At 36.1% G+C, this 72089-nt stretch overlaps 4 protein-coding genes across 5 annotated transcripts; 3 read left to right on the top strand and 1 right to left on the bottom strand.

The window, feature by feature from the left end:
* Positions 1–5941: 5941 nt before the first annotated feature.
* Positions 5942–9507, top strand: LOC140172799 (uncharacterized). Its single transcript, XM_072195926.1, has 5 exons — positions 5942–5952; positions 6016–6097; positions 6697–6768; positions 8095–8323; positions 9061–9507. Exons 1-5 carry the CDS (start codon positions 5942–5944, stop codon positions 9165–9167), a joined length of 501 nt encoding a protein of 166 aa, XP_072052027.1. The 3' UTR covers positions 9168–9507.
* Positions 9508–12888: 3381 nt separating this feature from the next.
* On the top strand, positions 12889–29852 carry LOC140136315 (ras-related protein Rab-22A-like). 2 transcript variants are annotated; one of them, XM_072158041.1, is made up of 6 exons: positions 12893–13215; positions 14400–14476; positions 18475–18556; positions 26819–26890; positions 27699–27927; positions 28365–29852. In XM_072158041.1, exons 1-6 carry the CDS (start codon positions 13141–13143, stop codon positions 28469–28471), a joined length of 642 nt encoding a protein of 213 aa, XP_072014142.1. In that variant the 5' UTR covers positions 12893–13140; the 3' UTR covers positions 28472–29852. The 2 variants fall into 2 exon arrangements, with proteins under 2 accessions (XP_072014143.1, XP_072014142.1); XM_072158042.1 differs by lacking the exon at positions 26819–26890 and having other exon boundaries at positions 12889–13215.
* Positions 29853–36371: 6519 nt separating this feature from the next.
* On the top strand, positions 36372–53487 carry LOC140136314 (ras-related protein Rab-22A-like). Its single transcript, XM_072158040.1, has 7 exons — positions 36372–36692; positions 40521–40641; positions 41279–41358; positions 42496–42577; positions 43241–43312; positions 44775–45002; positions 45438–53487. Exons 2-6 carry the CDS (start codon positions 40558–40560, stop codon positions 44979–44981), a joined length of 525 nt encoding a protein of 174 aa, XP_072014141.1. The 5' UTR covers positions 36372–36692; positions 40521–40557; the 3' UTR covers positions 44982–45002; positions 45438–53487.
* A 3467-nt stretch (positions 53488–56954) lies between these two features.
* Positions 56955–63764, bottom strand: LOC140136313 (uncharacterized). Its single transcript, XM_072158039.1, has 6 exons — positions 63455–63764; positions 62241–62320; positions 61228–61309; positions 60718–60789; positions 58524–58746; positions 56955–57976 (listed from the first exon to the last, which is right to left on the bottom strand). The coding sequence occupies exons 1-6, from the start codon at positions 63554–63556 to the stop codon at positions 57840–57842; spliced, it is 696 nt and encodes a 231-aa protein (XP_072014140.1). The 5' UTR covers positions 63557–63764; the 3' UTR covers positions 56955–57839.
* Between the last annotated feature and the right edge of the window lie 8325 nt (positions 63765–72089).

Raw genomic sequence — 72089 nt, 5'->3', positions numbered from 1 at the left:
CAAATTCTATATTGGGTAAAATGCGCAATTAAATAGCTGTTAAATGATTAGCTTTCCATAACGTACCATTTCGTTATAAAAATTTCGTAACTGTTCAATTTATTGTGTGTAAACTTCGCGTTTGTACGTGAATTTTTAGCATCCAAATGGCTGAGCTTGGGTGAAATCTAGCTAAATCTAGAAATGGAAAATTCTGCCGTATCACCCCCATCTGGGTGATAGAATTCTATTGAAAATATTGAATTCTAACAGATAGGCCTAGATGTGCAGTAAATACGATTTATCAGCATTCAAAAGAGATGTTAACTGACCAAGTTAAACAATCGAGTATACACATGACAATAATTACATGTAAACCAGCCGCCAATCATAAGGTACTGCAGGCTAGCTTGCGTGCTTTTCAATCCCAGACACGTCAATACTTCAACCTCAGTGTGAACTCAGACGTTTTTGATTCATTTGTGCTTTACTAACCCCATAGTCAGTATTATGTGATTTTCTTTACCTACTTATAAAATCAATAATTCATGCCGGGAGTCAAATATCTGATCTGTGAAGATTGATATTTTGTTTTCACAGGACAATGAGAAGGATATATACGAACACACAGACAAATTTGGCGCCATAATGTAAGGTCACGTGAGATATCACATGTTTTTCAAATACTCACTTGTATTTCATATTTTATACCTGTCATGCATTTCCTTCGTATTATTGACAGTAAGTCCTAATTTCGTCATTACTATCACTGCTGCCTGATGGGATAATAGTAATTGACCCCATTTCCGCCCGTCATGACCGCGATTGAGGGCGTTTTTACTCTCTTCAACAGGTACGATTCGCTAAACTTACGACACCTTTGTGGTGACCTCAATCACACGGGCCGAGTAAGAGTTGATATGAATTATTCATAACCGATCGATACCTTGCATCACTTTGTTGAGAGCACGCCAACAAAATTCACCATAGTTGTGCGTGGCTAATATTAAAACCGTGAATTTAGTGCCATCCCCTGACTACAAACCCGATGTATAAATTAATTATTTTCTTTTACAGTGAGCATGTGAGTGAGTCGTGATAAATAACTGCCTTTTCCAAATTATTCAGTATGTCGTTTAGATTATTTATATCGTGTATAAAATAATGTACATACTATGTCGTGTAAATTCTTCAAGTTCCATGTGTTTTTATAATGTGTATATGAAGCTATATGAAAACGTTCGGGAAAAAAATCCCATAAATTGCATGATTTGCACCTGATCGTATATCACGATTGTGGAGCCCGTTTTACATAATTCTGTAGTATTCTTTGCTTAAAAGGGGATGGTCCGTGTTGGTCTTTTTTGACCATATCCGCCATGATTTTTATTTTTATTATGTGTGATAGTGAACAATCCATTTGAATAAATAAAAACCATTGTAAATAAATAGTGATCGGCTGAAAATAATGATATCCTTGTACTGCCAATCTACTTCAAGTAATTTTATCTTCTAAAAATGTATGCTGACAAAAATTGGATGATATTCGACATCGATTAAGATATTTGGCACCCTATTAAGCTATGATGTCCACGGTTCGAAGGTATTTGTCCACTTTTTATGCGTGTTAATTCATATGAAAGTCCACGATTGAAGGGTGGAAATAGAGATAGGGAGGGAGAGATATATAAATAAGAGCACGCCACAGAACAACCCGACCTCGACTGTAGTGATTGAGACTTGAAGCTGAGACAAAGAATCGTTTTGGTTAAATACAATGGCTAGTCAACGTTAAATACTTTCAAGTGAAAGATGAGCCATGCATCGCACACTAGCACAATTTTAAAATGAAATTACAATGGAAATATAACATGCATAGGCATATTATAAACCTGCCTATGCGGGGACTTGAACCCCAGACCTTTCGCTTGCGCGGCGAGCCCTCTAACCACTGAGCAACACATTCGTTAGAAGAAAACAATGACTTGAAAGAGATTGAATAACGAATATACTTGTTGAATAAATCCATAGTACTAGTACTAATGATGTTATTTGACAGGAAAATGTGTGAAAACAATTTGTTTTTTAATCTGATCAAGAATCACCAGCCTAAGTCACTTTGCCTTATGTCTTCCAACTTCAAACGAATTAGCCTCCTGCACTTCCGTCCACCCTGTCCCTGATGTTCAGCATCTTGTAGTGACATCCATATGTCATGTTGTATCTGCATGCCGAGCCGAGGCTGCATAGCTGTGCATGCATGTCTTTCAATCTGGTAAGCGATCTATAAAGGCACTGAAGTCATTATGGTAGGCTTGGAGAAGGAGACGGTGGTGACTTGGCTTACGGACATGGTTGATTGATGTGATCATTTATTAATTTTCTAACAAAACATATCATTTTCAATTCTAGACTTGGACAAAACCAACTGCTATCATACTAATATACACATATATTTTTTTAGCTATTTTAACATAAATTTTCCTTTCTTTATCAAAATTTTCATATTTTCTGTTGCCCGTTTGTGTTAATTTTTATTCTATAAATTGTATATTTGTATGAAAATTGAGGGCGCTATTTACATGTATTTAAAGTTTAATTTAGCCCAATAATATGAGTTACTTTTTTTTATTTCATGATAAAAATGTTTAGAAAATTTCCTTGCTAATTGTTACTCAGTTGTCTGATATTAAATGTCATTATACAAGAGTCTACACATTGAAAAGATCAGGATTTAAGATAAATAGTGCCACTAGTGTTCAACTTTGCTTAAAAATAAATTCAGTCATTATACATGCCATCAAACAACCGTGCGGAGAACATGGACAAACCATTTCATCAGCTGTTGGAATATCTTAAGTTCAAGTATGGTCCTCGTTATATTCAACGTGTGACTGATCTCCTCATTCTTTATCTTGTCCATTTGTTGAACACATTTGCCGAATACATCTTACCTCAAATACTTCGAGCTTGCCTTGGTCTGATTTACCCAATCACCAAGATTCGGCTCTGTACGTTGGTAAGGTAGGCCGAGCGACTCAGGCTAAGCACACCATCTGTACTATAAAAAGATACGTTTTTTCCACTACAAATGCGGTGCTGCCATTCATCAGCTGAAATGACTCATTTTACGGTCTGCGCAAGCTATCTTCAAAGTTGCCAAGTTGAGGAAATTAGATTGTCAGTTTTTGTTTTCAATACACAAACTGGAAGTTCAATATACAGATTGGACCTTACCATATACTTTCAGCACATATATTCAACTACAATTCTTGCAATAGGTTTTACAAATATTGAATTAATTACATCGCTGAGCTATAGTAATAGCGATTGATTTTTAGCCAATGATTGGTTTTTAACCAATCGCTCACCGAGCGCGGAATATAAGTTCAACTTATTTTGTAATAGCAGCTACTCTCAGCAGCCGGCGTGCCGGGATAAGGTCAATAAAACACGTGCTTTGATGCAAGTCGATTTCTATTGGTTCGTTTACTGCCTGTACAAAATAATTCTTTACCTGGTGTGGACGATGTGCCATGCACCGATTGAAAAAGGGTCAAATTTAACCCCAGAAACATGGCCAACTATTTGACCCTATATTGTGGTTAAATGAGCCCTATCGGGGTTCAAATGAAATTATAATGGATGAAATCTCTTTCAAAATTAACCCTTTTGGGGTCAAAAATCACTAAGTGTAAGGGTCATTTGATTACTGGGGATGCTAAAATGGGAACGATAAAGAAAATGACTCCTTTTGGGGGTCAAAAATGACTACACTTAGGGTCATTGTTATTTTAAAATGTGATGCATTCAAACATTTTTAAATGATAAAAGTGACCCCATAAAAGGGTTACAGTTTGATCATGTTGTTTTAAGAGGATGTGGGCACATACTATCATGAAAAACAAAGGTTTTTTTTTCAATTAGAGTGTTGTCAAGTCTGATATAAATTTCATGAGGTTAAATTTTCATGATTTTGGAAAATGACTCCTGTGTTAAGAACAATCATTTTGATACATGTCCAAAGTTCTCTTGCATAACCAATCTTTTGATAAGGTTTTTTAAAATCTGGAGAACAACTAACGAGTAAACAAAATGTTCAACTTAAGCCAGTTCTAGTGATTCGTTGCAGAGGGACTTTGAACCTGGTAAAAATAGCCTAAGTGACAGAAGCGAGCATGGCAAAGAGAAGATAATATGTGTACATCCATATCAAAACGATATTATGACATCAGTTTGCTAACGCTTTAAAAACATTGGTAGGAAGCTTTGACATGACATTCGCTTACTTCCTTTACTTGTTACTTCCTTTGTTACCATAATACGTGTTATCATAATTTCCAACGTGAAATCTGCTGTCTTTGGCGCTGCTGCAAAAAAGATCATTCGAACTCTGGAATATAAAATTACACTATACTACAGTTACCGCGAGTTACCGAATTCGTGATCTGAATGTCTATTAACGGTTCGGCACTCATCACCTAAAAGTTTTGGCGATTACCTGTCTTACATATTGGTTAATTGGTATCATCACTTCGTGAAGGATATGTTAAAGGTTTAATTGTCTAACCGAGACTAATCATTGAGTTTTCCAACCTGACTGAACAAAAATGGAGAGATAATATGAATGCATTAAGGGAATGGAAATTATGCATCGTAGGAGTAAGTACAGTATATATTATCATATTGTTATCATTATATGAAATAAATATGAAATAAATAATATATCAGGTTACAATATATGTTTTTAATTTTAGTAAATCATTTTAGATAATTTGTCGTCTCACGTGTACAATGCATAAGTGATTTGTAACGCCAATATCACTTATTTACAAGTATGGTAATCAAGTAAATTAAAGGGAGTCTCGGGCAATCATAACATTATGCCTTATATGTTAGAAAAAAATTATCAAGTACGAATCACATGTGTTTATTTAAAACAAACTCATATTGACAATAAAAACGAATAAAAACAGTCGGCTCTCAACACGCGATGTTCAAAATTCCCGCGCTGAAATTGACTAAGTGCAATGACGTAATGGTAATTTGTGCTCAATTGTCGTCAGTCTTCATTGTATGACTGGGACGTCATTGCACTTGACAATTTCGGCGCCCGGAAATTTTGAATATCGCGTTTGAGAGACGATTGTTTTTATTCGTTTTTATGGTCACTATGAGTTTGTTTTAAATACCACCACGTGATTCGTGCTTGATAAAGGCATAATGTTGTGAAGACTTATTACTACATTTGGTTTCATTTGATAGGCAAACATGCAAATGAGAACGTGTCTACATTTGTACAAAATTGTTTATTTTTTATTCCCCCTTCCACTACAGGAGATGGGTGTCGGTAAGACCAGCATTCTCATGAGATATAAAGACAACATATTCTTCAACGGATTAACAACAATTGGGTAAGCGATTTTAAACCGTCGGTTTATCAACCCAGTAATACGGTTTTCTTATAAATTCAGGTACCATTATGCACACCCCACCCCACCCACAGAAACAACACCCAACCTACTCATAGACATAAACACCCCACCCACACACACCCCCTCCAAACCGCATACCATAAACACAGTGGATAGTTATAGATTACCAGAGTGAAATTGTTTTGGGGGGGCACTCAACTTAAATTTTGGTAGGGGTGTGCGGCGCGGAGCGCCGAACTTTGGGAACTAAGAACTGATTTTCGGGCAAAATAGGGGCTTGAAGAACTGAAATTAGGGCCAAATTATAGGCTGTTGAGCTAAAATTTCTAAATTATTTCCAAATTTGAGCTTAAAGAGCTACAATTGTCAGAGTTTGAGGCTCAAAGAACTGGAGCAGATCCAAATGTGGGGCTTAAGGAACTGCCGGAGAGCCTGAAAAAGGGACCCTTGAGCGCCGCACATACCCGTACCACCTTAACATGTGAGTGCCCCCCCCCGGGCGCTTTTGTAAAGAAACTGTCATAATTATGCAAACATGGTAAGCGGTAAAAATATTCTTAGAGATATGCAATACAACTTATGGTTTCTTTTTTTTCCATAGCGCATCATATAGCAAAGTGAGATTGGCTGTTGACGGTATCACACATAGACTGATAGTTTGGGATACGGCTGGCCAAGAAAGGGTACGCATTATGAATTTCCTATTATTATAATGAAACTACAATTCTGGAGAAATATTTGGCGCACTTAATCAAATGAAATTTGTAAAGAAAATAATAAATGCGTATCTTATCAATTATTACAATAGTATTACAATAACGTCTGTCATGTATTTAAAGAACATTATGTGTATCATTTATATCACCCCGTCCGAGTCAAAATCAAAGATATCACTATTGTGGGCAAAGTAGCAAAATATTATGTTTTGACCAGTAATGAATGGGCAGAGGGTAACGGAGAGGGTATGCGCATGCAATGTGTGTCAACATTTTCCCAGGATTCAGGGTAGGCCTATATCAACAATCTGATGAGCAGTTGCACCGAAAATATATTATCTCAAAAATCAGGACATGTTAGCACATCTATGACACTAACAAAGGTGCCGAATCCTGAATTTTAATGATTTTTCAATCCTCCCGATGATCAAATCACTGAATGTGCCTTTTTAAAATAGGTCATTTCAGAACAGCTCTGAGGTCAATTTGAAGGGAGAGATGGTAACTACTAATGGAATGTACCACATATATTACGTAACACCTATATGATCTTATTCACTCTACAGTTTCGTTCCCTTGCACCTATCTATTACCGAGGAATCAGAGCCGCAATATTAGTATTCAGTGTTGATGACAAGGTTCGTATGCCTTTTCATTGTTACGAACTAAAAATGTTCAAGGCAAGAATTTAGTTTAAAGCTGAGTTCTGCAATACAAAAGCACAATGCAAAAACACTATATTATGTTAATATGTTATACAAGTCCAGAATTTGACTCACATTTTAGACATTTCATCTTTCGTGCGGAAGATTTCATCAGTAATGCGCCGATCCAGCCGCTGCACCATCTCTGGTCCTCTCACTCACATCCCCACGGTGTTTACTTGCTTGCAGTAGCTGATCGTATGCATGACTCGAAGAATAAGTTACTTCATCACGATTGATAACGTTATCCTCCCCCGCTTTCTGATCCACATGGCTTCTCTGATCCATTTTGTTTACATGAGTTTTTTTCTCTGTCATGTTTCGCAACAAAACTATGTCATAAATAGGAAGGGGCCAAATTCATCGACAAAGACTCATGTAAACAAACGCGATGGATCAGAGAAGCAATGGAAGATGAAACGTCTAAAACATGAGTAAAATATTCTGGGACTTGTACAACATAATCTGATATTTTATTTAATTTAGCTATATCAGTACTGATGAACTTATCCCAAGAGACACTGTATTATGATTTCAACATAATTGTTTTGATCACACATTATTCATGGACAATGCTAAATTAAAATCACAATGAATACAAACTTTTACAAATACTGGTTGTTTAATCTAAGTCCGGATCTTGATCCTTGTAGATTTAACTGATCCACTATCTCAGTCCTCCCTTGAAAGACAGACTTCAAAGTCCATTGGTTGCTCAGTTGTAATATTATCCCAGATACCACTGGAGACTTGAGAGTCATTGCAGCAATGTTAGTTGCTGGTGAACTCTCTATATATTGTTGGCGTCACTTGACAATGCACTCTTTATGGAGGAAGTACGAGCAATGTTCTGCTCCTTTTGATAGACAGAGTTCTTAAGCTGAGTCCAATGCACAGAACTTGAACATAACACGCTAAACTACTGTTGGTACACCTGGTAAAGATTTCCAACATCGATGTTCAACAATACAGAAAGATGTCCTCTGTCGCTTCTTTGAGTCGGTACTATTCATGACACAGCCTTTGCGTTGCAGTATTCTCCAACCAGAAATTCCAATCTTAGTATACCACTCGAGTTGTTGGCTAATTCTTCACCACACAATGGCTGAAAAAAAAAACAGGCTTGAAAGCCTTACATAATATTACTTCCATAATTGTTGGCCAGCCACTTTAAGTGGCTACATGCTTTGTGATGAACAATTTGTTTTCATTTCATATGGTTATAGGCCTACTTATTTTGTACGATTTATCATTCCACAGGAAAGTTTCAGAAATATTGTTGATTATTGGATGCCGGCCATAAAAGATCACGGGAGAAGTGAAAGACGAAATATCATCACTTGTTTAGTAGGTAACAAGGCAGATTTGAAACAACACAGACGCATTAGCACAGAGGAAGCTGAAACGTTTGCAAAAAGGACGGATTCAATTTATTTTGAGACAAGCGCCAAAACCGGAGACAACGTGGATCAGTTGTTTTTATCATTAGGTAACAGCATTGTCGTGACGATAAGATTATGTTGGGGGCATTAAAACGAATTAAAATAATGATCAAAGCTGATCTTATCATGATTAAAAAATGCATTTTTATAATCGTCATGCTGGTAAATAGCACAGTAATAAGAATTTGCACAAAATAATGAAGTGTCAGCACTTCCTTTTGTTCTTAAAATGTACGTTGCTTGCTTGATGGATGGGTGGATGCAGTGCTTACTTGATACTTGCTTGCTTTGCTTTGATTGAGTTGAGTTGAATTTCAATTTAATTTAATTGCATTTGATGGTCTTACATGCGCGTATTTTGGGGGGCGCCAGCCCCCAGGAGTCTAAATAGGGGCGGCAAAAACGAAGGGGCGGCGGAAGAAGAAAGGGCGTCAAAAACAGGGGCGGCAAAAATGAAGGGGCGGTAAAAGAATTATCAAAGAAAAAGGGCGCAAAAAATTGAAAAAGCATAAATTTTTTTTAAATGTTGCTTTTAGGGCGCTAGTGCCTAAAATCCTTTTTTTTTAATTATTTTTATTTATTTTTTTTTTTTGCTCTTCACTTTTTCAAACGACCGTGAAAAAAATTGGGTCAACCTTTTCGGGCTGTTAAGGAAGGGGCGGCAAAATTGTTTCTTCTTCAGCCCCCCGGGGTTGGGGCGGCCACGGTACGCCACTGTCTTTTGATGTGATGTGATTGATATGCTCATTGTTTGATTGATTGATTGTTTTGTTAACATTAACAGCTCGACGAGTAACATTAGAAATGGCAGAAGAGCAGACAGAACTTTCCTTCTCGATGCATTTAACGAATCAAGAATCTGAAGAAGTGGAACAAAGGAGCTGTTGTTGACTGGCTTGAACTTGTTTGTGTACTTTACCAGGACAATAAAATGGCCTGTGGATTTTAGTGGCAATAGGCGATTCCAGAAAATACATGCACACCCCTATAGAGGAGTTTGGATTTCCGGACTTTTTTGTGTAATCATGATTGTTGGAAATCCATAAGTGTCCAAAGACGAAAACATCCAGCAGAAAAAATATCGGAAATCCCCAATTTGAGTGGCTCATTTTGACAATTCTGTGGTTTTTCATTCCCAAGCTTTTTCTAGTAACATTGGCAACTGGAATTCCAGTCGGTTTCAGAAAGCAAACTAATTATAGTAATTAATCCGTACATTTCTTTTGTTCAAAAGTAGTGCCTCTATTGGGTGTGTGCACTTATTTCTCTGGCATAGCTCAATGATGACTATAGTTTCGGCAAATGGTATAAATGTGCTGCAGTCACATTGATGTCTTTGGAATGTTATATTGGATAAATACAGTATTCTGCGTGACCCCATTCTCGATAATGGCAAATCAACTTAATATAGGTCACTCGGAAAAGTGGTCCTTTGGTTAATTCCCGAAGAATTATAGTGATTTTACCTTCCATTATATTTCCCGGTGCTTTTATTTAATTATAAGGGCAGTTATTTGTGTCAACGGTTAAAATTTACAAAAAAACCGTACCTTCAGTACCCAATTGGCGTGTAACACTGGTATCTGGCGGGTAAGATGTAAAAAAGTACCTGCCCTGTCTGGTGGGCAATAATTGTAGGTAAGCATTAATTATTTCTTTGATAATTATTGATGAAGCTATCATCTAATTTAGTCTAGACCAATTTTTCCAATTTCTTTAATATTTATTGCTGGGGCAAAGTATAACAGATCCATTCGGCTCTTTCTGAACTATTTTCTTATGTCACTTCGTATTGGCTGAAACTATCCTAACCTATGGCAGTGATAGTGAAAAGTAAATGGTATTAAGAATAGACTAATGCGAACAACATGAACGATCTGATAGCAAATATATCAAAATTGGGCTGCACAATACGACCTCAGTTTGATTTGGGATCCATATTAATGACCCCCAAGTTGACAAATCTTAAAATTTCCAGGTGTTTTGGGGAACAAAATCTTCAATACGAAAGGTCACAGTTTTCATATGACGGATGGCTTTCCTCCTAGTTACATACACTTTAAGTACATGTTATTAGATTGATAAAGGGCACACACCACTAAATAATCGTCCCATTGAAATACACGGGAAAATACAAGAAAGTAAGTTTGTTTTTCTACCCCATGTAACAACATTTTTAATATTTTTATCAAACCAATGTCTTAAATAAAGATTAAACTTTTATTTAAATTTAATTTTTTGGGACAAGTTAAGACAAACTTGAGAGATACGAACTCCTGAACAGCGCCATCCCGAATTTCAGCCGACACGCTCGCCTCCTTACCAGTTCCGGCCATGATATTGTTCCGAGGGCCTATTACCCATGCACATTCGATTCAGAAAATTTTCTGAACAGATATGTAATGTTGAGCTCCTATTCTATCTTTTTTATCAAAACAACCAAGAGTCACTCAAATTTGGTTCCCTCGGGACGCCGATATATTTCGCATAGGTGCTATTTTTACCGGAACTATGAAAGGTTACACCAAATGCGGAAGGATTTAGTGTAGTGCACCCTTATAAGAAAAAATATTTTTGATATTCTTTATTTTTGGAATCAGTGGTCAACATCCTAAAAAGTGTAATTGCTTTTTATCGCTAGTCACTCCAAAGTTATAAAACAGGGCTCCAAACAAGCTCGGACTGAGTGAAAATATGATACTTTTCGCAATTTTCAGCATTCAAGGGCCAGAGCAACATTTTGACCATGTTAAACTGTATTTATAATCCCATTAACATCAGGAAAGTGACTTTGTTTACAAAAATTTATGTACAATCACAAATTTAAAATGACCGATAAGCGACATGTGATCATTCCCCCCCCCCCACTCTTAGATCATGCATAATATAAGGACGTGTCAATAGGCATGTGCCTTAAGTTGGGGGGGGGGGTGTTATGGGTAGATAGAACGGTAATTTGACACTCTAAAATGTTAAATTTCCAAGTTGCGTGTATTATTTTTGCAAGATCTAAAATTAAGAAACCCCATCATTAGAATTAATTGATAAATTTCTCTCTTGGGAATTGAACATTTGGTCATGAGATAAAAATGCCGTTATTTTGTCATCATTAGGCCATAATATAGTATGCTTTGACTTTAAATGTCTATTGAGACCCAATTAAAGGTTCAGTGATTATTTTCAAAACGGTTATAATTGAGTTTTGATCTTATAATTACATTTTGCATCAAAATAATTCCAAAGATGTTTCATTTTTTCAGCACCGAGATAACCAAAAGTGACCACTTCTATGATATTGGGGCCAAAATAGCTCAATTTCAAGCACGGTCTTAAATTGTCAATTCGACGGGACCTTGCGTTTTGAAGCTAATTTCTCGTGCGTTTAAGAATAAAATCGCGTATTTGTAGACGGAAATAGGAAAACAGACTTTTTTTCTTTGCAAAGACATCAGTTTCAGTCAAAAATCTCAACTTTTTGGCACTTAAATCAGGTATTAATCATGTCCATAGCATTTAAAAATGAGTCTTCGAAGGGCACACACCACTAAATAATCGTCCCATTGAAATACACGGGAAAATACAAGAAAGTAAGTTTGTTTTTCTACCCCATGTAACAACATTTTTAATATTTTATCAAACCAATGTCTTAAATAAAGATTAAACTTTTATTTAAATTTAATTTTTTGGGACAAGTTAAGACAAACTTGAGAGATACGAACTCCTGAACAGCGCCATCCCGAATTTCAGCCGACACGCTCGCCTCCTTACCAGTTCCGGCCATGATATTGTTCCGAGGGCCTATTACCCATGCACATTCGATTCAGAAAATTTTCTGAACAGATATGTAATGTTGAGCTCCTATTCTATCTTTTTATCAAAACAACCAAGAGTCACTCAAATTTGGTTCCCTCGGACGCCGATATATTTCGCATAGGTGCTATTTTTTACCGGAACTATGAAAGGTTACACCAAATGCGGAAGGATTTAGTGTAGTGCACCCTAAATATATATGAAATGGGTAACGGGCTCTCTGTAAAGGGATTGTATTTTCTTACATATAGCCCGTCACCCATTTCATCCACCTTGTGTAACCTTATAAACAAAATTTATTTTCTTTTGATTTTAAAAGCATTGCGTAACCTTAAATATACTGAAAATCTACAGATGGCGCCACATGGGATAAACTGAATAACAGTAATCTCTACACTAATGCGCTCAATATTTAATAGCACTTTAAGAATGTTGTTGAGTGCTTAATATTAGCACTTTATTAGAGAGACTGCCAGACTGGAGGTCAGCAATGCATGCCCATACGTTTTTACACGCCACCATACACTTCTGTGTGATACCGTCGTACGTCTAAATATGTAGACATTTTGGGGACTTGAAGTTGATTAATCCTGTATATTAACGACCCGTGCGTTTTTAAACATAAGCAGCATCCACTTGCATGCGTTTGGGCAGAAAACCGCACAGGAATCACAGTGTTACCGCATGTGTACACTCGTGCTTTTTTCTGGTGAACATGATGAACTTAGTGCATTTCCATATATTAAAATCATTCAAAACCACTGAAGTCTGATTCTATAAAATATAATTTACCCTCGGAGAATTGTGTGTGTTCACGATCGCGTGACGTACGTGTGTGTGAAACTATGGGTCAATATCATATTCTATTATTAGTGGTTGTGTTGCATGATAGTTAGACTACCATTTCTGTATTTTTGGCTGCAAGTTATATAATAATATGTAGAAATTGTACCGCGTACTAGAGGCACCAAATTTGGGCGCTCATACACGCCAGAGTTTATGCGAGATTACTTCTTTTATATATTAATTAATTGGTTTCACCACTACGTGAAGGATGTGTGAATATGAAGGTTTCGTTTTACTACACAGCGAGGACATGATCCGAAAATGGAAACTATGTATCGTAGGAGTAAGTACTGTATGATATTGTTATGTTCTCCAGTTTTTTATTAAATTAAAAAATGACTGAATAATAACTCATTTAGAAATTTATATTTACAATCAGTAGGTCACGATGAAATAAAGTATTCAAATCTATCATATTAAAGGAGTATTTCGTGATCCTAGCTTTTTATGACATTTTTCAGTAGATATCCACGAATTCCCAAAATTTCAGTTGATTTCTATTCTGCATTTGCGAGTTATGCATGATTATGTGCATTACACTGCTCCATAGACAATGTGTTGTAATTTCGTTCTGGTATACCAGAACGAAATTCAAATTTCACGATATCTTTGCTGAACGAATTAATCTGCAAGAAATTTTTTGTACATAAACATTATGTAGCCATGAGGTTTCCAGTGATATAAAAATCTTAACTTTTTTGAGAAAAGTGGGGGGATGATGCTGTAGATCACGAAATGCCCTTTTAAAAAACCAAGACACTTTTCAATTCATCAGCATAGAAATTGAGGGTTTCAACGTTCTCCATGCTGACTGCCTAGTAGCGATTCCCACCAAAAGTCAAGAAATGGCGCATGTAGATAATAATTATGGGAAGTTTACTCACCAACTGTTACCCTTGTAAATCATTATGTATATTAAAGAAATTGTGGAGATATCATGACCTTAATTTTCCCAGAGCAGTATCTCAGTTGTTGTTTTTTCAATGAAAGTGAAGGTATTGTCCATTTTCTTGACCGTAGGCTCCTAGCTACTCCTAGTGATTATGTGCCCCTTTTCTACTTAAGATTCAGTGGCTCTGAAAGGAACGATTCAAGTGGACTGTCCCTTGTCCATAGGTTGGTGGCTCTGAAAAGAGAGGTATCCCTTTCTTATAAAGATTCAGTGCTCTTAGAGCCGTTTAAGTGGACTGCATGCCCCTTTCTACTAAAGGGTTAATTTGGTGGCTATGAGAATAATCGATTATATTAGGTGCCTTCCCTACTAGCTCCTACTGAAGAGTTGGTGGCCGTAAAAAGGGGGCAGTATTCTTCAAAGATATCTTTCAGTAATCAAGTATATTACTTGCAAAATGAGAATCCAATTCCATTTGCAATATGTGTACCTTGATTTATTGATTTAAGAGACAATAATGTACCGTACCACATACTGAAGATATTGATCCCGTTTGTTCTCTCCCTTCCATCTAGGAGACAGGTGTCGGTAAGACCAGCATTCTTATGAGATATAAAGACGATGCATTTTTCAACGGATCAACAACCATTGGGTAAGCCCCGGGGGGTAAGCATTTAATCAGCATCATTATGGTTTCTTAATAATTATAATTTAGTTTTAGGAGCCAGTATGCTTGTAATTTCTGGATTTCTGCATATAGTTTAAACTTTCAATCCACTTCAATCTTTTGATCCACAATTACATAATGGTCGAATCCAACCAAAAGTGTCCACGGGCCAAGAATAAAAGTCCGAAATAAAAATGTCTCCACAATTTTTTCCTTTTGCCCATTGATTGATGACATATTGGCCTTATAGGAACCAAAAGTGCCATTACTAATCATGAAAAATAAATCCAGGACGTGTGATAGTAAATGTTCTATCAAAACCCAATGTTACCTACGAATACCACTAGGATGTTTTCACTATCGCAATACTGATCAACCTAAAACAAATGGAATATTCCCATTAACGCTTTTTTCGTGTAATGTAGACCACAGGGTGTCAGGAAAATGCTAGCTCATCCAGAAAATATTTGTTTTTATTTTTATAACGCGATCAATATGATCTTAGTCAATTTATGCTAGTTTATTTTTGAAAATGAAGTTTAGGTCAGTTTCTGTATTTTATTTATCAAATGAGTATGAATCAATTTACACATTGTATAAGAACGAGTAGGATATACGTTTTCAAGAATATTAGGAATTATACGCATACACCTAACGCTTTATACAATGAAAAGGTGAAGAAACCCGGGTATTCGTAGGTAACATGAGTGATTTAACAATATCTATATTGAGTTTTGAGGTTTAGATTTTGCTATTATGGTAATGAATTAATAAAATGGTAGTTTTTAGATCTCTTTCAGATGGTACGTCCAAATGAATAAATGCTATTACCTTAGATCAACAAATTTTTGATGCTTTTGGCAAGATTTTGACCACTTCATTTTGATATACAAGTAGTTAATCAGCAATTTTACATGATAAATAATTGTTGAATGAATCCGTATATGGGTAATAATAGTGTCCCGGGGTACCGCTTAAAGTTTTGACAATTAATTTCCATTGGTAGGGACACTTCATTACACATGTCATGTATTATGCTGTATTCGTAAGTAACATTTCAGTATTTGTAGGTAAGAATTAGACTTTTGGTGGATATCGCAATCAAAACTTCATTTTATAAAGCACTTTGAATGTATTATTTTCTTTATGTGCGTTTATTGATACTTTAGACCCTATCATGTATTAATAATGTCGGTTTACAGCGGTTGAAAGAGGATTGAAGTAAGAAACAAAGGCACTAAAGTGACTTTAATTTGCTTAATTGCACACAAATCGCTTAAAACCGTTATTGCAGACTTGTGAAGTCCATCTTGGAGTCAGTTACGCCTTGTGGCCTTTCGTTTGAGGGCAACTACAATTAGCTTTATACCAGGGTCCATCACTGTGTTGTCTAGATCATGAGACAATGAGAACAGTCGTTTTTTCCATGGTATTCGTAGGTAACCTTAGAGAAAACGTCAAAAGTTACCTTCGAATAAATCAATTTGGACACAAATTACTCAGAAACCAGAAGGTCGGTAAACATTTAAAATGAAGCACACATGACAGTTGACAAATCCAAGTATTTATCCCTTCTAATCTTCTTTGAATCTGATTTTTCTTTGAAATGAGCAGACCGTCGTCTATTTCAGTACATATTTTTCAACAATTAAGCCGTATTCAGTTTTGCATGGTGGGCATGTATGTGAATTAGCAACTTTCATTGACATATGATTTGATAGCAAACGTACAGGCCTTCGTTATGTACCAATATGGGCATTGGCATGAATGGCGTTGTTTCACAATACTGTCATGATGTCAAATTGTATTCGTAGGTAACATTCGGTTACCGAAATTTACCTACGAATACTTGCTTTTTTTATTGTTGACATCTCAGAAATATTTAAACGCAGGCTATTGAAACTTGGTAGAAATAAAGAGTGTATTACCCTGCACCTATTGCTTAACTATTGTTTACTATTCTCTCACTTTGTGGAAATGACACAGCTTTTAACATGTATTCGGTGGTAATGCATATTTTTTACCAAACCTACCTTTGTGCCATTTAGAATTTCTGGCAGCTAAACAAAATAATAAAGATGTCCGAATGCGATGCATTTCAGTATTGGACATATCAAAGCTTGTATCAATTGCGCATTTATTAGTGATTTCCATTTTTTAAAGATATATCTAGTGCTATGAAAAATTGTATTCGTAGGTAATGTAAAAAAATACCACTCAAAAATTATCACAAAAATTCATAATTATGTACAAATATGTGAAAAATTGAACAGGCAATCTTTGAATACACACCTTTCAGGAAATCAATTTAGATTCAATCTAATGACTTCTTTTCATAACTGATTTAGATGTTTTTAAAAATACCTTAAGAAATATTTTGAAAAAATGGGTAAAAATAGCATGTTTTGGGGTCTCTGTGTCTAAGTTTTTCACAGAAGGGGTCTTATTATATATGGCGCGAAGCGTATGATCAAGGCGAATAAACACAATACAAAAACGAATGCCAATTGATTAATACTTTTAAGTTATGACCCTGAACATGCCGTGTACACTTTTCGTTGGATTCGACCATATATATTAAGGTATAGTTTCATATTATTTATTCATTTAATACTTCTTCATCTTACTAACAATTTCTGCATTTAGTGAAAAGGTTATTAGGGGAGTGAGAATGGGGCATATCCCCATGCCACTGTGGCACCGTCACTGGGAAGAGTACATGTACTGACCACATTACATTGATTTTGTTCACAGAATACAGCAAATTAAACATCACCAACTGAAACGGGGGACACATGCATGCATTTACTAACGTTTGGTTATTGTGGTAACGCAATACTTCCTGTGTTGTGGATGTATGAAAACAGTTTTGAGGAAATATTATGGCTACATTCTTTGTATTAGTGCATTATGAAACAAACAGCAAACATATCAGTCAATAGCTCTCTATGACAGGGACTGTCCCCGTCCATGTGCTTTTCAGTTAAGTAAGGATAGTATGAGTTTTAGTGTTGTTAATTTCAACCATAAGAACAATAGAGTATGGAGTCAATTTCCCTCTCTGGATCATAAAAAGTCCCAAATAAAACACGTGACTGCTTGAATGTTCCTGTTCCAAAATTCCTAAGTTGAACTAAATGATCACGTGAAAATCCTCTCTGTTACTATTAAATATTACCTCATATTTTTGGAAAATAAAAAAAATAAAAATTAGACCGAAATCCCCGGGGGGGCACTCAACTTTTGTGACGGTATGTGCCTGTCAATAGGCCCCCTCTTTTGAAGTCGACTATACCCGATGACCCCCTTTTTTTTAAAGTCATACCCGATGACCCCCCTTTTTTTAGTTAGTTGCGGCTACCCAATGACCCCCTTTTTTTGGTTGCGGCTACCCAATGACCCCCTTTTTTTCTAGATTTTCTAGAATAGCATCATCAAAATGCCAAAAAATAATGCCGAAACTTTCAAATTTTGCTCAATTTTTTCAAAATTATGCCGAAATTTTCAAAATTTTGCTCAATTTTTTCAAAATTTTCTACCCGATGACCCTTTTTTTGAAATCCTATACTCAATGACCCCCTTTTTTCAAAATGTTATACCCAATGACCCCCTTTTTTATTTTGTTTGTACCCAATGACCCCCTCTTTTAAAATAACGCTTTGTGCCCGATAGGCCCCTACTTCGCGACGCCGGTAGGCACATACCCGTCACTTCTAAAGTTGAGTGCCCCCCCCCGGGCCGAAATCCCACCCGATAATACTCAGCTATACTGCTCGGATAAAACTTCAGCCTATCTTTGACTCATTGGAACGTCCGAAACTCTACCCTGGTCTGCCAAGGTCAAATGAACTCTGCGCGGCAAAGGTAGCGGCGAAGAACTTGTTGTAACCACGAAAGTGTGTGATGACTTTATTCAGTACTGTATTAGAGAAATGCAATATAACTAAAAATGTTTTGTGTTGTTTTTCCTTTGTATGTTGCAGCGCAGCATATAGCAAAGTGAAGTTGGATGTAGACGGGATCACACACAGACTGGATGTTTGGGATACTGCCGGTCAAGAAAGGGTACACAGTTATTAATTACATATTATTATATGAAACTACATTCCTCAACAAATATTTTGCACGCTTGCTTAAATGTTATTGTCATGATTGGCAAAAAAACCAAATAAAAAAAACAAAAAAACAAACAAAGAAGCAAACAAAACAAAAACAAAAACAAAAAACAATAGGCTATATGCATCTTGCAGGCAGCTGGGTCTAAAAATGGGTTTTCCCTCTATGGACAAAAATAGCCCAATTTTAGCCTTTAGATAAAACAATTTCATGTAAATAAAACCAAATTTTACTCACTAGTTTGACGGTTTCGCTTTTCATGGACGAAAAGCATCATCAGAATATTGATTGATGATCACTTTAGTGAGTAAAATTTGGTTGTGTTTACATGAAATTGTTTTATCTATTTATCTACAAACCTGATGAATCTTTTCAGTAATTTTAGCCTTTGTATGGCATTAAGGTGGTACTACACCCCTTGATAAATTTTGTGACTAATTTTGCATTTTCTCAAAAAATACCTGGTAACAAAAGTTATGTTTATTATAGGGGCAAGGAATCCAATTACTTCACTGAAATTTCAATGATTCAAGACAAGTGGTTCATTATATTGTGATGTGCCCTGAGTAATTTGATTTAATTTAATTATTTAACTTTGTTTACAAGCTGAAAGTATTTCATGAGATGGGAAACCCCCTTGTACGTGCAAGATAATGGTGTGGAAAGTCGTTTTGAATTCCCCAAATTATTGTAAACAAAGTCAGAGCTATGTTTAGAACTTGGAAAGCCCCAGTTCATTATTGCACCATCAGGAAAACCCCCAGGAAGTGATGTAATGTGAAAGGTGAATGTGTATAATTAATCTTGGGAAATCCCAAGATTGCAGCAATGTTGTGAAAATGTGATTGAAGTAATGGTTTATTTATAGATGATGGGTTTTTGCATGAGTACTGATATAAAAAGCTTGAGGCTTTTGTTGGGACTTTACAGAATGCCATGGGAGATTGAAAACTCCACATGTGTGTGATGGTCTTCGTGCTTCAAAAAGGAAGTTTTAACCAGTTTATATAGCCAATAATTGAGCTAATTTTAATACAGCAACGAAGAAGACAGCGAGCACACAAAAGTGCTCTTCCTCATCAAAGGATTAAAAGTTCTTCTGTCAAATTGCTGGAGTTTGCTGGGTTTGTGAAGGCCACGCATCTGTCAAAAAACAGCGGAGCTGTGTTAAAGAAACCTGTTCCCTGGTGAAAGAGAGAATGGTGAAAGAAACACCATATTTGGAGATAGCAGCGCAAGGAGATACATTCGTGGAGATAGCAGCGCAAAGGAGATTGGAGGAAGCATCATCATTTTCGTATGAGGATTTTATGTGCAAGGATTTATAAATGCAAGTGTACGATGGAATTCGCTGATTTTCGCAGAACAAGTGAATAAGGATATATTACATCAGTCGTCCAGAACATTGCAAGAACTCTAGGATCACCAACAAGAAGACACAGCTGGTTAAGTACTGATATAGTAAAACTGTCATTGTGTGATTTTATTGTATATGCGATATTGTTATTATATGTACCAATCATACTCTGTTTTCAATTAAAGACTTGGATTATGTTAGCTTAAACAAACAGTGTATTTTGTGTTGTGCATTCGTGTGAGTTCGGGAAAAAGGTGATTTTGGCCTTGAGTCAGGTACGACTCGTAACAAAATTGGGGGCTCGTCCGGGAAAATACACTGTAAAAAAGTTAACATTAATTTACGGAGTCTTAAAAGTGAAAGTACAGTATGGCAGAGTTCAAAGCTGAAGAGTTTCTTGAAACTATAGATTGGGAGAAATTTGATAAGTTGAAGAAGCCTGATTTATTAGCACTTGCCAAACATTATGACTTGAAAGTAAAGCAAACTACAAGAAGACAAATAATCAAAAATGTCTTGATTGAGGTTTTAGTTGATGAAGAGTATTTTGATGAATCCATTTTGGGCAAGAGAAAAGAGGTCGAAACTGAAATCGGTGGGGACTCTGCAGTTAAATTGAAAGAGTTGGAAATTCAATTAGAACTGAGGAAAATAGAAATGGACCAAAAAGAAAAACTGGAAATGATCAAGTTAGAGAATGAAAATAAAGAAAAACAAGAAAGGCTAGATATGGAAAAACAGAAAATGTTTATTGAAGAAAAGGAAAAGGTGGCAAAATTGGAACTTGAGAAACAGAAAATGGCAATGGAAGACAAAGCGCGCCATGAAAAGATGGCGCTGGAAGCACATTTGAAAGAAAAAGAAATTGAGTTTGAACAAGAGAAGTTAGCAAAACTAGGTGACAAATACTCATCAAGTTTCTCCTCAAAGTCAAAGTCAGGGTTTGATGTTACAAAGTATGTAAAGCTTGTGCCTAAATTCAAAGAGAAGGAAGTTGACGAGTACTTCCAACATTTTGAAAAGGTAGCTACAAATTTGAAATGGCCTCCAGAGCATTGGACCCTACTGTTACAAAGTAGTTTTGTGGGAAGGCCAGGAAACTTACTCAGCTCTACCAATAGAGAAGTGTAATGATTATGAAGAAGTTAAACAGGCAGTCCTTAAGGCCTATGAGCTGGTGCCTGAAGCATACAGACAAAAGTTCAGAGATTCAAGAAAGCAAGCAGATCAAACCCATGTAGAATTTGCTAGAGTGAAAGAACAAATGTTTGACAGGTGGCTTGGTTCAAAAGAAGTCAAAGATGATTTCGGCCAACTTAAGCAATTGGTTCTTATAGAAGAGTTCAAGAAATGTGTCCACGTTGACATTAAAACTCATTTGGATGAAAGCGCTAGCAAAATTAAGACGCTAAATGAGGCGGCGACAATGGCGGACGACTATGGCTTAACTCACAAATTGAATGGGAGTAGATTTAGTCATAACAGAAGTTATTCAAACAGGTTCAGCCATAATCAACCTAGAGCAAATCAGGGTGGTACACAAGAAGTGAAACCTCAGTCTAATTCACAGCATAGTGCTGGTGGTAGAGGGACCCCAGGGAGTTCAGGTAACAGAGCAAAATTTGGGACTGAATTTAAAGCCAAAGTAACTTGTACTCATTGTAAGAGACCAGGGCATACGATGACCCAGTGTTATTTCTTAAAAGGCAGACAAGACGCACAAAAACAGCAGCAAACTGCTAGTAATACTGTAGGATGTGCAGTGTCACTTGAGTCAAAGAAACAAGTCAGTCAAATCAAGAAACAAGAATTCCCACAAAAGGGAGGTGAGACAGACAAGGTGTGTGAAGAATTTGAACCATTGTGTTAGAGGGAGTAGTATCACTTGGTGAGAATGGTAGTCCAAAGCCCATCAAGATTGTGCGAGATACGTGTTGTGCACGGTCTATGATTCTGGAAGGAACTTTGCCCTTTAATGAGGCTAGTTCAGCAGGTAATGCTTTGATCCAGGGTATTGGGATGGAAATAATTAGTGTACCTCTCCACAAAATTAACTTGACATCTGACTTGGTTTCTGGTCCTGTAACCATAGGAGTTAGACATGAATTGCCAGTCAAAGGAGTGTCCATGTTGCTAGGAAATGACTTGGCAGGGGGGAAGGTTTTTCCTGACCCAATAGTCACAGATAAGCCCTGTTTACAGGATGATAATAGTGAGGAAGAGGAGATATTTCCTGCATGTGCAGTGACACGGGCAATGAGTAAGAAGGCCTCATTAGAAACAATTGAGGACAACCAAATTGATGACATAGGCTACAATTTGGAAGACACTTTTGTGTCAAAGTTGAATGAGAAAGAAGATAAACTTCCTTCTCCAGGGGATAAAAGACCCTCAAAATGACACAGCCTCTGAGCATGAACAAATTGAGGAAACCATGAAAGACCCATTAAGTCATGACAAGCTAATTCTGGAGCAACAAAATGACCCAGAACTCAAAGAGATCAATCAAAGGGCATTGACCCTAGAAGAAGCAGAACAAAATTCTGTCTGTTTTTACAAACAAGATGATGTGCTAATGAGAAAATGGCGCCCCTTGATGCACCTGCCGATGAAGAGTGGAAGGTAGTGCACCAAATTGTGGTACCAAAAGTCTACCACACTGAAGTTATTAACATAGCACATGATAGTCCCATGGCAGGGCATTTGGGTGTTAAGAAAACTCATGAAAGAATTCTGAGACATTTCTGGTGGCCCACTCTCAGAAAAGATGTTTCTGAATATTGCAAAACATGTCACATATGCCAAGTAGTAGGGAAGCCAAATCAGAAAATACCTCCTGCTCCATTAAAGCCAATTCCAGCCTTTGATGAACCATTTAGTAGGGTTATTATTGATTGTGTAGGCCCCCTACCAAAGACTAAGTCAGGTAATCAATACCTTCTGACAATTATGTGCGCGTCAACACGCTTTCCTGAAGCCATACCCTTGAGAAATATTAAAGCAGTGACTATAGTGAAAGCTTTAACTAAGTTCTTCACATTTGTGGGGCTCCCCAAGTCCATACAGTCAGACCAAGGATCAAACTTTACTTCTGGAGTATTTCAGCAGGTCATGTATCAATTAGGTATAGAACAGTATACCTCAAGTGCTTACCATCCAGAATCACAAGGTGCATTAGAAAGGTTCCACCAAACATTGAAAAACATGATCAGAACATACTGTTTGGAATTTCAGAGGGACTGGGATGAGGGAGTACACTTGTTGTTGTTTGCTGCTAGGGAAGCTGTTCAGGAAACTTTAGGATTTAGTCCTTTTGAGTTAGTGTTTGGACACACAGTGCGCGGGCCCTTAAAGTTGTTGAAAGAAAAGTGGCTCAATGAGAAATCAGATATCAATTTATTGGATTATGTCTCCAATTTTAAGCATAGGCTTAACAGAGTAACTGATATTGCCAAAGAAAACTTGAAACAGGGTCAGGCCAAAATGAAACAATGGTATGATAAACATGCCAAAGAGAGAGTGTTCAAACCAGGTGACAAAGTTCTAGTACTGTTTCCAATTCCAGGACACCCATTACAAGCCAGATATCATGGCCCATGTGAAGTAGAGTCAAAAGTGGGTGAAGTAGATTATATTATCAAGACTCCTGGTAGACGCAAGAGCAGGCAGTTATGCCACATAAATATGCTAAAAGAGTATGTTAAAAGAAGTGACAGTGGCATTTCAAAACCTGTGTGTACAGTAAAACATGCTGATAATGTAGACAAACATGCCGATGTAGACAGAATCGCCAATGTAGACAAGAGTAAAGATGACAATTCTGATGTCACATGTGACCAGGATAAAGAGCTGGAGCACAAAGAGTATAATGTAAAATTGAACAATTCTGATGTGCTCACTAATTTGGACTCAAAGTTAGGTCATCTTTCTCAAGATCAACAAAGTCAAATTGCAAATTTGATTCACAAATTTGACAATATATTTCCTGATACGCCAAGTAGAACAAATGCTGCATTTCATGATGTAGATGTTGGTGATACAAAACCAATCAAGCAGCATCCTTACAGAGTCAATCCATTGAAAATGGAACATCTCAAAAATGAGATTAATTATATGCTAGACAATGATATCATAGAACCAAGTAGTAGTGAGTGGAGTTCACCATGTATTCTTGTTCCCAAGCCTGATGGTTCATACCGATTGGTCGCAGACATGAGAGCTGCAAATGTTCATTCAAAGACAGACTCGTACCCAATTCCAAGAATTGATGATTGCATAGACAAAATTGGGAATGCAAAATTTGTTAGCAAATTTGATCTTTTGAAAGGGTACTGGCAGGTTCCACTCACAGACCGTGCCAAAGAGATTTCTGCTTTTTGTACACCGTTTGGTCTTTACCAATACAAAGTCATGCCATTTGGGTTGAAAAATGCACCTGCAACCTTTCAGAGAATGGTAAATCAAATTGTGGCAGACATAGAGGGATGTGAAGCGTATGTAGATGATTTGATTGTTTATAGTCAAACTTGGGAACAACACATGAAACAACTCCATCAATTGTTTAAGAAGCTGTCAGAAGTACAATTGACAGTCAACCTGGTAAAAAGTGAGTTTTGCCATGCCACAGTCACATACTTGGGATATGTTGTAGGTCAAGGTCAGGTGAAACCTATCAAAGCCAAAGTTGAAGCAATTGAGCAATACCCCACACCTGTAAACAAGAAGGCACTCATGAGATTTCTAGGAATGGTTGGCTATTATAGAAAGTTCTGTCCAAACTTTTCAGAGATAGCAAGTCCTTTGACTGATTTGTTGAAGAAAGATGCAAAATTCATTTGGTCAGAACAGTGTGAAAATGCTTTTCACAAAGTCAAATCAATACTCATGAGTTCACCAGTGCTTACTGCACCTGATTTTCAGAAGCAGTTCAAGTTGACTGTTGATGCCAGTGACATAGGCTGTGGAGGTGTTGTGATGCAAGAGGGTGAAGATCAAATAGATCACCCCATTTGTTACTTTTCAAGGAAATTCAACAAGCACCAGAGAAATTACTCCACAATTGAAAAGGAGTGTCTAGCATTGCTATTAGCATTGCTACATTTTGATGTGTATTTGGGTACCACAGTATACCCTGTGCTTGTTTTCACAGATCACAATCCCTCACCTTCATCAACAGGATGAAGAACAAAAACCAAAGACTGGTGAGGTGGAGTTTGACCTTGCAAGAGTACAATCTGGACATCAAACATATTAAGGGAAAAGACAATGTAATGGCTGATGCCCTGTCCAGAATTGCATAAAACCTGACAAACAAAAATTTCCTTTAAAAGGGAAGTTGTGTGTGACAAGTAGTCACTGTGTATGATGATTGATGAGTTAAATACTCAAAGTTGACAATATGTTGAAGTTGATGTAAAAGAAGAAAACATTTAAGAAAGTTTTCATTACATTCGAACTTTCTTCTTTTAAGGGGAGGTGTGATGTGCCCTGAGTAATTTGATTTAATTTAATTATTTAACTTTGTTTACAAGCTGAAAGTATTTCATGAGATGGGAAACCCCTTGTACGTGCAAGATAATGGTGTGGAAAGTCGTTTTGGAATTCCCCCAAATTATTGTAAACAAAGTCAGAGCTATGTTTAGAACTTGGAAAGCCCCAGTTCATTATTGCACCATCAGGAAAACCCCCAGGAAGTGATGTAATGTGAAAGGTGAATGTGTATAATTAATCTTGGGAAATCCCAAGATTGCAGCAATGTTGTGAAAATGTGATTGAAGTAATGGTTTATTTATAGATGATGGGTTTTTTGCATGAGTACTGATATAAAAAGCTTGAGGCTTTTGTTGGGACTTTACAGAATGCCATGGGAGATTGAAAACTCCACATGTGTGTGATGGTCTTCGTGCTTCAAAAAGGAAGTTTTAACCAGTTTATATAGCCAATAATTGAGCTAATTTTAATACAGCAACGAAGAAGACAGCGAGCACACAAAAGTGCTCTTCCTCATCAAAGGATTAAAAGTTCTTCTGTCAAATTGCTGGAGTTTGCTGGGTTTGTGAAGGCCACGCATCTGTCAAAAAACAGCGGAGCTGTGTTAAAGAAACCTGTTCCCTGGAGAAAGAGAGAATGGTGAAAGAAACACCATATTTGGAGATAGCAGCGCAAGGAGATACATTCGTGGAGATAGCAGCGCAAAGGAGATTGGAGGAAGCATCATCATTTTCGTATGAGGATTTTATGTGCAAGGATTTATAAATGCAAGTGTACGATGGAATTCGCTGATTTTCGCAGAACAAGTGAATAAGGATATATTACATCAGTCGTCCAGAACATTGCAAGAACTCTAGGATCACCAACAAGAAGACACAGCTGGTTAAGTACTGATATAGTAAAACTGTCATTGTGTGATTTTATTGTATATGCGATATTGTTATTATATGTACCAATCATACTCTGTTTTCAATTAAAGACTTGGATTATGTTAGCTTAAACAAACAGTGTATTTTGTGTTGTGCATTCGTGTGAGTTCGGGAAAAAGGTGATTTTGGCCTTGAGTCAGGTACGACTCGTAACAAAATGTTAAGAAGTGAAGTACATTCTAGCGGTACCTCTTTTCTTATAATAAATAACGTATTGCTTGTCCAGGATGGCACTTCTTGACATGTCGTCTTCATTCAATTTGAAGGGAGAATTCAATATATTTGCCGTAACATGCACAAATGTGATTACTTTAATACTCTATAGTTTCGTTTACTTGCCCCTATCTACATGATCTATATTTTGAAGGGGGGAGCTGGTAAGAACTCAATACATTTGACGTAACATGCACTCATGTGATGTGATTCCCTGTGCAGTTTCGTTCCCTTGCACCAATCTACTATCGAGGATGCAGTGCAGCAATATTAGTATTCAGTGTTGACAATATGGTTCGTATGTCTTTTCATTGGCATTAGATATGTCTAAGTCCAGAACCACCTTAACCATATTAACCCGAGTTCAAGCAACAACATAGCACAAAGAGTACACTATTATTATTTTAACACAATTGTTTTAATTGTACAGTATTATTGGACAATGCTAAATAATATTTAAAATCACACTGATTTATGAACAATTACAAATACTAGTTATTACTCTAAATATCTTGATCCTGTTGACCTTGCAGGTTGCTGACCCACTATCTCAGTCTTGACATACCTCAGAGTCCCAACAATGTTCAGTTGTAATATTATCGCAGAGTCCACAGAAGACTTGAAAGTCACTGTAGCAATGCTGGTGCATACTATAGTTGATGTCTCCCCGGGATGTCTCCTGACAATGCACACCTTATTATGCTTTATTTCTCATGTTTATGTAGCAAATGCGAGCAATGTTCTGCTCTTCTTGACACAAAGTTGACAGACAGCGTTCTTAAGCGGACTCCAACATTAAACTCCAATCCCGACTCCAATCAGCTTGTTGGTAACGATTTACTAGTCGCTTCTTTGAATCTACTACCTTCACGAACTGACGCAGGCGTTGCGTTGCAGTTTTCTCCACCAGAAATTCCAGGAATGCCTGACATAATAATTACTGACTCTATTGGTCAGCTGATAGCTCGTGAAATCTGACTGATTGCTTTCAAGTGGCTATACATGGACTACGATTAACAAAACAATAACACACTTCTGCTTAATATAGTTTATATTTATTTGATGTACGATTTATCAGGCCCTCTGATTTATTATTCCACAGGAAAGTTTTAGAAAAGTTGTTGATTATTGGATGCCGGCCGTAAAAAATCATGGAAAAAATGAAAGACGAAATATCATCACTTGTATAGTTGGTAACAAGGCAGATTTAAAACAACACAGGCAAATTAGCACAGAGGAAGCTGAAACATTCGCAATAAGGACGGATTCAATTTATTTTGAGACAAGTGCCAAAACCGGAGACAACGTGAATCAGTTGTTTTTAACAATAGGTAAACAAATCATCGTCATGATAAGATTATATCTGGGCATTAAAACGAATATTAAGATGATGTTCTTTTTGTTTTGTAGCTTACAAATACACTTACGTCAATGCATTGTAATAACATATCACATGTGAATTTTATTAACATCAATTTTAAACAATGCACAATTCAAACGTAATGGTAGTAAAGAGTCCAATAATATTAATTTATACACAATAATGAGGTATCAACACTTACTTTTGTTCTTAAAATATGACTTGCTTGCTTGATGGATGGATGGGTGGATTGAGTGCTTACTTGATGCTTTCTTGCTTTGATTTGACCTGATTTGATTTAGTTAGATTTGATTTGAGTTGAATTGAATTGGATTGGATCTGATCTAATCTAATCTGATTTGATTTGATTTGATTGATTGACTGATTTTTATTTGTTAACATTAACAGCTCGACGAGTAACGTCAGAAATGTCAGAAGAACAGACAGAACTTTCCTCCTTGATCCATTTAACGAATCAAGAATCTGAAGAAGTGGAACAAAGGAGCTGTTGCTAAGGGCCATCCAGACGCCGAATATATACGATGTAGAATATTCGTTCACCAACTATTCGTTATTCAATCTAATTCAATTCATTTTTATTTTCTAACGAATGTGTGTTGACTGAAACTCACTTATATGTTATGTCGAATGGCTGGTGGAAATGTATTATCGATTTTACGTCATCAAACATTCGTTAGAAGTTAAACATAACTGGAAATAGAATGGGAATTATATTATATAATGAAGACATGATGAATCGAATATTCTACATCCACTAAACATGCTAAAAGTCTGTAGCGGCTCTTTTGACTGGACTGACACTAACCCGAGAAAATAACAAGTGTACCCAGAACAGTACCAGAATAATAAATGCCCTATGGATTTCAGTGACAATGGGCTACAGTCACGATGGTTGGAACTTCATGCTTTTATGCGAAAACAATTAGCAGAAAATTAGTTCAAATCGGAAACCCTCGATTTGGGAGGCTGATATGGGCACAATTCCGCGATTTTTCATTCATTTAATTGAATTTACAAGCTTTCTTCAGTAACATCGGCAACTGGAATTCCAGTCGTTTCCTGTATTATATTATCATGATTATAGGGGTGTCAAATATAGCAATCCGAATCTTTTAGTTAGGTTTCACTGCAAATAAAAGTCAAATTTTAATATTTTTGCAATTTGAGAGGACATGGGCTAAAACATGCAATTTTGCATGTTTTCTTATTGTAGTCACAAAATTCTAAGCCTTGGCACAAGTATTCAAAATCTGCTCAAAATTTTAATATTTTATGTTGTTTTTGATAAATGGGTATGAAAAAGATTAAAAAATGTGTTTTCGAAAAAAATTAGAATGCATAACTTTATTTCCCAAAATTGACCGAACTTAAAGATTTCACTTTCATTGCTAGTCAGAACTAATTAAAGGATTCGGATTAAGGGTAGCCGAGAGTTTTTCATGCGCTTGATTTCAGAGGGGCGTAAGTTCATAACAGAAACAGCCATGCAGAAAATGAACAAGCGTACTGGGACGTAGGCCTACTTTACAATAGAATATTGATCCACGGTCAAGACATGAAACTTGGCTTAGCTCGTGCCCGGAGCTCGTGAGTCGGGGGCGGGCGGGGGGTGTCATGAGGGGCGGCATGCCGGGTCGGATGCCGAGGGGGGCACAAGCCGTTTTCGGCAATTTTCATAAGGATTTTATAAATTTTAAATCAACATCAACAACAGTATCAAAAAGCAATTATTTGCAAATCGAATTTGGGAAGAATATTCAAAAAGACAGACTTAGCAGGCCTACAAATTTCTGAATTATATAAAGTGAAAAACAATCAATCACGATTCACTGCAGTCAGCGAATCAATCAAATAAAACTAAAAAGAAAGGAACAAGAAAGAATAAAGAAATAGTGAAAAAGAGAAAGAAAGAGAGAGAGAGAAAGAAAAAGAACGACAAAGAAAGGAAGAAAGAGAGAAAGAAATAAAAAAAAATGAAAAAAGAAAAAGTGAAAGAAAAGAGGAAAGAAAGAAAGTAAAAATGAGAAAAGAGAAAAAAAAGGAAAGAAAATTCAGCCACACGGGGACTCGAACCCACAAAAATTGTTCATAACAGATTCCCAGTCCAACGCCCTATCCACTCGACCGACCATACATCAGCTTACGAAATTTCTTGTTCTCGAAGCGGATATGTAACTATTGATGCAATTACTTAATGATTACAATCGCGTCCGCACAATGGCTCTTAGAATAAACACGCATGTCGGCGCTGAAATTTTGAACGAAGTGATGGAGGAAAAACCTCGTTTTTTGCAATACTAGCTTCAATTTGGAGTGAAAATCAAATGGGATAGCAATTGGCAGAATGTTGAGAAATAATGTAGGTATTCAGATGTCTAAATTAAAGCCCCGTTATCAAGATATCGATAATTTCACAAAACAGTTTTTTCTCAGACAAGATTCTCGAAAATGTTCCCCAAAAACGGGCTTTTTAAATTTAATCGGTACTGTATTTGGTTCTTCCCCATGGCAACATTATTTCTTTAATCGATTTGTAGTACAATACAAAAAAGGAGAAAACAATCACTCGGCGTGGTTTTATACGGAGCGAACATTTGAAAAAACTGCATGGAACGTGTTTTTGATCTTGTGAACATGGTGCGTAAAAATGATTTAAACGAAGGATTTTCAAACGGATTCTAAATTTTTTTAAAAACAAAAAAAAATAATGTAAAGATACATCCATGCATTAACAATTGACACACTGCGAAATTTGATTCCAGAGAAAACGCGTTTTTTGTAAACTACTATATACGCATTTTATACGTTTTTTATACGTTTCTTCGTGTAACCTTAAGCTATGTTTCAGTTCGCGACATTCGATCTATCTTCAATAGAAAATAAAACCAGTATGAGAAACAAAAATAACTTTTTCCCTGTCAGAATATTATTACTTGATTATTATTGATTATTAATTGTAAGACGGTAGTTTGTTTATTTCAATTCTTGCGTTTCACAATACGATGCGCCGCCAGCGGTTGCTCTTGGCAGTCAAATTTTTGACTCCAGAGTCGACATCGCCGTTCTAGCTCAGTAGGCTACTATTGAATTTTCTCGCGAGTGTGATAATAAATATGTTGAAAACAGCTCCACGAAGGATTCCCTGTGATCAATAGATAGAAAATGGATCTACTATAATTGTAAATTGTTGTTTTAGTGTGCTTTTGCATGTAATCTCATTATAATGACATTTAAACTCACAATGATGCATGTTCCTGTATTGTATTCGTATTACGCCACCCCAATGTCACATTTTAGCTCGCTTCGTAGCGATCAAAAGGGATTTTGGGATTCGCTTAGTAGCGTCGATCAGGTACCTGTTTTGCCCGGCGTACCTGTTTTGCCCGGCACAGAGCATTATGACTAGGATTAGGGTTTGGATTAGGATTAGGGTTAGGGTTAGGAATAGGGTAAAGATTAGGGTTATTCATTAGTAATATAAACAAAAAAAAAAAAGTAACTTACCCCCCTTAATTAATGGCCATTATTCAAAAACGGGCGATTGTATTACAAATCTGTAAAATGCGTTGGAAGCAGAAATTATTTCTGCGCATTTTGACACCTCATTTGTAGCAATTGTCTAAATATTGACGCCGCAGCGTACATTTAAATCAATGTAACCCAAGATTTGAAAGTTGCAGTAAATTCTATTGATATGTATTAAGTATAATGAAAGGAATTCTGCTAGGCTCTCATGGGAATGTTCGATTTGTTTCATGCATTTGGGGGTCAAAATGTTGGGAAAATCAATTGTCATTATTCTCATCGTTGGTCAATATTAACTTAATCCCTAGTTGAAATATGAAGAGTTAACACATTTTTAAATGCCCCGCCAAGTTGTCATTTCAACGGTTAAGTTAGATAAGGTTAGGCTGGTTATCTTCGTAACATGTCACCTTTGGAACATGCCAAGGTTACAAGAGACTTCATCTTGATGGACGATAATGCAACTCCACATAGGGCCAGCATAAACCAACCAGTTTCTGGAACAAGAAGGGATCAATCGTATGTTATGGCCTGCCAGATCTCCAGACCTGTACCCGTTGGAGCATTTGTGGGGACACTTAAAGTACCGGGTAGACAAGAGGATCAAGCCAACAACAACTTTGATTGGTCTGAAACAAATTCTGAGACGGGAATGGGCAGCAATAGACCAGGGACGCATCAGACGTCTTGTAAACAGTATGAGGCCTTAATTTAATTAATTAAATCAGAGTTTTAAGAGTATGTATAAATAAATGGGCAAGTGGACTACGGAGAAGTCTAATGAATGAATGAAGAAATGAAGAAAGAAAGAAAGAAAGAAAGAAAGAAAGAAAGAAAGAAAGAAAGAAAGAAAGAAAGAAAGAAAGAAAGAAAGAAAGAAAGAAAGAAAGAAAGAAAGAAAGAAAGAAAGAAAGAAAAAAAGAAAGAAAGAAAGAAAGAAAGAAAAAAGAAAGAAAGAAAGAAAGAAAGAAAAAAAAAAAAAAAAAAAAGAAAGAAAGAAGGAAAAGAAAGAAAGAAATAACGAATGAACGAATGTGGAAAACGATGCTTTTTAACTTTAACTTCTATAAAGCTACATGAATTACCACCGAAATGCTGCTTTTCTATTTAAAACCATAATGTACATGATGTACGATATTTTGAAATGAATTGGGTTTTTTTTTTCAAACTAGTAACACCATAATTATTGTAAGTATATAAGCTCTGTGATAATAAGTATCGAATTATTATTATAAATATCATAATATATTAAAATAAGAATAAATAATAGTATAATCTTAAAATCAACATCAGATAGCCTTTAACTACTAGACTTTTGGTCGGAATGCTCAGCCTCAGCGTATGAGCACATCTTGTTTACACCCCTTAGGCCTCGTATCCATAGGCTGTTCCTTGTGGCGTGTGCCCTTGTTCCGTGTTTACTTTTTCCCATGTGACCTGCCACACAGACAACGAACCTTTGTTTTGCTTAGTGGCCGTATCCATAGGTTGTCTGTGTGGCAGGTCACATGGGAAAAAGTAAACACGGAACAAGGGAACAGCCTATGGATACGAGGCCTTATGGGCAATTCCATGTTACTCGCGTTACATTTTTGATAAAATCAGCACATTCAATGTCATATAAATACAATTGAACTAGGAGTTGGTTTATTCATCTTCTCTCCACATGTACTTACTGACCCAATGTATCAAATCACATAAACTTTAATTTTGTAAATAACTAGATGAAACATTTATAGCAAAAAATGTGACTGTGACTCGCGTTACGAAAAATTACACCTTCAAAATTAGGCTTTTACTTGTTCAATATTTCTCCTCAAACAAACAGCTGCAGACAAAAGTTTATACCACTAAGTAATTACCTTATATCTCAGCTGTATTACAGAAACAAACACCAAGTATATTTGAGATTGGTATTTTTTAAATGGCCAACTTTAGCTAAATTGGTGCGTGACTCGCGTTACGTGACTCGCGTTACGCTCACTATTTTGATGACATGGTCACACTTTGAAAGCTTTAAACACGCTCAATTTCATTTCCATTGTGGTCAGTTTTACTTTAGCACTATAAAAATACTGTAATTCAGCATTAAAAAGGACCCTCTCCTCTGGGGTGGGGTGGTGGGGTGGTGGTAATGGGGGTCAATGATGGAAATTTAAAAAAACTGGCAATTTGAATAAGAATACAATTTTCATATACATTTATTATGTACATAAAATGCATTGAAAACTGTATGGAAACATTATACACCAGGCACAAAAAGAAACTTGTCAGTTATAGTCATCCTTGCTGTTCAACAACCTGATCATTTTGGATTATTCTGAAATATACATTTTGTTAATTGGACTTTGCTTTCTCACTTGACACCCTGTTCGTAAAAATTGAAAAAAGAATTGCGCCTCTCAAACCCCAAAATTAAAAGTTGCAATTTCAACAATTTTCAATGGGATGCATCGTTGTGTTGTACAAGCACCACAGGCCGATCAATAAAGCACACAGTGTAACAGGCACAATTGAATCGTTAAAATTGCAACTTTCAATTTTGGGGTTTGGGGGTTTGGAGGCATGTAGATCTTGGTCAATTCTTGCTCGATTTTCATGAACAGGATGTCAAACGAGAAAGCAAAATCCAACTAACAAAATGTATATTTCAGAATAATGCAAAATTATCAAGTTGTTGAACAGCAAGGTTGACTATAACTGACAAGTTTCTTTTTGTGCCTGGTGTATAATGCAAAACTGATATAGACCATTTAAGGTTTGCAAAATGGGTTCCTAAAAATTTTCCATATGTGCAAAGAGGGGTAAGGATTTTTTGGCAGGCCGAGAAGAGGATCAAACAATTTATGGCAGGCTGAGAGGGGAGGTCTGCTTATTGCAGAGCCCCTAGTAAAAAAGCAAAATATAAAAGGCTGCCGCTAATCAATGTGGAACACATTCCCCAGACTTGATTTATTCATCTTCTCTTTACATGTATCAAATCACGTAAACTTGTAATTTGTGAATAACTCTATGTAACGATGTAACATTTATTGGCAAAAATGTGGTTGTGACTTTTGTTACTAAAATTACCCCTTCCAAATTGAGCTTTTACTTTTTCAATATTTCTCCTCAAACAAGAAGCTGCACACAAAAGTTGATACCACTAAGTAATTACCTTTTACTGCAGCTATACTACAGAAGCAAACATTAAGTACATTTGAGTTTGGTATTTTTAAAATGGCCAACTTAGTGTGTGACTCGCGTTACGTTACGTTACGTGACTGTTACACTCACTATTTGATAACACAGCCCAATTTGAAAGCTCTAAACATGCTCTATTTAATTTATATTGTGGAATTCAACTTTAAACATGACCTTCTGTTCTGGGGTTAGGTGGAGAAACTGGGGTGGAATGGTGGTAGTGGGTGTTTATAATGGGTGTTTATAATGGAAAGTCAAATTGTGAATTTGAATTCACAGATGGTGACAAAAATGGTTTCCAGTCCTGCAATTTGTCAAGTGATGTACAATAATTATGAGTCCTGGGGAGGGTAAAATTGTGAGGGAGAAGTTTTAGTGATTATTTATGGATTATTTTCTAGCCCTACTGTATAGAGAGCTGTATAATATGTGTGACTCGCGTTACAATATCGTGACTCGCGTTACATTGTGACTCGCGTTACCATTTTGAATAGTCTGTCTCTGGTGGTACAATTGTAGCAAACCAAAAACCTTATGAAATAATTATGAGTTATGACCCAAACCAGGAGGAAAATGAAAGGGAACATTTATAACCCTTTAGATTTTTTACTGCATTAAAAAGTTGTTCTTTTTGTGACTCGCGTTACATGCTTAACATTCTACAACTTGCCTTGCCATCCTGACCATTACCAACACGGCTTCCTAATTTTTTATTTTTTATTTTGACAAATTATGTATCAAACAACACTATCACAAAAAAGAATTGTTTTTGTTCCATATATTAATGAGAAAAAAAATTAATTACTTTTGACTATCTGCTATTAACAAAATGTAGGAAAATACATTAAATCCTTCAAATCAAAAAAAAAAAAATACTGCAGCTGATATTCATTTGAAAATTTCTTTTTGTTAACTTTAAAGGGTGTATAATCAAAATATATCATCAATCATTGCCAATTGCAAAGTTCATATTTTTGAAAAAATGTCATTTTAACATGGAATTGCCCTTATGCGTTCTATTGGCGCATACAACAATTGCGATATCAACGTTGTCTTTCCACATTGCGGATATCCATTGAAGAAGAATACGAGAATGCTCAAACCATGCACGGCCACTTGTGTGACACTGCTTGTGTCTGTTTGTATGCCTATATCTGGACGTCTTTCTATATGAAGGGGGAGAGGCTTTTCCATGGAAATACTAAATTTGTTTCCCCTTTAAAAAAATTTTTCCTAAAAAATTTAAAAAAAATTAAAAAAATTCACCACATAGAGTACATGAACACTATTTTATTACTATTACATCTATACTGTTCATGATACTAACCTTCCCACATGCACACATTTATTTATATTAATCAATTATTAATGTTTTTTGATAAATATTATTATAAACGTAATCATATTTTTTTTAATTAATTAATCTAGGCCTATGTCTATTTCAATTGAGTGTTTATTTTTTACTTTCTGTATAAAATAACTCCATGAAAAGAAAATCGCCAATATATTATGGTGATAGAAAACATTATTTCTTAGATTGGTTGTTAACTTATTTTATTCATCCAAAAATAGCATTTAATATTGCGCGAAAAATAAATTGCATTAAAAATTGTACCATGCATTATGTTTGCGGAAATGAACGTGAAATAAGATCACGAACTTTGAACCTAATAGATATGATATAGCGGAAGTGGACAGGGCCTGGTGAGATTGTATGGCGATATATTTATGTGTATACGTTCTAAATGTATACTGCTGAAACACACTGATCAGTTTGGCATAACACCTGTCATATACTAGTAATTACAGGTTAACATTGTGCAGAATAATTGCGACAGATGTAATTTAGCAACTGGTGTTGTCATGTGTGTTATCTTCAAGATGTTGAAAATGGTATACTACACCCGGTAGTACTGTCGCATAGCCAGCATCAACAACCGTATGTGCAGCCATATGCATATCGGATGATTGACCCTCGTATGACACAAAATATAATTACTACGGCATGTATGTATTATTATGTTTGTATATTTGTATGTATATCTAATTAGTGTATATAGGTCAATATATTAATTGGCATTTTACATCATAGTTGTTGTTTACTAGTGTTGGCTTAATTAAAGGAGGATTTCGTGATCCTAGCATCCTCTTTTTATGACATTTTTCAGTAGATATCCACGAAAAAGCTTATTTCCAAAATTTCAGTTGATTCCGATTTTGCGTTTGCGAGATATGCATGATTATGTGTATTACACTGCTCCATAGACAATGTGTTGTAATTTCGTTCTGGTGCACCAGAACGAAATTCAAATTTGGCGATATTTTTGCTAAACGAATTAATCTGCAAGAAATATTTGGTACATAAACATTATGTAGCCAGAGGTATCCAGTGGTGTAAAAATCTCAACTTTTTTTGGGAAAAGTGGGGGGATGAGGCTGTGGATCACGAAATGCCCCTTTAATTTAAAGGGCTAATGAATTAATAAAAAAATAATCAGGCACGATGTGCTAGTAGGGCCTATAAACTACTATATTAAAAATAGCTAAAAAATACTCACCTCCAATTGAATGTCAATGTATATTGTATATAAAGATTCACATCATCCAATTAGCTGGGAGTAATGGGGAAATAATAAATGGTATAGGGCTGAAGAATTCGTATATACAGATTCACATCATCCAATTAGCTGGGAGTAAATGGGGAAATAATAAATGGTAGGGCCTATAGTAGGGTTGAAGGATATTTAATTTAACTTGTAAGTTATGTATAGGGGCCCTATAGGCCCTAGTATTATGGATTCATTTATAAAACTATAAATATTTAATATCATTCATACCTAAAATCATCTGGCGATGCCTGTATCTTGCGCTCATGTAGGCCTACTGACAGCTACTGACGTACGTACCGTAGCTAATAATAATGGTTAATGGGTTATATGAAACAAATTAGACTAGACCTAACAAACGAATTACTTATGATCTGGAAAACAGCACGAGGTCAATTACCATGTATATAGAAATTAAATTGCATAATTGTTAATAGGTTTCATATTTAGATGTAGTTGTGTACAGGACAGGGTCATGACCTACACGGATTGCTGAGCCATCATGATATATTATTATCCATGAGTTAAATCAACAAAGACAAGTCAGATTATGTTTACTTTTGATATTGTTTGTCTGCACGAATAATAAATAATAGTCTTCATGTAATAATAGGGCCAATATGAACTGGGCAGTATATTAAAATTGAAAACTTGTTAAATGCCTTTTAGATTTACAATGACCTTTGAGATGTTAATATTGTTAAACCCTGAATATCATATAATAATTCAATTTCAAATTTTACTTAATTTATTTGTTGGAATTACTGATAAAATAAATGTTGGATTATATACACTATTAGGAAAATTGCCATCCCACATGTACATCATGACCATTGCAGTATTAAATGCTTTTTTTTGCTGAACCATGAAATGGTATCAGCCTATATGAGTGAATGTTACTAGCTTACTTACTAGCTTACTTACTAGCTTACTAGCTTACTAGCTTACTAACTAACCATTTGGTCTTAAATGGACATATCTCTAAATGCCACGAAGGTATGACCCCATGAGTGGTGTCATATGAAAGAGGAAAACATAAAGAATATAATCAAAATATTTCCAAACGTCAGAGGTCATCCTGGGGTCACAGGGGTCAAAAAAGGTCATTTTAACCGAAAATGCTCCGATTGAGCTCAAATTTAAATGCAATGATCCTTATGACATTGTAAACATTTAAAAAATATTTTAAAATTCATTTAAGGTCATTAAGGGGTCATAAAGGGGTCAAAGGTCAAGTTTTTCAAAATGCTCCAATTGAGCTGAAATTTATATGCAATGATCCTTATGACATTCTAAACATTTTAAAAACATTTTAAGATTCATTTAAGGTCATAAAGGGGCCATAAAGGGGTCAAAGGTCAAGTTTTCCAAAATGCTCCGATTGAGCTGAAATTTAAACGCAATGATCCTTATGACATTCTAAACATGTTTAAAATATTTTGAAATTCATTTAAGGTCATTAAGGGGCAATAAAGGGGTCAAATGTCAAGTTTTCCAAATGCTTCAATTGAGCTGAAATTTAAATGCAATGATGACAGTGGTATAGGCCTACCACAATATACTGCCGAAGCCACATGGTTCAGCTATGGTGCGGTTATCGCTCTAGTTTAATTCCTTTTTGCAAAATGCGAAAGGGCACCACTGGTTGGACATACAGGGTGAGTCAAAAAAAGTGCAATAGAGAAAAGAATCCATTCTTATTTAATAGTCGAGTTGAACCTTTTAGGTTTTAAAACATTTTATACATAACATATCCATTAGAGATCATGTGTGAAAAAATCAAGGAATTAGCATTTACCGTTTTTTTTGGGTTTTTTGACACTTTTTTTTTTATAGCGATACCCAATTTTAATGTTTATCCAAGAGACATCTAAAATTTGAACGTCAGCCCACTCTGTGTAAGGTAGATTTGGAACAACTGCCATTTTCTTAACCTAAAGCACCCAAAGTGTTATGGTCCTTGGTCTTGTTTAAAGAGAAGAAACATTATTTGTTGTTATTTTAATTTTCCCTTATTCTCTATCAAAACATATAAATTTGTAGGCGAGTTTTTCAAATGTCGAAATGAAATGCGCGCAAATTGAAGTGGAGTGAATTACACCAGTAAGTTGGACATATTGGGGTTTAAAAAACTGGAGTTGGAGTCGCGTGAGGTATGAAGGACGTTTAAAAAGTAATGTTAGAAAGTTTGTTTGAACAGAAAATAATAATGTAACGCAAAAATCCACCTTATTTAAATTAAAGTTAGTTTCAGAGCTGGTGCTTTTATCGTTCATTTTGTGCTCTCATTCAAAATACATGGTACCTCGTGGACAAATAATGAAATTGGGTATCGCAGCAAAAGGACTCATAAAAATTAAACGGTAGTAGCGAGTCACCTCATTTTTCACAGAAGGTGGCATTCATAAAACTTTCAATAATGGAAAAGTTCAACCTGGTTCTTACATAAATATCGATTCTTTGCTCTATTGCACTTTTTTTTACTCGCCCTGTATAAGACGTTTATTTAATAAATTCAATAACTTCGAAAGCAAGTTCCAACGCATGTAATGAATATATATGCCTTAATGATGACACTTTGACATGTCGGCCTGGGTGAAGACTATAGGAATCGTTTAAAATGCCGGGTTATACATAAGGATATAAACGTACATTCAGAAAATTGAATGCAAAACACTTGTGCCAAAATGTTTGCCAACAATATACATGTAACATATAAAACTTTTTAAAATTTACGTTTTCATGACCTGACATTTAAATGTTATTCAAACGTTTTGACTAAAACCAAAACGCGTTTATAACACTGTTATATTTGCGTTTTTAAAACATAAATTTTGTGTGGGTATCGAGTGTGTAAGCTTCTCCTGTTAAGCTCATTAATATGGAATCCTTGTTAACTGATCTATGATGTCCCGAACTTTGTAGGTCATGCATGTCAAGATTTATTGGTTATTAATGTTATTATTTTTTAAGAGTGCTTCTTTCGCGGAAAATAATCCCGTATCATGGTACATCATTGTATATTACTATTTTAGTTTTTCTAAGAATATTCACATTGATCATTATTGTGTATAAATACTGCATGTAAAAACAATATTTTTGATTATTTTTTCTGGATATCTTTAGTAAGCTATAGTCGAGTCGGTCGTGTAAATAGTTATTACATCTCTATATAATCTATATTATTGTCAAAAATTTGTGAATTCACACTCTGTTGTATTTCATGCAGGATACGTAACCATAACAGTAGATAGCACTTTATCAACATGGAAGAAGACAGCGATGATAATGTACAAGACACAAAAACAACCAACCCAAACTGCAAGGAATGGAAAGTTTGTATAGTTGGGGTATGTCAGCAATAATTTATAAGGAATTATTATTTTGCATTTTAGTTTTGTTTTGAAAATACTCTTAATGCAAAGGAATGAAAAACTCATCTCCAAAACTTGTGAGAAGAGTGCAAACGAGTAAAAATTGCTCCTAAAAGAGTGAAAATACTCCTAAAAGAGTGAAAACCAAGGGCTTTTTAAGGTATACAAGGGACATCACTCTTTTTCGTGTAATTTCCCTTATATCATACCTTGAACATTAAGAGATGAGGAATCTATTGTTGCACAAAATGTACTTTCACTTTCGTTGTACACATAATGCTCAGTTCTATAGAAAGCAGTATAAGTATTTTCCCTCTTAATAATAATAATATTGAGTATGAAAATAGGTTCAAAACTTAGCTCAAACAAACACTTCATGAATCGATGAGAGAAGTATTATAAATCTTCCCCAAGTATATCAAAATACAAATAATCGCTGTATTTTCCTGGGGTATTTTCGATGTAATTTTTCATTTTACATGTTAAATACACATAAGGCAGGCACATTACATTTGCAATCCGATCGAAATATGTCATACTCCGCCGGTCATCGTAGTGTCTTCCAATTTCACTTTTGTATAATTATGTTTGTTTCATTATTCTTCATGTATAGGATATGGGCGTAGGCAAGTCAAGTATTTTGACAAGGATAAAAGACAGTACTTTTTCTATTAATGCACTTACAACAACAGGGTAAGTTCAAAACTTTTTCCGATACATTGTACAGGAAAGGCGTAAAACATTAAAAGACATTATATGCGGTGTCCCTCCAGGTTCAATATTGGGACCTTCATTCTGTATACTAAGTTTAATTTACACCATGTTGTTAGAATGCATCCCTTTTTGGAATATAGCTAAACTCCTCAACGAAAGTTGCATATCACTGGATAGCTACAATACTCCCCTTTACAATGACACCCTATTTGAAACAACAACATTTTTCACGGCTGAGTACAGGCCTTGTGAATGTAGTGGGGTCTCAAAATGAATTTGCCAAATTGACCATTATTCTGTGCTCAAACAAAGCTAGCCACTAACCTCAATAGCGGGTGGAAAAACCACAGGCAGCCACAATAGTCAGGCACCTTCTCCTCATGCTGCTCACCGACCTGGTTACACGTTACTGTGGGATGGAATTCCATTCTTCCACAAGGATTCGTCGCAGGTCATTCAATGTGGTTGCCTATGGGCTTCTTTGGCACGCACAGCACGATCAAGCTGGTCCCATCGGGTTGAGGTCTGGCCCCCGGGTCTGGCCTGATGGCAGGCCATTTTGACTCTACTCCCATATTCTGTAGGTAGTCGTTGACTACCGTGGCTATGTGGGGCGAGCGGTGTCATCTTGGAGGATTGCATTAGGTCACAGATTGTGAAGTTATGGGATTGCAGCTTGCTGCACAGAATAATGGTCAATTTGGCAAATTCATTTTGAGACCCCACTACAATCACAAGGCATGTACTCAGCCGTGAAAAATGTTATTGTTTCAAATGGGGTGTCATTGTAAAGGGAGTATTGTAGCTATCCAGTGATATGCAACACGATATGAATATGTCACAAATAATTGGAGATACAGATGCTTGAAAAAACTTTCCAAACTTTCGTTGAGGAGTTTATATAGCTGGTTGCTGTAAATGTATATTTTTTTTTCAAGTTTTAGCTGTAGGAAACAGCCTAAACAAAACTAGCCTATGTCATGTAGGCCTATGTAGTTCAATTCAAATTCGGCTAACAATGGTCTGATGAGCTTTCGATTCTAACAGGACCTTTATCAAAGGCACAAAGAAAATGAAAATTAAAGAAACAATGTGGTATGCTTCACTTAATTTCAGGGCCATATTTGCTACAATTACAGTCACAGTAGACAACCAACAGCATAAGTTTATAATATGGGACACTCCAGGACAAGAAAGGGTAAGTACTTAGATATAGTTATTTTCGAGCTCCATCAGACAATGGCCGCCGAAAATTATACAATTTATTTTATATTTTTATTTTACTTTTGAGTATTATTATCTGTTTTCTATGATTCCATATATTGTTGTTTCTGCCACGTGATCTCATCATTGTACACATTAATATTGAAGTATAAGTTAAGTTGCCATCTTGTTCAGCATGTTCAAATTGGGTGTTAGTTTCACAACTTGCGACTTTGTGTTATCACATCTCTTCACTTGTTCACGTTCTAATGGTTTATCTTATTAATATCAGAATGTATTCTTTATTATAACACTGCTGTTAATTAAAATGTAAAACAAAACAAAAAACTGTAACTTGAACTTGATACCAAGACCAGAGAGTAATCGGCGTTCAATCACTTTGTAAATCATTGATTAAAACATGAATTAATGTATAGGCCTATATATACATGAGACAAATTCGGTCATAAACGAATGGTTGAGTATAAAACATTGAAAACTGTACATATACCATTGGGTAAACATTTTTAACCAGTTGTATTAACCGGGAGAATTATGTCTGTTTTAAATCAACTCTTAAGTTAAATATTTTAGAGTGTATTTTAGATCATTAAATGTGTGTAACTTGTGTTACATTTCCTCTTTCGTTACCATATAGTTTCGCTACTTTGCGCCGGTTTACTATCGAGGAATCAGAGCCGCAATATTAGTATACAGTATCACAGACAGAGTAAGTGAAATAAATATATAGAAATGTATTTATTAAATAAATTCACACCATTAATTCAATGTAAATTGGAGAAATGGGAAAAGGAAAAATAATATGTGTTGAAATATCTATTTTAATAATGACATTTATATTTTGCACATACATTAACATATGATAAGCCTATCGCTAGACTGTTTTATCTTGATCAGATACGTTATCATCAACTTCATATATAGTCATCAGAAATCGTACATTTCGCAATGATGTACTTCATGCATTTATAGCTGAATGTAGGCATATTCCTAAAAAAAACTGCCCATAATTGTCAAAATGTTGGTCATTTCCTTCAAAGCCATGCTATAGCTTTATCTGCAGTGCGGTGGGTATCATGTATTGTATGGTGCATGTAAAACCGAACTAGCGAACAAAATGTCCGAAAGACGACGGGAAGGGCCTATAATATTAATACATATCTTCACAGATATACATAAAGTTTCCCAAAATACTTTATTAGGTCTTTTATGAAAATTCATGTATCATATCTTCAATATGAAAGGTCAACATTTTCATATATGGACGGCTTTTCCTCCCAGCTGGATACACTTTAAATACAGATCATAAGATTTATAAAGTTTATTTCGAGGACTTTTAAATGTCAAAAATAAAATTTGTATTATATCGCGAATTTCAAAAAATCTAAATAATTTCAGGTCGCACAAAAGTACTCTGACATTTACAAGAGTTTGGTTCAACGCAATCAAAGAAAAATTAGAAAGACTAGTTTGCGTCTCATGTTATCTCATCTGTCAATCAAACTTGGGCACGGTTGGCGTGATGATCGAGTTTCTGAAGCGGCGATAAAACAGCGTGCCTCATGGTTAATTTTACACCTTCAAATGTAAAAATGGTCTTAAAAGTTAGGTGAGCCAATCCATGTCAACTCCAGGGATGTGCACCTCAGTACCTCTTCAATTTTTTTTCCTGTGTGGTGCTAGATATTGGTGAGAAAGTAAAATCCTGAAAATTTGAGCTTCATACTCCATTTCGTTTTCCCGTGACAGCAAGTTGAAATTTAGGGTGGTCAGCGTAAATTTCAATTGCTACCAAAAACGAAATGGAGTACATGTATGAAGCTCAAATTTTTAAAGGATTTTACTTTCTCACCAATATCTAGCACCACACAGAAAAAGAAAACAAATTGAAGAGGTACTGCGGTGCACATTCCTGGAGTTGACATGGATTGGCTCAGGTCTTAGTAATAGGAAACCTTTCTTCCGAAGGCACTATGTCAGCAATGCTATTGTTTCTCGCCATGTAAAAATACCGTAATTTGCCATTTTCTGCGATTCCGTTTCTCCAATCGGCGCCAGATTAATCAACCTTCCTTTTACCCGCGACTAACCAATCAAGAGTCGTGGGGATTTTGATTTGCAGTGACGTCAGACGCAAACTAGTCTTTTAAATTCTGTTTTTATTCTACTAGCGGTCCTACAGAAGTGTTACCGGTCATTGGACTGCATCTGTACGTAGTCATATCCCAAGCGATGGCCGCAAAATTGTAATGTGCTTGGTTGGCAATAAAGCTGACATGGAAGACGAACGGAAGTACCTAGAGAAGAAGCAGAGGGTTTTGCGCGGGAAAATGGCGCAATTTTTACAGAAACCAGCGCCTTTACAGGAGAGAACGTAGTAAGGCTCTTTGAAGAATTGGGTAAGCACATGATCTTATGAATCAAAAATGTTTTCAGTGTACTTTTCAAAGTCTATTAGTAGGTGCTAGCATTTTCAAAACAATATAGGGCCTAACTGTAAACATGGTAAGTGTAAGGACAATTTTACGAGCAGCGTGGTAGGCACCCTAGTTATTGTTTTTGCCTTTGGTGCGAGAGGTCCAAAGAGAAGTTCAAACCTCCGCAGAACCAAAAATAATAATAATAATAATAATAATAAATAAAAAAAAATTGTTGTTCAAGTAATTGCGTTCCAAAATGAGAAAGTCGACCTAAATTCTTAGGAAAATGTAGCTTTTAAGACGTTTAAGACACCTGGACTCAACATGTACAATTCAATGGGTAATTATGATTATTATATAGATTTTGAAATGCGAACTAACAGTTGTTATACAATTACAAATATAACCTTACAGCAACACGAGTGACGAAAGTACTAGACGAAGAACAGAAGCAGAAGTTAAACGCAAACCAATCCGCGGATGCAACAGACTCGACGCAAGCAGCAAACGACGCAGCAAATAATATTATGAAAAATGGTGCACAGACAACGTAGCAGACGATTTAGCAGCAAAAAGCGCGGACTTTTGTCATGGTGGTAATATTGATATGAATATAGGTATACATGGTATGAAAATCGTACTTTATATGTATAATAATGCTCAGGATTGGATGTATTTTTGTTGCAGCAGTACAAAGGAACAAATCCAATGATTGGCAAAGAAACACAATTTTTACAAATGATAATTTGACAGAAATTTCCAGTGCATAATTTAAACGAAAGTATATCGTACTAAAATTAACTTTTTATACACATGGTTGGTACCAATACTTACCAGTCATTTCTCCAAAATACAGCTCAAATAATCCACTTACAATGACCCTAAAATCAATTTCACGAACAACATACGATGAACATTACGTTTAATTTATTACATATAAAATCAAACGTAATATCGATTGTATATGACTTTGTGAAACAAGCTCCTGGGTATTTTGATCCAACGTTGCACTTGGAAAAGGTTACACAAAAAACAATTGGTTGCTAACCAATTTGACACAGTGGCTATTCGAATCTATTGAAAATCTGGAATTTCAACTCATCAAGCAAATGGTGATTTATTGTATTATACGAAACAAAGTAAAAACAAATTATTATACAGTCCTTAATTTAATATATGAATCTGTGATTATTTGGTTTGTTCCTTCTTTGCTGCAAAATACAATTATATTCGCGGGACCATAGACATAGTACCGGTAAACATTTTGTAGCTTGAAATCGTTCATATTACATTCCTTCACACAGAAAACTTTCAGAAAGAAATATAAGGTGAGTACGCCGTCAAGAAATACCCTCGTCAGCTAGCTCAGCCCTCCCAACCATAGAGCCTGTTTTTCAGGATCTATGACCTAACCAAGGTGTGGACTTCGGTAATCATGGTAATGGTCATTGTTGGTTGGACTTCTGTGCTGCCGAGGATACTTCTTGACGGAGTAGAAGTTCCGTGTGGCGTAGATACCATATAGGTCTATATAGACCTTGATTTTCTTTTTTTGCATGTGGTCTATAGCAGCGGCTTTTACCTCCTGACAATTGGTGTACGTACGTTTCATATACGGTAATAGGGATATTAAAGCAGTATGAAAATGTTACGAATAAATATGCCTGTGACATGATCTGGCGGTCCGAGGTCAGATGAGGCATGTGAGGTTGTTGAGAGAAGGGGACATAAACGATTGTTTGAAGAGAGGCTTATATAATGCCAAATTTGTAATATTTTACGTATATACAGTGCTCTATATAATAGAGCTCTCCGAAGGGGTTTTATGCTTTAACTCTTGCTTTAAAATGTTCTTATTCTTCAAAATTAGGATACATTTTATGGATACGGAACAAACGCCGATCAAAAAACGAAGTAGCCTCTCTCATGTGTAATTTGCTCTATAAATTGTTATATCTGTGTAATGTGTGCCATCATAAATGTTAATGTGTCAAATGCCTTTCGGATGCAATCTAATGTTAATAGCATGTGATCAGTTTTGATGACCAGGTCATTTGGAAGTGAATTGTTTAGGCTCCCGATAAAGCTGTTGAATTGTGAAAGTAAATTGAGCATAGTACAGCAGATTTATGTCAAAAATATGTTTACATTTTCAACACAAGGTCAGACACGTCTGCGTAATATTTAACCAAAAGTATTGGATATTAAATCTTACAGTGTATAGATGCGAAAGCTATACAAGTACAATTGTGTTTTAATACACAATGAAGCACATTGTTTGTGACGTTTCTGTATATTTGATAATAATATTACAAATACCGGTATTGTATAGATAAAACATTAAACAGCAGAATTTGAGAATTTTAGGCATAAATTATGACTGTTTCTTTCATTAAATTGGATACATGAACTTAATCTCACACATAGGAGGTGTAGATTTTAAATGGAGTCATCGATTAGGGTAACGCAGTTTGAAATGCACACTCCCTATGTGTAAGATTAAAGTCATGCCTTTCATTGGGGGTGCATGGATTTTAACGGAATAATCCAATACTTGTAAGGTGTTGAAAGATTGTCTGAAAAATGAAATCGGACACGCAGAGATACGGGAATCGTAAAATTCTTTTCCATTGGCCGTAAATATGCTGTAAGAAGCAAGACATGATTGAAATATTATAATGTATATTGATGTAGCCTAAGAAAAGTTTTGTGACTTCATGACATAATTAATGAAATAATTACCAACCATCGTCTACTAATCAATTTGCTATAATTAGTCCAGAATATTAAGATATAAATAGTATTTTAACAAATTGGGCCATCACTGAAGTTTATATACCATTAATAATGCCTGAACGATGCATGGAAATAAGACGAGAGACAGACTATTTGTTTCAGGTCATCTGAAAATGCTGATAAAAAATCACTGAAAAATACCAGGTTAGGCATGCACATCAACAAATGTACATTTTGAGGTTGTGTGTTTTGTATTGAAATGGTATGTTTTCTTTCATTAGTGTGTTAAAACATCTAGTTTCATCTGGTATTGTTGGCTCCTAACTATGAAAGTTCTGAATATGAGAAAACTCTGGACGAAATTATCCATTTACCTAGTGAAAACTGTGTTATAGACAATTAGTGGTACTTAACATAAATATAAACAAATACATAACTTATTGTGTGCCAATTTGCATTGTGACCTTCCATAACTGTGCTTTTTAATTTTACTCATTAGATAAGATGCTAGAGCATCGGCCTAGAAATATTTAAGGTCCTGGGTTTAATGTGTACTGACATTTAATGAAAATTTATATATAATTTTGTAAAATTACTTAATGTTAATGTAAATAAGAAATTGATATTGTGTCAAAGCAATCTTAAGTGATCGAACAATCGCTGTAATTATACATAATATATTAACTATTTTGTGTTAACTTTTATATGTTTAAGAGTTTAGAAAGATAACGATTGGGCAGGAAAAACCTCCTTTGTGTCATTGGCCCCTGAACATGTTTAAAGCCAAACCTCTTATGTAACCTGTTGGCAGGTTTCTTTTAAACATGTTCAAGGGGCCACAAGCACATAGGGGATTTTTCCTGCCAAACGACGCGATATCAAATTTATGAATCATCTAGGCGCGTGACGGTTTTGTGACTGTCTTCAACTTCCGGTGACGTTATGGGATTTTTTTAATTAAAAGAAGAAAAGAAGAAAACCCCAACAAATTTACAGCAGCAGAATAAAATGTTATTCGCTGCATGTAGGGCCTATATAGGAACACGGTACTTCAAGCAGTCTAGCAGCTCTTGTGGGTTTTGATCGAACATCAAAATACTGAAAAAAACTTTTCATAGAATGCTTGACCTTTTCAAAATCACGAGATTAAGGGAATGTAAAATACTATTTCCTAAAGCATAAACCGTAGTTATATGAACCTGTTAAATTTTAAAGAAATTTTAAGATTTGTTTTCCTTTTTAAATATATACGTCACAAATTACACCGCCGTTTAGCCGTTCGCAGAAATTGTCTGTAAAATTGTCTTGCCATATATTTCTCTAAATTGATATTTTGATATTTGACCAAATGAATATTTAGTTTTTACCAAAAAATAAAATCAAGTGGGCTGCTTCTTTTTACAATATCCGACGTAGGTTGTCTGAATTTGCTTTCTCGTGCTGAAATTCAATCAATTACATACAACTCACCAAAGCAATTATTACTGTATAGTTACAATACGATTTTTTGGCCTAATGGAGAAAATCGCATGAATCTTTTTCTTATAATAGTAATAGTATACCTATGGCCTTGTCCATCGTAAATACTCTTTTGAGTTGTGATATAAAACATTTTGCAGCTATGACATTAATCAAATTGCACTTTTTGAATCAATCTATGAACAAAACATAAATGTATCTGTTTATATGCTACTAAAAATATCCAAATCGGGCAAATATGCAAACTCATATATCCTTATTGCCAAAATTTACAGGGTGCCTATATAAGAAATAGCTTTATTATATTTAATGTTGTGCATTAATGTTAACATGGTTAATAGTTTGATATTGATATGGCGGTATCATTGCTGGCAACATGTAACAGTTAATATAAACTTATCACAAAAAGTAACCGATTCCTTTTTTGGAAGACCTAAACTTAAGACATATGCATTATATTTTCAAGCTGGAACAGCAAAAAGAAGTCCAATTACGTTCTGCACATTTTGAGCTACTTGTACCTCATTAGTGTAAAAAGTTGTTGCGACTCAATGAAATGAATAAAAAATGGCAGATTCCAATGTTGCACAGAAAATCTGTGCCAATTGAATACTTCAGCAGCAAAACGTCAGTTTTAATGGGTTTTATGACAAAATTATTGCCACGGTGACCCTTTAAAAGAAAAAAAGATTTAGAAGTTGCACCCAAATGTTTGGGTTCCACATTGAAATCTAAATGGTCAACGGGTGACACTTTTGGGATCATTTATACATGGGCCTCAAGGAAGAACAGATGATTAATTGTGTTTTCAACTGATTGAGTGTCCCAGGTTAAAGAAGAAATAAAACAAACAAACAAACAAATACAACTGAGCTGAGGTATCAAAATATGCAGAACATAATTGGGCTTCTCATCGCAATTTCAGTTTGGAGATTTGATGCACCGGTTTTTTGTCTTTACGATAGTTACTTTCTGTGATGTGTATTATTTTTTTTAACTGCTTATTTGTAAAATATATGTAAAAAGATCAATACAAATGTAAATTGATATTAGTGCGCACCTAGCATATTCACGCATATCATGTCGGTTTCATTGCAATGTTTCATTTGAAATCTAAGGTTCACGTAAGTTTGATAAGTTTCATGGAAAAAAAAGATGAAATTGTTATATAATTATATAAAACTTGTCTACTCCACACATAACTACAATCCCGGACAAAAGTAGTTCGAACACTTGTGTCAAAGTACTGTTTGAGACCGTATTTCTGATATACTTGACATATTAAAATTTCGCTTTCTTTGACGTGAAGTCTGAACCATTTCCTACTACTACAACCCTCCCCCTGCCCCACCAATCAATGTTGGATGTTTCTAGGGGTTCATGACCAAAAAAACCAAAAAAAAACAAAAAAAAACCAACAAAAAAAACCCAACAACATTGATCGGGGGAATGGAGGCATATTTGAAGTACTCGTGTTTAAAGTGTTCGAACAATTATGACCGGGATTGTAGGTTGGTGAACAATAACCTCTAAGTTTGGTAGAAGTATGTGTTTAGGTTTTGTATGTTGAGACATTTGTTATATAATTATATAAAACTTGACTACTCCACACATAATTTAAGACTAGGTTGGTGAACAATAACCTCTAAGTTTGGTAACAGTATGTGTTTAGGTTTTGTATGTTGAGACATTTTCATTTGTGCGTATAATTATATAAAACTTGTTTACTCCACACATAATTTAAGACTAGGTTTGTGAACAATAGCCTCGAAGTTGGTATAAGTAGGCATATGTGTTCAGATTTTGTATGTTCATGTTGAGGTTTTTTCATTTGTGCAAGATGACAGAAGTTCTTATTTAAAATGGTGAACATGACTGGAAAAGAGTTGCTACTGTGATTACTCCAATGGATTGAAATATAAAGAGTCAGTTATTCACTCTTTCAAGATTTAATATCACTCTTTCCATTTCATTCCATGATCAATGGAGAGAGCTTTGGATAGGAACAATCACTCACTGTACTATACTCTTTTAGAGTCGGATTCACTCTTGTATGTATTTTAAGAGTAGGCCTAAGTAATAATCTGTTATACACTTGCTTAACAAACTTTCTCTTCATTAAGGCCTATTATACACTAATAACCGTCATCCATTATTTGACTTGGTTAAATTCTGTAATATTTTCCTGTGGCGGCAGCAGGAATTGTTTTTCAATGGGAGGGAGGGGGTGAAAGTGGCGGAGGAAGCACAATTTGGCTTATTAGCTTTGCCCAAAAAAGTGCGATTCTCGATGAGCTTTTTTTGGGTTCTTACTGCATGCGGGGCAGCCTGGGGTGGGGTAAAGTCCAAGTTTTGGGGGAGCAAATGCCCCCTGGTGCCGCCACTGTATTGTGCTAATGTGTAGCTATAGCTAAGTACAATTGGTGGTTTTCTTTCTACAAAAATGCTGCGTTTTGTATGAAAAACAAGGGCAAATTTTATGTCACCTTGTGAGAAGAGGGTTCTGAATTTGTTTTGATTACATTCGGTGTTGTTGGTGTTAAACCATTTTACATGGAGAAATATACTAATACTCTATGTTTGGAATTACTAGTAGGTCTAGACCTATACTTCACATGAAGCATGTGTACAAAAATGTCCACATGCTGTGGTAGTTGGATCTTTTAATATTATGATTATGTAAATTCAGTATAATGCAGCATTGTAACCTATCATTTCTGAATATTTGAACACATCAATCCGACATGTCCGGCAATGTAAACTCGGAATGCCTATAAAGGTTAGGCCTAGGCCTATTATATGCCTGCTTGGTATTTCATAAATGTAGGCCTATGGCATGGCCAAACATGGTGCCGATGTAACCGTTAAGTTATTTGTATCTTGTATGTAGGCCTATTATAGATAGGCCTATTATAGCCTGTTTGTAGATCCTTCTGATTTCTTGGGATAACCGGATAAGAGTTGGTTGTTTAACTCGGTCTCCGGGTAGACACATGCTTGAATTGAGACCCAGGCTCAAGCAAAATGCCCAATCAAGCCAAGCTTTAAGCTTATGTATAAGCATGCTAGCCGGTATGAAGAGATACAAAAGACACAGACTTGAAAGAGTACGATCATGCTGCCACCAACGATCTCACGAGATGAAATCTTATTATAATAATTGTTACTAGTTCATTCGGGCTGTGTGTTTTTAGATCCTCCTAAGTCTTCGTTTAGCGGGTAGTTTAGGTACAACGTGTTAGTGTTTGGCCTATATTAGGCCTACCAATATTCATAATCATGAAAAAAATTAAAGCAACTCAATATTGTCCAAATAGAATTGGGCTTTCGTATAGTTACCATAACCAAGAATGCAATATTATCACATTATAGAAAACTGTGGACTGCGTGAAAATATATTAACATGATTATAATGATTATTCATAGCTATTATTAGACTCTAAGGACCGGTTTCTTGAAGCATGGCTAGTGATCAGGCTTCCTAAGCCATCAGGCTTAAGCCCAATTTAGTCCTATATACCAGTGCTTACAATTTCATATCGTACATCACCTAGAAAGATAATTCAGTAAAATGCACATTGGTAAGGCTAGCCTGCTGGCTTAGGAAGCCTGACGTAGCCAAATCGTACCTAATACTTTTTACTATCCATTATATTAACTGAGAGTGTAATATACACATAATGGAAAATAAAACTTACAGTGAAATTCATTGCATATAGGATACCACGTATACTCGGAATATTAAAAAACACCTCGTTTTATCATGTTTAGGGCTATGACCCGAAGCGTCAAATTCAAATGCGTTCTGGATAACAACTTGATACAATTATCAATCTATAAGACAAAAACAAATAGGTCTGTCTCTCAAACCTGCGCACATGAATTTAAGTGGTCACTTAACATGTAGCTATATATAATACTTGTCACAAGGGAGCTTGTGAATCCTGATTAAATTTCAGATTGCTCAGGCTGAGCGTTTCCTAATAAATATTAGAAAGATGCAATCTCATTTTATTATAGAACTCATATTCTTTTGTATATTGTTGTTTATTAAAAATAGCAGTTTATGTTTATATTAGATACATTGTATCAAAAGATATTGATCATATCATAGTAATTATTATGTCAGTCCTACTTACATAGAACTGTAGTACTTATATAGTTTCTTTTGATTTGTTTTCTCTGAGAATTTCATAATTTCTTTGTATATAAATTATATTTTATATGATATTAAATGTATTGATAAACGAATTTGTTGATATGTCGTTATTCATCATGTTCATTAACAAGACAAGATTCAAAACGAAGTCGTATTTTTCACAAACCATTATTAAAGACTTTCATGGGAAAATGTGGACGCGAATTTCAATAATGCCTCCATTACTCAAAACAGACTGGGTCTATTTTGGAAATACTGTGCTTATGTTTAAGCATCACGTGGCAAGTTCGCGTAAAAACTTGCAACCAATTTGTTTGGTTAATTCGGGTATGCTGAATTCAAAAATTTTGTCTGCCAAGCTGTATTTGAACTTCGTGACCCTAAAAAGACCCCCCCCCCCAAAAAGAAAAGTTTTTACGATGTGCGATGTGAAATTCGGAAGATAAATGATAGATAAATAGGCCTACAAATGCCATTGAATCATAAACATATCTTAAAGGCCCATTCAGTGATTTGCTCATCCGGACGATCGTAAAAATCATCAAAATTCAGATTTTGGTACCTTTGTAATTGGCATAGATGTGCTAACATAGCCTGCTAGTGGTTCGGTCGAAAACCGTGTATTTTAAACAAAATAAAGCATTTACATGAATCTGGACTTTTGATACTGACAGTACAAAAAGTCCGACTCGAGATCGAAAGAAGCTCACTCTCCACGTACCAACACGCGTTGCGTATTGTTTCTACTACTTATTACATCAGTAGCTACTATTTTAAACAAAATACACAATTTTAACTGTTTTTCATATTTGAATTGACCGTTAGTTTGCCTCGGTGACGTTTAATTGCTTATTTTGTTTTCTACTACAAAAATTAAGCGTCTGTTTTAAATCAATTTAGACTTTACTTCCCACCGTGTTAGAAACACTGGACTAGGAAGTTTTTCCACTCGATTGGTGGCGCACTGTACGAAAATCTCGATTTTCTCGAGTCGATCTGAGTTGAAGTAGAAAACCTTTCTAAAACTTCTGTTTTTTTGACTAATTTGTCGATGTATTCAGGGAAAAGTGGTTTAATGAAATTCTGTAGTCTTATTCTTTATTTCTAAGCAACTCTGACAAATTTCCATTTTTTTTAATGTTCCTGTGAAATCACTGAAAGGGCCTTTAACTATTCTTTTTCTGAAACCTAGGCGAACAATTTGTCTCAACTTTACGAAAATTGGAGCAACTTTGACCTATGACCCATACACAACAAGCAAATCGACCTTATGCCTATTGTGCCCCATAAAGTCGAACACAAACAACATTACATTTCTGGGATGCGAGAGGCCAGACGCATAATGTGACATGTTTGAAAGTGTTATTGGAATAAAATGTGTGCCCCTATACGATCATATAGGGTCTTATTTGGGGGTAGACAACAAAAATTAAGAAAAATAAGCTGGTTGCGAATAGAACCAGAATTCCGGCTTCAATCATGTTGATTTATCGAGTTATCCTAGCCAAAACGCCACCAACGGCTTGAGATAGGCAATTATAAGGAAACTTTATAGGATGGCGCTGCATGAACAAGGTAGGCTATATAAACACATCAAAAATGTTAATACTACTGTCTGTTCAATTAGCTTAGATTCTTGAATTTTTAAGATATTTGAAAAAATTAATAATTGTGGCCAAAGTCATCAAAGAAAAGTGTTAGCACAGCCTTAGACCTAACGTGGTTTATACTTTTCAAATTCCAAAGTTCAATTTAAAACCCCATTTCTTTTCAATTTTGCCTCATTTTAGGCAGTTACTTGGGTCCACCATAAGGGTTCGCGACCTTTTTGCAAATCGAGTGGGACGGTCCATTCTCAACTTAGGGCATAGACCCTATCCAATTTGGCAAAACAATCTGTCCAGCAATCTGTCCGGCCATTCCAATTGTTATACCGTTCCGGTTATTGGATAGGTTCTAAAGGTGATGATGGTCCACCGGTTTTTGTTACACGAAACTATATGGCGCGATTACGTTTTATGCATAACATTATTCTGAGCATTATTTGTTCCTAAACAATGACATTAAAATTATGGATTTCGTTCTTATTTCAACTGGTTTACAATGTAACTCGAGTTTTGTTTAATGCCATCATTCCTTCCCAAGAATATCAGCTTTCGCTTGACATTTTCAGATACAGTGACTTGACAAGAATTGTTTGCTGTAACCTGATTGTTTTAAATAATATTTTCTGGTACAAAAATTCTTTTGTTTCCAAATGTCCTTCTCATACAAACAAAACGAAATAACAAATTGAAAATAAATGTGTAATTTTATAGTAGGCCTATAGGCCTATACCTTCTCAGACCAATTCCTAAAATAAATAAATAAATAAATAAATAAATAAATAAATAATAAATAAATAAATAAATAAATAAATAAATAAATAAATAAATACACAAGGAATGTAATCTGGGCATATTTTAGAACAGCCTAGTTCATAAATAATAACGTAATGTTTCAACAGTAGGATTTCAACACAAATTAGGCATACTGGCAAATATATATAGCTATTTTGATGGACAATACTTCTTGATACGGATGGTCGAATAAATACTATCTCAGCGCATTATGACATTCGTCCCCATTGCTCTAAATGGATTGATTCAAAATATCGCGGGAAAAGACCAAAATTGAAAAGAAATGGGGTTCTAAACTGAACTTTAGAATTTGAAAAGTATAAATCACGTTAGGTCTAAGGCTGTGCTAACACTTTTCTTTGATGACTTTGACCACAATTTTCTATTTTTTCAAATATCTTAAAAATTCAAGAATCTAAGCTAATTGAACAGACAGTAGGCCTACCCCTTAATAAATGACCATTATTCAAAAACGGGTTATCGTATGCCAAAATTGTAAAAAAAATATTATACGCTCTACGCAGCGACAGCAATATTGGGACCATTGCAACAAATGAAATCTCATGATGCGCAGAAATGAATTTTGGCATTTTGCCGTTGAACCGTTTTGGAATAATGGTCATCCATGGGGGTGGGGGTAGTTCCTTTTTTGATGTGTTCATATAGTAATATAACAACAGTTAAAATCTGTTACTGACCAGCATCAGGGATTAGGGAACCAAAGGAGCTCAAAGGATGGATCCAAGAGGCTACAACTATGCCACATTAGCAGAGGATAAAGTAAAGAAAATCTTCTTGGTCATGAAAAAGGAAAACGTTGTCAATGTAACTCAACCAGATCAGAGGTTTATGCGAGGCTAAAGTAAAGAAATTCACCTCGAGGCGGCCCATAAAAAGGCAGGCTACCGAGTAGACCACTTGACATCACTGTTTATCAACAAAGGCGAGGGACTCGTCTATCGATATGCTCGAACGAGCCGCTACACTGTTCAATGGCTTTCCTGTACTATATGAAATGTGGCGGGCGATTTAAAATGCACGTGCCCTTAGCAGACTACGATGCGTACGCACACTGCAGGGCAAAGAACAATTGAAATTGCCATAATGCGCGCGCATACTGCCGGGCAATGACGTCAGATGCCAAGTGGTCTATATAAGCTCCATGAATTTGCTTCAAATGTTGACCTCGGTGGAATCATGCTCATTGGCGAAGATAATGTTGAGTGCTGTGATAAAATCAGTAGGTATGTTGGTGAAGAGTGAGGTGACATCCAGTGATCATGGATGGTTTACGAAGGAAGTCTTAACATGGGGCTTGAGATGCAAGTCAACATACATAATATTATATCTTTTTGTGTTTATACGTATATATTCCGTCATTGGATGTTGTGACACATATAAACCCTGTTTTTACTAAACAATACGCTACATTAACTTATAATGCTAAACACAAAATTACCATAGCGTGTACAAATAAAACATATATAACGCAAAATACATTAGAATAAATATGATTTCAAACTGTCTCTTGAAATTGTCAGTAGATGGATCAGATCTGATTGCAATGGGGGTTCATTCCAAGCTTGGGGAGTGATGATGTGAAGTCGCTTTTCACCAAATATATACATACAGTGTTACTTGCTTTGAGAACCGCCAAGCGAGTGGAATCACCAGATGATCTGAGAGGTTGGGCACTTTGAGAAACATACTGAGTTGACAGTCGGATAAGTCCATTTAAGCGAGATAGTGCATAGACTTAAAAACATATAATAGCAGAAGCTTGAAAGTATTGCGCGGCGGCATTTTGGAGACGTTGAAGTCGACAGATGTCTGTGGCAGATAGAGGATTGAAAAGTGCATTACAATGAGTGAGTTATTGAGGCTCGCGCAACATGCTGCCAGTCTGGTGGGGTGGTCCATGGCTCCAATCCATTTCCATAGAAATTGCCAAACCACGGACAGGCTCGACATGTTCAAGAAGTGGTGCCTCCACACTGCGGTCACCATGGTTACCTTTGTCTTTTGGTCAGATATCATTGTCTGTTACCTACAACAACCTGCAGAATGTCGATGTTCTGGCGTCTCGGACAGTGAGTTCGTGCTTCTTGTGGATGATGTTGAAGTGATACTGTAATTTCTTCTTGCTTGTCGCGTGTTGTTGAGGGCTTTAAGTCGTCGGGCTGCAAGTGGAAATTAAATATGAGTTTTGAATATATGGATACAATTCAATTCAAAATTCTGTATTTTCTTTCGCCATGGAAGAAAAACATAATTATAATAGTGTATAGATTTCAAATGGAGTCACCCATTCTCAAAAGCACGAATTTATAGCCAAAATTAGTCATATGCTAGTCTGCCACCACGCAAACCTGAAGAAATTATACAACCACTTAATAATACAAAATCAACACAATGATTGTCTTCACACAGCGTACCAACTTAGGTATTTCTGTTTGTCATGACCACTTGATAATGTTTTGCTATACCGTAAAACCTCGTCTACTAGCATATAGCGTGCTTCTGTTGAAAGCTAAATTACTCCAGACGCCATTATGGAATTTGAGCAAATAAATTACAGATCCAAGCATATACAAACAAGTATTATTGTAAGACCTAATATATAGCTATTGTATTGGCATATTTACGCATGTATCGTGGCGACCCAGCACAAAAACAACTCTTCCCAAAAACCACAACAGGTTTTATACTGTAGATAAATGCACATACCGATATTAGTAAACAGTTCGTCGATGTTGTCACCCGTCTTAGCACTGGTCTCAAAGAATTCCGCTTCGATATCAGCAGCGAACCTCTGGGCTTCTTCTGTCTCAACTTCTCTGTGCTCCTGTGCAGTATCAAGTTTGTTACCAACAATGATTATAAGAACGTCATCGTCGGTATGTGCTCGTATTGACTGCAACCACGCGCCCGTGACATTCTGATAGGTATCCTGATCATAAAATAATTGAGAAATTTAGAGAGTATTATTTTACAAAGTGAGGGACGAGATTTATAATGTGTGTCAAGGCACTATTTACAAACAGGGTAAAGTTTGGCAACAAATAATATTGCATAGGCCAACCATTATTTCATTTGGAATATAATTATACCGATGGAAAAATATTAAAAATTGTGAAAAGTGCCCGTTTGAACAAGTTTGAGTTGTAATAAACATTATCATTTGGCATCTCATTCCCACCTGTATCTCGATAATGGAAAAGTTCATTTTCCTGTTTGTGACGACACCTCCTGTTTTGAGATATTGGACCTAAGCTTTGTTACATATAGGTGTGGTGGGTGTTATCATATAAAAAATGTAGTTATTTGAATACGAGAGTGTATGGCAAGCTAAGCGGCTCAGAACGTGGGACTAGCTACGCGCAGCTTCTTTCTCGTTACGTGCAGCTTATTAACCAATCAGATTCGCGGTTTTAAACACGTGGAGCTGATGTAAACATCCTCTCTCACAAATATTACGTTGTTAATTTTTGTAAATGAAAATATCTGTAGTATATCAGCAAAAAATGGTATAGGTGCTATTAAAGTAATATCTGAACAGAATGATGATTGTTCTATATTTAGGGGCTATCATTTTCTTCGGAAGGGGATCCTAAATAGAGGGGGTCATACTTTTTAGCAAAGAAAAATACGTGGGAGGGGGGGGTCATAAATTGATAATGACAAAATGTAGGGAGTCACAAGATGACTACAGATAGTGTGTTTATTGTATTCAATACAATTTTAGCCTGTCTAGGGGTAAGGTGTATCGGTGGTGGGAGTCGGGGTCATAACATTTTGATGCCGAAATAGTGAGGGCCGCAATTTATTGACGCCGACTTCTTGTAAATTTAGGACCCCCCGTTCCGAAAAAAATGATGACCCATTTACTCTCTCCATATTTACACAGTGGCATGTGATATCGCTTTCCCTGCAATATCTTTACACAGCGCTTTACATCAGTAGTTGTTGTTGTTTGACCTTCATATCCCCTGCACCGCTAATACAGCCCGAGTATAAAGTTACTTGCTATTAAACACGGTGTAAACTTGGAAACACTAAATAAATATGCTTTGTGTCATTTTAGCCAGGCATTAGCAACATGTTCTCTTGACACGTGCTGTGATTTGGCCTCCTTTACCCGTTCGTTATCTATGCTAATTCCGTAAATTAATTACAAGATAATAATTGTGAAAGAGGATACCTATAACTATACTACGCGCAGCTAACGACCCAACCACGTGATTAAATTTGACTATTTTGATTGGTCAAACAGCTGCTCGTAACGAGAAAGAAGCTACGCGTAGCTGTTCCTCGCTTTTGGCCCCCTTGGCTTGCCATAAGAGTGCTGTATCATCAGCATAGAGTACAGTCTTACATGTGAGACTACTTGACAAATCATTTACAAAGATTAAAAACAACAACGGTTTTTAAATAGGATGTAAACCAAGTAAGCTCCAAATCGCGAATGCCAATATCTAGGAGCTTTTTCAAGAAGTCAAGAAACAGTATTCCAGCGGGTCAGTTGCCTGATGAAGTCTGGTGGTTCCAGACACAACGTAGCGATATATTGCAAAAAAGTAAGTTCCAGTATGAGATTTAATTCCAAAACTCAGTATTCCAGTAGCTTTACCCTCCCCATGCCAGTCAGGGTGTGATCTGTAATATAGTGTGCTTTGTATCGAAAGATTTGGTCTAAAGCCTGACCGATTGCTTGAAAGAATGTTGTTTTCCTGTATTATATAAAGTGAAAATACATGGCCAACTAATGTTGCTCTCAACCATAGTGTTTACACGTGTTGATATGAGGAAGTGTGGCTGCGTGTTGACTGTTATCTCTGTATGTCTGACATCGAAAGAAATTAGTCAGCTATTGTTGCATATAATACTAATTAACTGTAATAATTATAGAAATGTAACTTACATATTTGCTAACACTGTATACCATTACCACAGCTTGTGTATTTCTGTAGTAAAGTGGAGCTAATGAACGATACTGAAAAGAAAGAAAATGTTAGAAAGGCAATAGTATAAGATAGCGAGTGGGGTAACAGGAGCCATATGCAGTGTAATACGCCAAATCGGCATTGGAAGTTTGCAATGCATTGTGGGGCAGTTTTTGCAGTTTTGGGACACTTTGCCCTCTGACCTATTGGGAAAATTCAGAAAAAATGGTTGCTGTGCGTACAAAATATAATCTAAAATGATAACATTTATGACAATAATGAATGAATTAATAATAATTACAGCAATTTTCCCGATATGTCAGAGGTCAAAGTTTCCCAAAACTGCTCTCCAAAACCGGAAGTTATAATGGCGATTGGGCTTATTCTTCATGATATTAATACATTGATCTTATAGGAAATAAGGGTTGGAATATAAGGACAGAGGATGTTTTGAAGAACAGTGACAATTGTCGCCATATTACACTTACCCGTTCTTGCCCGGCTGTGTCCCATGTATTTAATCTGTGAAGTTCGCCATCTACCGTTACATCAACACTGAAAAATGCAGCACTATAGGGGGAAAACGGTAAACTATGTTTCAAGATATCAATTGAAAGATTTGTGAACGTTCTCAGAACACATACACAAAATATAAATAGATTGACAAAGTAACCCAACTGTATTGATATTATACACCACATGTCATTTTTCGGCAGTGATCGCTGATCACTGAGTGTTCAGTAGCTGATTACTGATCATTGTTCAGTAGCTGATTACTGATCATTGTTCAATAGTTGATTGTTCAGTACTGATTGTTCAATACTTGATTGTTCAGTAGCCCGGGTTCAGTAGCTGATTACTGATTGGTCAGGAGCTGATTACTGAATGGTAAGTACCTGATTATTAATTGATCAGGAGCTGGTTATTGTCAAACTTGCTGATTGACTTGTTTAAAGGTGCATTTGCAACTTTGGAGTTATTTAAATTAAAGCAACTTTAAATGAGTTGCTGGAGACCGATTAAAGGGGCACTGGCTGTTCAAAATTGTTTGGTATTTTGTACGAGTCATTTACTTAGAGCAAGCAGAGCTAAGTAAGACCATTGCCCACTTATTTTTAAAGGGACACTAAGGGGGTTGTTAATTACATGTCTGAATTATCATGGGCCATTGTTATCCGGATTGCTATTATATGTGGAAAGTAATTGCCTCGCGGTACATAAGAAATCCACCAATGCCACCTCTATAATGAAATTGAGTTTCGATGTCCTTGAAGATTTCATTTCTATGTTACATTGAGGCCTACCATTAAACAATGGGGATGTTGATCGGGTCACACAACTTTAATAAAGCATATTTTAAAGCGACCACCTCACTCAGCTAGTTCACCACAGATACACCTGTTACTCGTACTTTTTAGACAGAAAAATTGTCAAATGCAACTAAGGTACTTGTATGAACCAAAGGGGGGAGGATCTTAAATCAATTTAAACCATGACTTACCCAACAGTTGACGTCTGCTTCTCATGAAATTGGTTATGTTTGTATCGTATTCCTATACTGGTTTTTCCAACTCCTGGATCCTAGAAATAAACATCGTAATTTAAATGAAATTTGAATGAAATTGAAGGTAATTGGTGAATGACCGGAAGTGACCCCTTAAGCGAACTTTGACCCCAAATTGAAATTTTGCTTCTACCTATGTCTATAGAATTCTTAAATAGCTCTAGTCTTTGTTTGCTTTTGCTAAATTCTGTTCAAGTGGTGGGTTACAAAGCATTGTATTTTGTCTAGTGTCTAGATATGTATAACCAACAATTAACAATGAAAGGACATTCCTGAACCTCGTTGAAATGACCGCAAATTATGACTGTTTGATATTTATTACCAGCAATGTGGAAAAAGAGACACATGTAGAACCGAAAAAAAGGTACCAGTTTGTTGAAGGAGCAGAGTTCAACAAACCATAACCCCACCGTTAGATATCGTTTGAAGTCAAATGATATACCATTTTTAAGCTTATGATATATATTTTCTGAACACGAAATAAAACAAAATTGACCAGGCCGACTTTACGGCTCTTTCGTGGTGTATGGTCACATATGTGCGAGAAGTAGTATTTTCAAGGTATTTCGTAAATGACCGGAAGTGACCCCGACCTAAGTGTACTTTGACCCCAAATCCGAGTATCATGTCCCGTCATGGACAGTGATGTGAGACAAAGTTTGATATAAAACTGGATCGATAGAGCCCAAATTTGTTGGTCGAGAGCTACGTCGTATAAGTTTTAAAATATTGGACGAAACGTGTTTCGGCCTCAGCATGAAAGCAGTACAACTGCTGCCGAAAAAAAGAAACAGGGGCTGGATTCCAAGACCCAGATGACGTGAGAACAATCGTACATAATTATGCATGTTGAAATAGTCTCCTCCGCCGGTCGGATAACAGCAGTGAGCGGAATAAAACCAGCGGCGGATGAGACTAATGTTGAAATGGCAGCAGCTGCATTGAGAAGAATTATGATATTCTGTGACAATTTGTGTTTGAAGTGAGACAAGCGCTATTATTATAAAGCAATTTTTAGGTCCGTTAATTTTGGAAAGAACTCGCACACGTAATTAATGTACAGCCCCTAATTAACTGATTAGTGTCATATTGTGACATTTAAAGTTGAGTAAAATTTGATGGTAATATTAAAAGTGGAAGTGTAAACTTACCCCAACAAAACACAATTTCCATTCTTTAGGTGACTGCATTGTCGCAGCATTTGTACTACCAGTCCAGCAGCAAGGTTGAGCAACACAGCATGCAGATAGCATATGAAAGTAGGCCTATATAATACAGCAGATCAGCCCGAATTGATACACACAATTTTACTTTTAACTGGTTTGATAAAACGTTTTCATCTTATGACAACTAGAATAATTTATCTGTTGCATGTTATTAAATTCGTAAAATACGTCTCACATTTTTTTCAAATCAATGGTTTGCCTTGATAGAATAGTGTATCAAGTTAATGGTATAATACCGGGATATATCTCCCGGTGCGGTACAGTAGCAAAACATGAATACCAAAACCACACTTCCGTGTTTTGATATTGCGCGACAAAGCCTGACCTTTTAATTGTTGGGTCAAGTCAAAGTTTACCGGTGTGTGCATTGTAGTATTTAGTTTGTCGTGATTCATCATAATCGCGACCTGTATTTGCGCCATATTTGAAATGCTATAGTTTTATGATTTTCTTTTTCCTATGATTATCAAGGTGTTCACGTCGAGTGTTCACTACAGAATTGTTCAAAAATAGGAGCAGTGCGCTGGATGTTTATAGCATTGGGTTATTTCTGTTGAAATCCATACATCCCTTACACATCGACAACGTCAGGTAAATAATTATATTACACAGGCAGGGAAACTAAATCAATACACGTGTATCTATCACGCTGCCGATAACAATAATACAAGATAGAGTTGACATTTCTATTCTATCCTATGATAACTACCCTATTGTTTAGTAACGACCAAACAGAAAAAAAAAAACAATAACATATTAGTAGTGTCTCGTCGTCTCTATAGACAGTGGCGTAGATTTCTTTCTGACATGGGGGGATGGAGTTGGAAGTAGGCTATATTGAATCCAGCAACTTATATATAAGTGTATGGTACAAATGCGCGGGAAGCGCGCGAAAAATTCTGCCATTTGAAAGCTAAACTGATCAAATATGATGTAAAAGTGGAATAAATTCGAAAAAATTGGCACTTTGGGGGCTAAAATGGCCAAATATGAGGTTAATTTTGTCAGAAACCCACACACAGGCATCAACATGGGGGGGGGGGTTGATTGTATGGACCATCCCCCTTGTAACATATTGGGAGGGGCGGACCCCCGGGATCTACGCCTATGTCTATAGAATTCCTGAACGATGGTGGCAATGAGATAATTTGTCCTTTTCAGGTGGGCTAGGGCAATTGGGCAGCTAAGTTGAGCACTAGCGTAGGGTGGCGTATCTGCTATTTGATATTCAAACGATAAATCTTTGGAGACCCGTGTAGAAAATGATGAATATCTCCCGTCATTTTGGTTTCCAAAGAAACCAATTGTAAGGCTTGCACTTGAATATATGTGTTGAAAGGACGAGTCTCAAAACTATTAAACAGGTCGGAACAAAATGGTCATGCGTGGCTGTTGCAGATGTTAGTGGATTCAGCCTACCATAATGGCGATTTCCATGAAGATATCGGGGCGATGACACTGTGCCATATGAAGACACGATCGTAATCTCCCACATAGGGGGCGTAGACTTCAATAAAATAAAATAAAATAAAATAAAATAAAATAAAATAAAATAAAATAAAATAAAATAACCCATTGAGGTAACTCCATTTTGAAATTCGCACTCCCTACGTGGAAGATTCAGGTAATTTCTGCCATGGATTTTGTTACGTGCCCTTATTCCTTAATATATATTCATTAAAAGTTATGTGTTTTGTCATTAGACATTAATATTTGTTCTTATATTGATTTCTATTGGTTTGTACGTGGAATGTTCCAGAAATTCAATGGAAAATGCTAATAAACAATCATACATAATGTAAACCACTATATAGATTGATCATGATTGCCACAGAATGAAGTGGTGGAGCTTATATTACAGTTCCCATGTACACAGGTGAATGGCTTGTGTTGATGTAATGTGCTATATTGAGAAATGATGTAATGTGCTGTAAATATATACTATGTAGGTTTGGAGAATAATTAAACAAGAGCATTAGTGTAGAGTTATGTGAAACTTATGCTAGCCAGAGGTGGTACAAAAGTTACTATAATTGTGGGCAGTCTTCAAACTTCGGTTCATGGTTCTTGTGTGTTGGAGAGAAGAAAATACACCTTAGGCGGTCATGGCGGTAGTGAAAGCCAATAGTGGTTTATTGTCTTATCAACTCAAAGAAGTGACACACTGGATCATATCCATCAACGAACTGTGGTATTTTGCTGACTAACATAGTGTGTTATCGGACTGTCGAGTGGAGCAGATAGCTTGCCCAAGTGATCTCCGAGAGAGCAGCTTACAGCATAGACTATAGTCTATGCTTACAGTCAACATAGAAAACCATTTAGAAAACACTAGCATAGCAGCTAGGAGAGTAAAAACATAGTCTTTGGAAAACACTAGCATAGCAGCTTGGATAGTGTAAACATAGTCTTCAGGTCACGGATTGAGACTGTGGTAGATCAGGGTTTCTATTGGGTAGATAGGATCTTTAACATTGCCGGATCTTGGACCATCAAAGAAATCTCATCAGAAAGTCAGCCAATCAAGATCTCCAGGCTTAGCTAAGTAACCGGCATAGTAAAATGAAATCTGTGTAGTAATCTTAAAGTTTTAGTCTTGTATGATTTTCTATCGTGATTTGATTGTGTGTTTGTGTGATTGGGTTAAGTGAACTCGATAGCAGGTGATTCTGGTCTGGGTATTATTTTAACTGGAATAGTCCCTTTATTGATTAGAAACTGAAAACTTCGAATGTTGCTTAGACAACAGATTCGAATACACAGATTGGTTGCTAACTTAATTGTGCAGCACTTTGAACTTAGATTTAAAAAAATTATTGATTCAAAACTTTAATAAAACGTTTACGTTTTATCATAATTTTGTTTCAGTTCCAAAATTTGAATTGAATTCAATAAATGCAGCCCACACATGTACTTCCCTGCAGAGATAAATTCATACGTCAATTCATGCATACTAATTGTTGTCGTTTTTTGCAGCATTGAGTTTTTTTTTAATTCAAAACCTTTCTACACACGTATCTAGATACGTTCATTCGGTGTTACTTACATGTAAGTCAACGCAGCAGCTATACGTGTTCGTCATTTGAATTCCTCAAATTAATCCATTTAAAGTCATATTGTAATATTTTCATAAGAAATATAATTTTATTTCTTTCCCACAAACATGACAAAATGTAAGTTTTCACTGTCAGATATGCCCCTGTCTAATTTTGGCCTGAGCAGAGGCAATACAAAGAAAATCGCTATGTTTATACCAGTAGTTAAGCTGCTAAGCCAAATGATTGTGCACTTTCTGATAGACGCATCATAATATTTGCACACAAACAGTACACAGTGGTGGCACCAGGAATTGCGTTTTTATTGGGGGGCAAAATCGACAAATTTTGCGCAAAATTGCCGCAAAAAGTGGAAATTTACGTAATTTAATTGGGTTTAGTCAAAATTAATATCAAAGAAAAAGAAGCCATAATTTCTAGTACACTTGGGTTTTGTGCACACAAGAAGCGACGCTTTAATGTTTGAAATGGGGAGTATTAACTGGCAGAATCATGCAAGACTATTCCGTATTTATGAATTCAGAACAAACCGTTTCAATTCCTTGGCACATATACGAGAAACGAGTGCTACACATTCCAAAGAAGACAATTGTCAAACTACTCCAATACACCCATTCCTTTATAGAATGTTGTTACTTTGTCCGTCCCTCGTAGCTCCTCGTGTCTCTCACTTCGACATTTGATTGTGAATAAACATTCAGACATCGCCTAGGCAACCTTTTACAATTGTACGAGATTACTGTGAACGCTATAAATAAACTGTCAATTCAATTGTCGTGCAGTCTAGTGCAGATGCACTTTGGCTACAATATTATCTCTTGAGATAAGAAATGTCACACGAGGACGATTGCTGTTTCCTGTTGTAAAACATTTAGGGATTCAATCATGTGTCACCGTTGTTCATCACCGTTTAACAACGATGCGGCCGCGTCGTCTGCGTGGTTTACTTCGCGAGGGCAGCTTTAGCTGCCCGAGCGAAGTAAACCACGCAGACGCGCCGGACGCGAGTTGTTAAACGGTGATGAACAACGGTGAAACATGATTGAATCCTTTCAACAACGAAAAGAAGCTAAATATCGTATAATTCACGATCATTTTACGAGGAATGTCAGTTCATCATTGCCACTCAGCCTTACAAAAACTTCGATGATTTCTCTTTTGATATCAGCAATAAAACTACAGAATAAAACGGCAATGTTTAGCCGCTACCTGAAAAATACTGAATTCAACTTGTAAGCTGGCATACGCACAAAGGTTCCAGGCATGACGAATTTTACGCACTCTCGCGTAACGCGTAGTCTCGCTCGCGTTCGCGTATACGCTACAGTAAAAGTGTGGGTTCATCACGGTTTAACAACGGTTGGCTCCTGTACAAAGGTATAGGAAGAGTTGTTGAAAGCTATATCACCACGCAAACAAGTAATTGTACAAAAGGTAAAGAAGAAATAATTCCTACACAAAATGAAAGAGTTGTGTAAGCTAAAAAGACTCTCACAGAGGTCGCCATTTCATGGGATTGGTGTTTCTAGGGTTTTAAGATTTGAATTCGGCAACCCGGTGAGCAATTACTATATCTTTTCAATCAGTACATGGCTTTTAAATAAAGTGCCCGTCATTGTCGCCAAAACGTCCTGTCCAAAATTTGATCCTGAAAGCATAGACCAGACCTCTGCAACCTTCTGAGGGGTCAATTCAAATAACTATTGCTATAGCCTTGATTTATTAGCCTGGTCTTGTTTTGAGTTCGCATAACATAGTCAAGCATGATTTTTTTTTAGAATTTAGCATAACTGTCATAAGCATTAGTTTTGCCTGTCCCAAACAAACTGCCTGATTATCGTGTTAAACCTTCTATAGACGAATCCAACGAGCCAAGTGATGGTCAGAATTCAGTCGGCCATTACTGGGTTCCGTCTGTACCAAACTGGTGTTGTTACTGCCCAATTGGGTGGATTAAATCCGCTTAAAAATTGATGTTGAATTGTATTGTGTTGTAAACTTTCATTATTCTTCTGTCTACGTGTAACACGGGTGATGGAATGTAGTTTAATATCCCCGTCAAGGCCACATCATTTCACATTTTAGGTGGGATAGACCTAAGGGGGACCCAGCTATGCCTGCCATTGAGGAATACGTGAACTTGGATTCGTCTAGAGAACATATTTAGAAATGTGCCAGGAAAGATCGAAGAGCCTAATACAATGTATCTTGCATTTTGCCCGGTGACATGTAGCCGTAGATAGTAGGTCCGAAATTTGAAGCACAACAAAGACCTGTCGCATTGAGAGTTTCATTATGCTTACGATCCAAACACGTCTCCTCATATGTTACTTTGACAATGGTAGAGAGTAGCAATTTTAAAGGCTGCAGAACTTTTTAGTTCATTTGGCAATTGTCAGAAAGTTTATTAATAAGACACTAACTGCAATGTATAATGTAGTACAGGTATTTAGTCTCTCTACACCGGACAAATTGCTTAAAGCCCCCTCCGAAGGACGAAGCATTCTCGTGGTTCATTTGCCAAATTCTAAATGTACCATGGTGAAAATGGAAAAACTTATTTAATCTATAGACATGATAGATGTCACAAATTGAAACATGACGAACATGGTCTAAAGTTTATTTTAAAAGATGTAGAGGCATTTTGGATTTGACCCCTAGTCACGAAAGGTCATACATGGGTAAAAAATTAAAATGTCTCCAATCTTGTTGAATGATATATCAAATTATTTGTCTGAGCATAAGAATTTCAAAAAGGTATAGTTTTTGCTATCTACGACCTATTGTTACCGAGTTATTATACAAAAACCTCATTTTTGGTCAAAATTGCCCAATTTTGGTTGTACAATGGGTAAAAATTTCAAATTGCTCTGATTTTGGAGAAATGGTGGCAAATTCTTGATTGTCTTGACATGATCATCAAAAAAGGTATAGTACTTGCAAGACTTAGTACTTGCCATCTAAAATGTCTTTTTTCCAGTGAAAATATTGTAGCCAAAGTGCATCTGCACCACACTGCACTTATTGAATTGACAGTTTATTTTAAGTGCTCACAGTAATCTCGTAAAGGTTGCCCAGGCGATATCTGAATGTTTATTCACAATCAAATGTCGGAGTGAGAGACACGAGGGACGGACAAAGTAAACAACACTTGTTCTGAATTCACGAATAGTCTTGCGGGATTCTTGCAGTTACTCCCTGTTTAGCTCTGTTTCAAGCCTTAAAGTGTCGCGTCTCGTGTGCACAAAACATTAGAAACATAAATCCTACTGAATATGACGATCTCTTTAGCCTACTCAAGTCTTTTCGTGTAGAAATTATTGCTTCTTTTTCTTTGATATTAGTTTAGACTTTAAAATACCTGTTTGCGTGGCTGTTATACGTTTTACAATTTCGTCTCAGTTTTACAACAGGAAACCCCCAGGGGGGTCACTCCCATTGTGGTCTGTACACCATCCGCGATAATAAAAACGCGTAAAAAGGGTAGTGTTACCTGTTTAGGGTATCGTTTTAGCCAAGGGTTTAATCCTTGTTTAGGGTGCTTTCCAAAAGTTGATTATCGCGGATGGACAGGCCACAATGGGAGTGACCCCCGGGCAGGAAACAGCAATCGTCATGTAACATTTCTTTTTTCCCAGGGATAATATTGTAGCCAAAGTGCATCTGCACTAGACTGCACGACAATTGAATTGACAGTTTAATTTTAGTACTCACAATAATCTCATACAATTGTAAAGGTTGCCTAGGCGATGTCTGAATGTTTATATGTTTATTCACAATCAAATGTCGGAGTGAAAGACACGAGGGATGGACAAAGTAACAACTTTTTTAAAAATAAAGGAATGTATGTACAGAAGTTGTTTGACAATAATTCTTCTTGCGAGTATAGCACTCGTTTGCTAGTACACAAATTACTGGATTCCATTCATAAGGCATGTAGCAAAGAATTGTTCATTCTGAATTCATAAATAGCCTTGTATGATTCTTGCAGTTACTCCCTGTTACAAGCCTAAGATTTGACATCACCAAATAATGTCTCTTGAGGGCTTTCGTCCCGATCTACAGTGTTTTATATTTTGAATAACGACACAAATCAATATTAAAAACCCACTTCAGCAGAATTTTTGAAACATTAATTTTGTACCCGGTATTCTTTTTGATCATAGATGTGCTATCACCCCCGCTATCACCTTTCTTGTCTATCATTGAACCAAGGTTTTAATTGGGGAATTAGTCATGGGAAGGAGAGCGAGGTACCAGATTTGGAGTCCCAAGGGATGAGGAAATGAACGGGAACGGGAATGACTATCTCGAAATAAACAAGATGAAACAGAAATTAAGTATAAGAATTTATTAGCAATTTACATGATCAGTTATAATGTGTGTATTAATATAAAATCTTACCAGAGTTACATCACATAAGAAGTATAACATAATGACATTATAATCGTCATCATGTTACCAGTCTAACTATTCATCATGAAGCAAAGTTGAGTAGGTCTGCATCAGTCGCAGGGCTAGCAAGGAGTGAAGAATTTATTAACGGAGAAAGAAATCCTATCTATCATTGAACCAAGGTATTTAAATTGTTTAACCTCCTCAATCTTTTGACCATCTATCAAAAAGTCCTCTCTAGTTCCATTTCTATCAATAACCATTTATACTTTAGTCTTCTTGGCATTTAGAAGAAGGCCATTCTCCTCACTGGCTTCCTTGATGAATTTCAAAGCATTTCCTCTCTACTGCTGCATATTAGGGTGGTATCATCAGCATAGCGTAGATTTGTGATTTTGTGATACTGCTACCGCCAAATTTGACTCCACCAGTAAACCCGCCGTCCAAAGCTTCCAAATGTCTTCTGAATAAATGTTAAACATGTTTGGTGACAATATGCAGCACGGTCTCAGCCCTCTTCCAATCTTGAACCATTCGGTATCTCCATAACTTGTCCTAACTGCAGATTTCTGGTCCTCATATAGTTGATTAATTAGATCAATAATGTGACCAGGGAATCCCATCCTTCTCATTGTCTTCCACAATTGGGGATGGCTGACACAGTCGAAGTCCTTGCTGTAGTCAATGAATCACATAATAAGACAAACATCTGGGTCCTGATTAAATGTAGGCTTGAATCTAAGCCAAGCTTGAGAAAGATCCCAAGTGTTTATTCAGATGATTTTTAATGTATTTCTCAAGGCACCTGTTTCTAGGTAAAATTACGAGTGGTGCTATTCTGAAAATGGGGTGAACAAATTTTAGTCTTCGCGGTCCAGTAGCTTGAAAATTCAATGTTCACCAATATATTATTATTTCTTTTTGTTTGCTTACTTGCTTATTTGTTTGTTTTTCAGGAAAACATTACTTGAGTTGCTTTGTAAGGTATATAGAGCCATTTGAATAGAGCCCATTTTGTACACAAAGTATAGGGAAATTTATTACTATTGTGCTACCTAAAGGTGTCGCGTCTCGCGTGCACAAACTTAAACTTGAAGGACAAAATGCAA

Source organism: Amphiura filiformis, chromosome 16, assembly GCF_039555335.1.
Source record: "Amphiura filiformis chromosome 16, Afil_fr2py, whole genome shotgun sequence".
Classification (NCBI taxonomy): Eukaryota; Metazoa; Echinodermata; class Ophiuroidea; order Amphilepidida; family Amphiuridae; genus Amphiura; species Amphiura filiformis.
This window is presented reverse-complemented; position numbering and strand designations above follow the sequence as displayed.

Excerpts from the sequence above, each read along its gene's own strand:
- LOC140172799 (XM_072195926.1), top strand. Across the intron at positions 6,098-6,696 it reads ATACGGCTGGCCAAGAAAGG|TTTCGTTCCCTTGCACCTAT; the intron begins GTACGCATTATG and ends TTCACTCTACAG. Across the intron at positions 8,324-9,060 it reads TCAGTTGTTTTTATCATTAG|CTCGACGAGTAACATTAGAA; the intron begins GTAACAGCATTG and ends TAACATTAACAG.
- LOC140136315 (XM_072158041.1), top strand. The coding sequence starts at position 13,141 with ATGTGTGAATATGAAGGTTTCGTTTTACTACACAGCGAGGACATGATC. Across the intron at positions 14,477-18,474 it reads AACGGATCAACAACCATTGG|CGCAGCATATAGCAAAGTGA; the intron begins GTAAGCCCCGGG and ends TGTATGTTGCAG. Across the intron at positions 18,557-26,818 it reads ATACTGCCGGTCAAGAAAGG|TTTCGTTCCCTTGCACCAAT; the intron begins GTACACAGTTAT and ends TTCCCTGTGCAG.
- LOC140136314 (XM_072158040.1), top strand. The coding sequence starts at position 40,558 with ATGGAAGAAGACAGCGATGATAATGTACAAGACACAAAAACAACCAAC. Across the intron at positions 42,578-43,240 it reads ACACTCCAGGACAAGAAAGG|TTTCGCTACTTTGCGCCGGT; the intron begins GTAAGTACTTAG and ends GTTACCATATAG. Across the intron at positions 43,313-44,774 it reads TATACAGTATCACAGACAGA|CGGTCCTACAGAAGTGTTAC; the intron begins GTAAGTGAAATA and ends TTATTCTACTAG.
- LOC140136313 (XM_072158039.1), bottom strand. The coding sequence starts at position 63,556 with ATGCTATCTGCATGCTGTGTTGCTCAACCTTGCTGCTGGACTGGTAGT. Across the intron at positions 61,310-62,240 it reads AAGCAGACGTCAACTGTTGG|TGCTGCATTTTTCAGTGTTG; the intron begins GTAAGTCATGGT and ends TTCCCCCTATAG. Across the intron at positions 57,977-58,523 it reads CGAACTGTTTACTAATATCG|CCCGACGACTTAAAGCCCTC; the intron begins GTATGTGCATTT and ends TTCCACTTGCAG.